The following is a 72,089-nucleotide window of genomic DNA, read 5'->3' as shown; positions in this document are numbered from 1 at the left end:
GCGGTTATTGAGTATGCCCCGCCGATTCTGAGTGATTGGCAAACTTGCCTTTTTCCCAAAAAAAACCGCCATGTTGAAAAAATCAATAACAACTCTATCATATGTGGGTTAAGACTGAAATTGCGACGGACGACGAAGTGTAGCGTGCAGTGGTTACCTATATTTTTATTTTATTATAGTTTTTATAGGAATAGTAACTCTGTGAGTGTGGGTTAAGATTGAAATAGCGATAGTCGGAATATTATAGTTTAACTATACGCACATTTAAAAAAGGAATAGCGACACTATGACTATGGGTTAAATTTGAATTTGCGGAGTCGAGATTGGCGGTAATATTTTTGTTTTATTTTTAGGTAATGATTTGTCAGCGATAAATGTATGAGTGCAAAGTGGGTAGCTTTCATTGATAACTTTAGTTGAGAGCTTATAGTTTTGAAGATAGAACTTAAACTTCTTCCCATTAAATAGCTATTGCCATTGCAAAGATTTGCGTGTTGATATCGATTGTTTAGAATTCAATTTTTTGTATAAACATGTATGTAAAGGGGCCCACTGATTACCAGTCCGCCGGACGATATCGGCCTGTCAGTTGTTCGGAGCTGTCAACTTTTTGTTCTAGCTGACAGGCCGATATCGTCCGGCGGACTGGTAATCAGTGGGCCTCTTAAGTATACAGGGTGTCTAGTGGCTTACTGTAAAGACCGAGAAATAATAAATTAAACAATAAACGAGCGAGCGAAGCGAGGCCATTTAATAACTCGAAGCTGGCTATACTTCTAAGAATATATCTGGTTCTTTTTCTACTTAATATTTTCCATGTATTCAACCAAGTTACATTGTATCACGAAGTAATTTTATAATGCCTAGGTACAGCTAAATCGCCTGACAATTAGCATTGATAAACAATGTTTAAGCTAGCAGCTAACATCCATAACTACTTATCACGCAACCAAACCAGTACATTATCTTCATATCACACATACTTTACTTACCATTTACTTACTTTAACTGATCACTGTTACTTAATATTGCACCTAGATATGGGAGAATGAACCTTAATAGTGTAAATATAAAGGTGTGGTTTAAGGTATTGGTATTATGGTTAAATTATTTACGTTATCAGGAGTTGCAAGTTGAAGCGTAATTTGCATTAAGCGCAGCAACTATAGTCTGTTTAGCAGTAAAGAAATATGCAGTAGTTTGACTTCATTCAAATCAAAAGCGTATCAAACATCATACATGTTTTGTACGTTGTGACATAAAATAACATATTTTAGACTAATTTATATTTTATACTACATATTATTACAATAAAGACACCTAAAAATACACATTACACATACTTAAAACTACCTAACCTAAAACCCGTTCTGTGTTTTGCCCGGTCTAAAAGTCCCCATCACACTTACAGCGTTGCCGCGCTGTATGGCGATGGAGACCTGTTGGACCAGCCAAGTCCCAGAACAGGGGTCGTCGGGGATATAAAAACGCAAATCGTTGCAATGGGAAATATAGAACTGCTATTTAATGGGAAGAAGTTTAAGTTCTATCTTCAAAACTATTACTATTTATATTTATATTTTATATTTTTACTACATATTTATATTTTTAGTAGATTTTATTGCAGCGATTACTACGTTCATTCTGTCACTCATTTTGTCAAGAAAATTTACAGATACAGGGGCGGCAACAACGACGCCGCAACAGTCATGCAGCTGCAGTTGCCGTCCGAATACGAATGTCACCTTTAAAGAGGACCTTTATGGGACAGTATCTACATGTAGTATAATAATGAGATACTTAATATCAACACCTCGGAGTTCATTTTAATCCTAAAAAAACAAAGCAAAAACTAAAGCTAAAACTAAAACTACGAGAATTGATTATAAGGATATTTTTATACATGGAAGAAAAAAACTCACACACCACCAAAAATAAGATTGGTATTGATACTTATTAAATTGTATTACGTATTGAACTTTTGGACCATAGTTGTGGTAGGCAAGGCATTGGACTATAGTTGTGTTGTTTTACGGTAAGTAAACAAATACCTATAGTAAATTGAATTTGTTAGTAAACCAATAATTTCGGTGAAGTCGTAGTGTTTTAAGTAATCTCAATTATCACTTTATGTGACATAGTGATAGCTTTTGAAAAAGCATAGAGTGAAGACACTGCACAGATTATGATTCTTTGACTACGACATTGCCGCGGACATAGATTTATAATCAGAAAAATGTCTACATATATTACCTTCGATAACAAGAGTCATAGATTCAATCCCGGTGAAGTTACGGTGTACTAAACCACTTTTAGCTGCCCATATACGGATATGGACCTTATGTAATTACAATAAGGTTTATGTATTATCAATTAACAGTGTATGTACATAATAATATGACAAATATACGTGATGGTTCCTAGCGGGTGGCTTGTACGTAAGATTTAGTGATAGAAGAAGTAGCTGTAAAATCTAGGAATAACATTGCATATTTGACAAATGAAACTGAGGGCGATGTACGGCGCTATAAGTTTTGTGGTAACTGCATTGTCAAATGTTAGTATTTGAAAATCTTTAGAATGCATTAATATTTACGAAAACGGGAATAGTTTTAAGGCATTTATGTTAATATTATGTTGACGATTGTTGCAGTCAATTGTGGAACAAATGACCCTTTCATGTTAAATTTTGCTAATTGACTTGACTTGTATACGTATATCTAAAATTATGATGTAATAAATGTACGAGACGGTACATGAAAAGTGTAATGACATCTGTCAAAAGGTCACATTTGAATGTCAGTACAGAACTTACCTCGTATCTAAGCACAAGCGTTAACGGTATATGAACAATAGATATGTGATGTAGTAGTTAGAAGAGTGGAAATACAGTTCTTTATTTAATTATTAAAATATGTTTCATTAGTGCCTAACAATAAATATTAAAAATGTTTATACTAAATATTCGCAGTTCCATCCAGGGCGGCGAGGCCGAATTTCTAGAGTTATGGTTTTTGTTTAAAAGTTGTACCTGTTTATTTTAGATTTTTATATTTGATAGGTAGGCTATATTTCTTTTTGTTTGTATGATGACTCTGTAATTTTTCAATTATTAAATTCTATTACCGATTCTTTTAAATTTACTAGACCTTAAACATACTTTGTGTTTCTCTAACTTTGTATAAAACGTGCATATACAGAATGATTCAGGAGACGTGAGCAGGATCAAGCCTACGCATACAGTAAGTTATAAACAACTGTCTCCTACCAGTATTTGTGAGATTAATTTTAATTTATTTTATACCAAAAAAAAGTTTTAATTTATTTTACGACATTTATGGTCACCCTTTTAATTTATCCATAACAAGTGCCAAATTGAATGTCATCGGAGTCTGGTTACTTTTGAAAAATCGTATCTCACTAAAGTGTGAGATTTTATTTTCTTCATACTCAAAGTTGTGGTTGAAAAAGTTATATCTTTAAATAAATAAATAATTATTATAGGACATTCTTACACAGATTGACTAAGTCCTACAGTAAGCTCAAAAAGGCTTGTGTTGTGGGTACTCAGACAACGATATATATAATATACAAATACATAAATACATAGAAAACAACCATGACTCAGGAACAAATATCTGTGCTCATCACACAAATAAATGCCCTTACTGGGATTCGAACCCAGGACCGCGGCTTCACAGGCAGGGTCACTACCCACTAGGCCAGACCAGTCGTCAAAATCTTTGTTAATTAAATGTTGTAGGGTATCCATGATTGTAGATAATTAAATTTGTCCTTACCAAAAAGTATAACAACAGAAAAAAAGCCTGTTTGTTTTACTTAAATATTGTGGTGAACGATTCTTTTACATTTACTGATTGTGTAGGCCCTGAAGAATCACCCTGTATGGGTACCTATGAAGTTTATAGTTGGAATTAAGAGCCAAGTTTATACATCCTCCGTTCCGCGCACAGTTTTTATTGGCTCCGTAATTTGTTTACGGCATTTATGATCGGTGTTATTGTTAATAAATAATGGTTTATGCGTCCTGCCACTCCTGCCCTACGATACCACCTGCAGTACGTTCAGCGCCGTCCTAAACCAAATGGACGTATAAGTACTCATACTCATACATTCATAAACCATAATATTTTACATCTCAAATACGGTAGGTACATAAACAATTTATATTAATCAAATATAAAGTAGGTAGGTATCTAACGGGTACATAGGTACTAATTTATTTCTGCATGCATGGCATTATTTTCAAAGTAAAACAGATTCGTAACTTAGATTTAAAAATTTAAATCACTACACGCCTCGACAAATTTGTCAATGGTATATAGCAAGCAAGGTTTGTTAATAAAGTTTTAAGGCGATTTGCAAAAATAACATATCTTAAGAAGAAATTATTTTAAAGATGGAATTTTCAGATGTGTGATTTTTCGCATGACATTTGACCTTGAATAAAACCGGCCAAGTGCGAGTCGGACTCGCGCACGAAGGGTTCCGTGCCATTACGCATAAAATGTATGGGAGCCCCACTTAAATATTTATTATATTCTGTTTTTAGTATTTGTTTTTATAGCGGCAACATACCTACATCATATGTGAAAATTTCAAACGTCTAGCTATCATCACGGTTCATCATATACAGCCTGGTGACAGACAGACGGACAGTTAGGCAAGCAAATCTTGTCAGTAGAAAAAGGCGGCAAGTTTTAATAATGCGGGTTAGCAACACTACGTGAATTGTTCGAAAATCGCGTGTCATTTATTTATTGTCTGTGGAACTGTTTAGTTTACATTTTCATCGTTGTTTCATTTGTTGTTGTTTTGATTCTTGTTCGTTTCCTAAGTATACCATACTTTGGTTTGCTTTACATTGCTACTGTCATATCCTGCTTGACAAACTATAAAATAAGAAGTCACAAAATTTTCTATAAAGGGTTTTGACAATAGGCAGCCACACATGACGAAATCCAAAGACAAGTCAAGTGTGTCGCCCGCCTACGCTTTCTCACAATTTGACAGTCGAAAAACAAAACCCACTGACACTAACTACAGAGTAATGAACGGACTAGAGTCTAGAGTGACAGCTTCATAAATTTTATTAACTGTACGAACATATTATTTAGTGATTTTCATTTAAACGGATCTAACGCGATATTTTTCTCATAATTTATACCTTATCTGACGTTTCAGCTGGTTTGCTCCAGCTGTGGTCACGGATATCTGACGTCCCAGCTCCCAGCAACATGTCAACGGAGATATGTATATGGGTAAACAACACTGTTTGTCATTGTATCTACAGTCGACTTCATAAATATGTATACATTTCTTCACCTTAACCCATTGTAATAAGGTAAAAAAAAGTATACATATTTATGAACTCGACTGTATTACAGTGGACTCGTGCCCGTGGACAAGTGGGCCCGTGCTAATTATTTCATTCATATGGCCGTACATAAATATGAATGTTACTCTGTTCAGTTCAGCCCTCTGTGTTGTAACTTAATAAAAACCTATAGAGGCAAGCATGGCATACCCCTGGGCGGGTAAAGTGAGACCCACGCCATAGTGTCTGATTACCTACGTATCCATTATTTGGAGACAACTACAGAAAATCTAAAAATAGACTTTATTTTGAAAGTCGTAGGGGTAATTTTTACGTGACATAGTGTTCGATTACACTAGGTTATCCATTCTTTGATAGTTTTCCGCGAAATCGTATCACTAGTGGCTTGATATTGAGAAATAAACTTTAATTGATTAGAATATGATTGAAATTAAAACAATGGTAAAGGTAAGATACGCGGTAGTGAAGGTTACAATATGTCAGTGACCGTTTTTTTGTTTTTGTCCCTCATTTCACAGCGATGAATCATTGGCGGCAAATGGATCGCGGCTCTATTTCAAATTCAAACTCGGAATAGCATTTTGAATTACGAATTAAGTAGGTACTATAGTTGGTCAAACCATTTGTTAGTAAATAAAACAAAAAAAGTATACCTGATATATATGGAACCGGGGGCGATAGCAAGTAAAACGACCGTTTGCATTGACGTCTGATTTATTACTGACTCGGTAGGTAGATCACAAAACTAGCATACAGAACATCCCTCCAACATTAATTTGGGAACCTGTTAAACAAACAAACACACTAATTAACAGGTGCTTAAACTTAAAAATACTTCTTAAAATCTACGTTGACCCTGGGACGCAAGCGTTGATGGGCGGACGGCAAATCCTCATTATGATCAGCCGTGTTATCAGAACCGGCGGCTGCCTGCGGCAGAGGTGGAGCCTCCGCTGGCGGCACATGAGGCATTTCTCGTTCACCCTCTGTGTCAGCGCCCTCACAGTCATTCCACTCCTCCCTGCCCTCTGCGGGTTCATTATTCTCACTTAACTCAATTTCTGGAAGCTCTCTGCTCGGTTCAGGTTCAATGGTAGCCGAAGGTGGAGCAGGTGGGGGTGAAATTGATTGTGACCGTGACATAACGGTTTCACTTATTAAATCGGGTTCTGTTTCCTGACGCTTAAACATTTGGTCAACATGACGAATACATTCGGTATTATAATCAGCTACAAATACGTTATACATTCTACGGCCTATTGAATTTAGCACTTTTCCTTTTACCCAACTTTCTTTTCTATCAATATACCATCTAACCCATACTAAATCGCCGGTGCAAAATTCCCGACTAATATTAGAGGCTTCCTGCAACAAAAATGTTGGGTCACTATCTTTTGGCAGTAATAAGTCTAATCGTGTCCTTAATTCGCGACCAAACATTAATTTTGCAGGTGTCGCCCCAGTAGAAGTATGTACAGTATTTCGGTATGTAAACAAATATTCTCGTAAAGAGTCATGTACAGTTTGTATTGGCAAATTTTCTTTTAATATCGATTTTAGGATATTTTTACAAATTTTTACACTTATTTCCGCCTGGCCGTTACTACACGGGTGATAGATAGGTGACGTCATGTGTTTAATACCATTACTGGAACAAAATTCTCTAAATTCCGCGGAAGCAATTTTTACGTCATTGTCAGATACAAGCAAGTTAGGGATGCCAAAACATGAAAATATTTGCTTTAACTTGCCAATTAACGCCTTAGTTGCCGTTCCATTTTCCATATGACAACACTCTATCCACTTACTGTACGCATCTACCAGTATCAAATACGTTCGAGAACCGATTACCATATAGTCGATGTGAACGCGTTGGAAGGGTGCGCCCGGGCGCGGCCACGACGCTGGCGGCGCTCGCGCCGGCGCGGCGCGCATAACGGCGCACGTCGCGCACGAGCCGGCCCTCTGCTCAATATCGTTATCTATACCTGGCCACCACATCCTACTTCGTGCATTACTTTTCATCTTTACAATTCCCAGATGGGAACTGTGCAATTCATCTAATACGCGTACCCTGAGTGCTGCGGGAACTACAACCTTGTGGCCCCGCAATAAGCACCCATTTTCATACTGTAAATCTGCCTTATTACGAAAATAAGGAAGTATCGACGTACATATGATTTTCCTAGGCCACCCCCGTTGCATGTACTTAATAACGGTTTGTAATACATTATCAGTTTCGGTCGCTTGCTGAATGTCTTTATGTAAAACAGCCGGTGAACATGAATTCAAAAACTTTAATGAGGAATAGGTATCATGCTCATGGTCACTTTTGCAACAAGTATCCGCTAACGGTGCGCGGGAAAAATAATCGGCCACTACATTGTTATCGCCCGACGTGTACTGCACATTGTAATTGTAAGCGGACAAAATTATTGCGTACCTTTGCAACCGCAGCGCTGTCGTCATTGAAATTCCCGTTTTATTATTAAATATAGATATCAACGGCTTGTGGTCAGTTTTCAAAATAAATGGATCGCTTCGACCGTACAAATACTGATGAAATTTTTTTACTCCAAATATTATAGCCGTCGCTTCTTTGTGAAGTTGACTATAATTTTTTTCACTAGCCGAAAGTGACCTTGACGCGAAAGCGAGCGGCCGCTCGACTCCGGTGACATCACGTTGACTAAGTACCGCTCCCAAGCCTGAGGGTCCCGCATCTACCCCCAAAACGAGTTGTGCTGTGGGGTCAAAATGGGCCAGGACTCTTTCCGACGCCAACTCACGTTTTACGCGTTGCGCAGCCTCTCGCTGACGCACGCCCCACTCCCACTGAGCCTTCGCTCCGAGCAGATCGTATAAGGGCCGCAACACACTAGACGCATTAGGGATGAAATTCCTATAATAATTAATCATCCCTACCAAACGCCTAACCTCTGCAACATTGGTAGGATCAGGCGAGTCCAATATGGCCTTGACTTTAGCGAAACTACTTTGCAACCCACTTTTACTAATTGAGTAGCCGAGATAAGTTACAGAATTTTGGAAAAACTCGCACTTTTCCTTTTGCAATCTAAGCCCTGCTTCATTTAACCTATGCAATACTTTTTGTAACCGATCCAGATGTGTTATTTTATCGGGCCCGGTAATACAGATGTCGTCGAGCCAACAACTTACTCCATCGATACCTGAAAGTAACATCTCCATAGACTTTTGAAATATAGCAGGCGCATTGGCCAATCCATACACAAGACGAGTATATTTATACAAACCTTTCTGTGTATTGATGGTCGTGAGCTCTTGTGACTCGTCACTTAGTACAAATTGATTATACGCGTTTTTTAGATCTATTTTGCTATAATGCTCCCCTCCTCCTAGTTTTGCAAATACTTCCTCTATTTTCGGTAGGGGATACTTATCGATAATCAGGTCTTTGTTAAGAGTCACCGAGAAATCGCCAGCAATCCTAACTTTTCCGTTTTCTTTCAATACCGGTACGATAGGGGTGGCATATTGTGAATAACTAACCGGTACCAAAATACCTAAACTGACCAATCTGTCCAACTCACGTTCAACTTGCCCTTTTAATGCAAATGGAACTGCGCGGGGCTTAAAAAATTTCGGAACACTGTTAGGCTTTAATTGTAAATGTACTTTTAATTTATTAAACGTTCCTAACTCGTCTTGCCACAACTCAGGATATTGTTCCAATAATGTAGCCACATCGCCGTCAGCTGATAAGTTTTTATTGTTTACATTTTGCGTTAATGTCAAGTTAAATGCGGACATAAAATCCCTTCCTAATAGGGGCGGGCCTCCGTTTTTGACTACAAAAACCCTTAATTCCTTTTTCTGCCCATTATAGGTCAAGTGACATAAAAAAAATCCTAGAGGTTGAATTTTATGTCCGTCATACAAACACATTCTAATATCACTATCTAACAATTTATACTCGGAAAACATGTGATTATATAACTCTTCTGACATAACACAGGTAGCAGACCCGCAATCAAGTTCCATTTGTAATTGTTTATTTCCAATTAATACATTTAATTCTATCGGCTTAGTAATTACATACCTTAAGTTAAACATTTGACATTCCTCACAGTCATCTACCTCGCTGCGATTCAACGACGACGATTCGCCAACGGAAACGTTATGCACTCGCGCACTTTCACCACAAACTTTCTTTAAGTGACCCTTTTTGCCGCACTTTTGACACTTGTACGATTTATAACGACAATTGATTTCCGTATGATTTTTCATTCCGCAAACCGCACACTGCTCGGGCGTCGAACGTGGATCCCGCTGACCGCTGCCGCTCGCGCGACCGCGCGCGCCTCTCGCGCCACCGCGATATCCACCCTCCGTTTGCGCTCGAAAAACTGGCTCCTCCTTAATTGTAGTTAATTTCGCTTCTCGGGCACTCTCCGTCTGTTCTGCCAACTCTAAAGCCTTGGCAAAGGTTAATGATGATGGCTTTTGCTCGAATAGTTTATCGCGCACGGAACCTGAGCCCAGACCGAGCACGAAACGATCCCTGAGGTTCGTCTCCAGGGCAGTACCAAAATCGCAATAACTTGCCAGACCTCTTAGTCTTGCCGCCCATTCGCTCAGCGTTTCGCCTGCACTCTTCATCGCTCCGAAAAATTTCGCCTTATCCGCAAAAGTACACTGCTTTTGTTTGAAATGTTCGTCGAGTAATAAAACCAGCGCGTCATACGTTAAGGAATCTATCTCCTTCGGATAAGCTAAATTGCGCACTAACCGATAACTTTCATCCGACAAATGTGTAATCGTTATAGCACTTTTTTTATCTGCTTCCGATATACTGTTCACTAGAAAAAACTTCGTTAACCGGCTCTTGAATATCGCCCACTCGGTAGTCTTATGATCGAAAATAGGCAAATTTCCTAAATACGACTGCGACATGATTTAAACGCGCGAATTATCCTCGTTAGCCAGATGATATATATGGAACCGGGGGCGATAGCAAGTAAAACGACCGTTTGCATTGACGTCTGATTTATTACTGACTCGGTAGGTAGATCACAAAACTAGCATACAGAACAATACCCATCCATTTCTTTTGGGTGCTAGTACCTACTAGTGTCAGAATGAATGAATGAATGAAAAAAAAAGATAGTATGATTCTCTCTGTCTATGTTTGAAATGAGACAGTCTTTTGACAAACTATAATAGTGTTTTCATGGTCAGAGACTATACCTATTTAAATAAATAAATAAAACAGTTGATTCTTAATTAACGCAGGACAGAATGTAGTCTCTTAAGTGAAAGTAAACAAAAGCTAAATAAAAAGAAAACCCTACTATCTCCGTATAAAGTTGCATTCTAATATTTCTAATATGCAGTCTTGTTTATCTGTTGTTTATGGATTATTCATGTTTGGGCATAGTCTAAAGAATACTAAGACGCGTCGTGTACAATATTTTAGCCGCGAATTGACAACTGAATTGTCAAAAAAAACATTTTTGATACAAGCTTTTCAACAACAGTCAACGAATACTCATCGAGACAATTCTAACAAACCCAATCACAAGTATGTTGTGTTGTTTTATCACAGAGTTCCTATGGCCACCTGTCTACATTATCAGATCAGCTCCATGTCACAATAATATTGCACTGTCATCCTATTTACTTACATAATATGTTTGCAAATTTCCAGCTTCAAAGTGAAAGTGGGTCAAATTTAACTTGCAAGATTTGACCCGTACAAGCATGGTTACATACCTACATTGCAAGTTTAATAAGAGTTTGTAAAAACCCCTGATTTCCTAACTTTACGCCCCTCTTACGGGTCGATACAGACGGACTGCAACACGACTGCAACTTGTATGGGAACTGCACGCCAACTGCAACGTCGGCGTGCAGTTCCCATACAAGTTGCAGTCGGGTTGCAGTCAGTCTGTACCGGCCCTAATTAATATTTAGCACTTCTTTCCATGTCTTTCGGTCACACAGTGCGCAGAGGCGACGAAAGTTTGGAAAAACTCACTGTGATTGGAAACACCGAAGGCAATCACGCGGTCGTTCACCAATAAGATGGACCGAGCACGTTAAAGTTTCGTCATCCTCTGTTTTCTATACGGTCGTCAGAGACGCGTTGGACAGAAACCGGTGGAGGCAGATCATCCGCTCCAAATGCAACCCTGATACTGACCACGATCCCAGTGCGTAGCATGAACCAATCTAGGGGTGGGCGAAAACCCCATCTGCGAGGCCCTTTTCAATGTGTTTTCTCAAGGTAATAAAAAGGTTTGCTTTGCGGGGCCTCCCTAAGTGCGAGGCCGTAGACGAAGATCCCATTCGCCCACGCACAGCTACGCCACTGCACGAGTCCATGTCTTAGTATTCGTTTGTCTATGGTTTATGCCTTATGGTAAAGTGAACTCGTCGCGGAAAGGGTAAAGGGGACCAAAGGCTACCCGAATCAGCCGGTGTGATTGAAAAGCGTAAGGCGAAACGAGGTGTCAGGTTGCAATGCAGTATATCCAAAACAAGTTACTTTCTTGTATCCTGGGATACATATTGAACGGAATAAATTGAATAAACGACAGTGTATGCCAAGTTTAGGCCGCAAAAATATCTGACACGATCTTATTTGTAGAGACATAAGACCGTGTCTCATATTTTTGTAGCCTTCGTAGAGTAACATATTATTACAGGTGACTATACAAACCTTTTAGAGTAAAGACTGTTTAACGCAGTCTTTAAAAAAAAATGAGTAACAATACATAGGTAGGTACATTAAACACTACACGAGCTCTAGTAAAGCAAACAATTATGATAAAAACTGCCCGTGACATTAAAAAGTAGTGACATTAAATCATCTCAAAGCGGGCATCATTGAAATATTTATGATAAAAACGCATCTTGATATATAATGATGAGCCGCTGATATGATATATAATGATATGGCGACGGCAGAAATGACTGCAAATGGGCCCATTCTTGATTCAGCTCCGTAAATCTTCTGGTTCTTTAAGTGTGGACACACGGAGAGATGATGCGTCGTGCAACGCAGCGTTGCGATACCGGGGTCTCTTTGTTTCCCATAAAGTTTTAAGTCATAATGTATTGTCATATTATCATTAGTCCTAAAACTGAAACCGTTAACTTATCAGGATTTTCGTAAGGCTAATCCTATAGATAGGTTAGGTTAGGTTAGATAGATTATTTATTATGACTAACGAAAATGCGGGCATACAATACATTATGACTTAAAACCTTTTGGAAAACAATGGAGACCCTTGCGATACCACGACTCCCAACGCTGTTATATCTTAAAGTGGTGCATCACATCGTGACATGCACGACATACTTTCCTAACTAGCATCCTAACTAAGATCCTCTTATACATTATTAAATTGTACAACACCTCCTCCTCCTCTATACAATACTAAAACATTAAAGAGTGACATTCCGTCTGGGCTGCGATGTTTGTGTACCCCATAAATGTATCTGCGGATCCATTGTGGAAGCAAATTTCCATCACGCGTTGGGCTTCTGTCGTTGTTCAGGGAGATATTCTCGACATCACGCTCTCAACAACATCGTCCGGAAGGCTCTAATATACGCCAATATTCCATGTGTTCTGGAACCACAGGATCGCACCGATGGAGCTTCCGGCGCTTCGTTTTCTATGGAAACCACCACGTGATTACCGATCAGCCGTCATAGAAAAGCCGGCAGCCCGGTCTAGCGTGAGTTATCCTTAAAGGGGCCCACTGATTAACAGTCCGCCGGACGGTATCGGCCTGTCAGTTGGAACAAAATTTTGACCAGGGATCGGAACCGGTTTCTTGCAAAAACTTAGAAATAACCATATTTTTCGAATTATTTTATACTCGAAATGTAGGACTCAGTTGTGTTTTTAGGTTACGACTTCGTATTATTAGATTGCCCAATTAGAAATGAAGTAATTAGCAAAGAACGAAAAAATACCGTTTCTGTTCCCATACAAAAAATACCGGTATCCGATCCCTGATTTTGACAGTTCCGAACAACTGACAGGCCGATACCGTCCGGCGGACTGTTAATCAGTGGGCCCCTTTAGTCATTCAAGATTCTGAATTAAGTAAGGTGCTTTCGGCCAACATCAGTAACGTCGCGGCGCTCGGCGTACCACCGCTCAGTATGTTCCACCCCGCAAAAAATGTGTAAATGCGAGAGTGTTTTGTTTCGGTGAAGTGATGCCGGCCACACGCTATCTTAAGATCGGCCGTTAAATATGATAAAGGAAAGGAAGCCGTAATGGTACAAAGAAACCTGTAGAATTTGGACTGTTCAGACCAGTATCTGAGGCAGTTGTAATGTGGGTTTTATTTTAATTGGGACAGGGGTGGTTTTACCGTACGGGTTTATGAATGTTATGATTTTGTTTGATAAGTAATGGATTGGATGGTTAAGGGACAACATTGCAATGTTAAATTGTAACTGTTGAATCTGTGCCATAGAAATGTTATGATTATTTATTTGGTTCAGGCGGAGTATGTCACTTTCTGAGATCGTCACATTCTGAGTTCGTCACTTTCTGACTTTGTCACTTTCTGAGATCGTCACATTCTGAGTACGACACTTTCTGAGGACGTCACTTTCTGAGTACGTCACTTTCTGAGAACGCCACTTTCTGACTTTGTCACTTTCTGAGATCGTCACTTTCTGAGTTCGTCACTTTTTTACCATAGGTACGATTTAACAGTATAATATACCTGCACGAAAGATGTATACTGCCAGCAACCAGATTAGCTGTTCGACATACGGTCGCTTTTATATCCTACATACCAATACCAATCTCTGTTTGCCTTACGCCTGACTGGTAGAGAATTCCAGAGACGAGATCACCAAGTTCGAGGACCTGCGCTGACTGGTCGGGTGGTTCCGGAACCGCTCGCTGCTGGTGCAAGAGCACGCCTGCAACACTCGCTACCTCGCCGTCGGTGCGTATTAATACAATCGAAATGGGAATCTCAAGAGCAGTCTGACAGTCCTCACCAGGATTCAAATCCGGGACCTAAATAAGTTTATCGTGCACAGTTTCAGTCCCGTACACATGCGTTAGGTACTGTAAAATGTTTTGTTAGGTACTTGAATTTAATTTAGGTAAAAAAGGTAGTTTATTTTTACTTTGCCTGCACTATACCCAAAATAATTTGCCTAGATTAAAACTTTTGAAACCAGGAGGCCGATTCAGATTTTGATTTGTTACGGTTTAGATTATTTTACATAGGTACGAACTTAAAGATCGCGCACTCTGATTGGTGCATGCGAAATTATTTAAGTGAAATTCATGGGTGAAATGCGCGCCAATCACCAAGACGATCGCCAATCCCATATCAAAACCAGCTCAAAACGATAACAATTTTTTAAATTAGAATCTACCTCCCTCTTAAAATTTTGCATATACTATGTAACAGGCTATCAGGTCAAATCCACGCGCACGACATGTCTCGGTATCCGATTACGGCATAATCGATCGGTTGAAGGCTTAGTAAGAATATTATTATGCAGAATACTTGTATAAGTATATATACCCACTTACCCGCGTGTCAACATGGATGTCTGACTAATGTCAAATGACACCAACATGGAGCCTGACTTAGGTTTCATCCATTAATTACATCACACCAATTTGAATTTTTTTTACTCCTCCCCCCTCCTTGTCACAACTTGTCACATTTGGGTTACCCCTCCCCCTCTAGTGTGACGTCACAATTTGGAATTTTTTTTCAACTAAATCAGCAATTTCAAGTAGATTTTATTATTAAAAAAAATAAACATTTTTGACAAAAGTATTGTTAGAGATTAACACGAAGGCGATTAGGAATATAGATATATCCATAAAAACGATAATCATTGCAAAAACTTGTTTAACTGTTTAAAAAAACTTAAACTTGTTTAAAAAAAGTTGTTTAACTGTCAACTCACATAAAATAATAAAAATCATTTTCAGTTACAGATGTAGTTAAAATGACGTTACAAATTTTGTGACTCCCCTCTACCGCTTGTCACAACGTGTCACATCTTAAAATATGTATAGTGTAGTAACAGTGCCAACAAAACTATCTAATCCGTCTATTTAGGGCTATAATACCAGAATTATTAATAAAAAATGTAGATTATCTCTGCCATGCTCTACTCACAAGCGAACTGTACTCTAGCAAAACCATAACACCTGCACTTACGGCTTACGCCGTTATTTTTAGCCTACCTATAACCAGTAGGCCACGAAACCACATTAGTTAAACCTTAGTTAACGAAGCAGAAGTTAGCCGCGAAGCTCAGAGAACGCGTGAAGTGGTTACGGTGGTAACCGCCTGCGGTTTGGGTATGGCTGCCCTAGCGGATATAACTAGGTTTTATTGACAACTAGCGGCCCGCCCCGGCTAGGCACGGGTTAACAAATTATATATAAACCTTCCTCTTGAATAACTCTATCTATTAAAAAAACCGCATCAAAATCCGTTGCGTAGTTTTAAAAATCTAAGCATACATACAGACAGACAGACAGGGAAGTGACTTTGTTTTATACTATGTAGTGAAGTGATAATAATAGGTAGGTCATGTCATGTGCCCCTAGTAAAGTCTAAAGCACACCGGCTGCGCGTGTGTGTAATAGAGATGTGCGCGTGCAACACGTCACTATCTTCATACCAGGGATGTAACGGATGTGGTTTTATCGGAACCGAAAACGGAAACAGATGTTTTCAATTTAGTTTAACGGAATCGGAAACGGAAGCGGAACCGGAAACGGAACCGGAACCAGAGCTATAACCGCGAAAATCGAAGTCCATCTACTGCGGGCATTTTTCTCTGTCACTTTAATTATGTCTTAATGAGAGTAAATGAGAAAGATCCCCGCAATTTGCGAATTTCGGTTTTAGCGGTAGGGTAGGCCCCCTGAATCGGAACCTGAGGCACTAGTCCACCAAGGGCGAGTAAGCGATAAGCTATCGACTATTTTTTCGCTCAAGAAACAAACAAAAGATAAAGATTCCGTGTCGGTAAAAGAGAGAGGTACCTATATTAATAGTTGACCGCTGGCTGTTCACACTGCCCGCGAGGACTCTCTTTACACTCTACTCGCAGCGATAAAAACTATCAACGATAAAATCGCTCAGCGGTACTCGCTTGGCGGTCGGAGAGACCATGCCACTAGCGAACGTTCTACAGTACATGCAGCGTGGATTTCAGAGCAACAAAAGTTTTTTTGGTTCCTAGTTGCGTCGATCTAAATAAGGCGAAATCCTCGTTAACACGAAATGAAATAAAATGCCATTCCCTTACCTTCAAAGCCAAAATCCTCCATAACTCGAAATATTTAACCCCACTAAGATCACAGAATAAATAATAGTACTAAGTACAGAAGACTCACTCTCTAACAAAACGCGTCTGTTACGATCAGCACAGATATAGCCGCTAGGTGGCGACAGCGCCACGCGCGGCTTATGGCTTTCCCCAAAATTGGGGCCGGAACGGATGTACTTTTAGCTACCTGTAGCAAAGCAACGAAATCGCGGAGTGAGACACGCCTGCTAAGATGAAGTAACCAGCGATTCCCTTCACGACTATTCACTACATTTTTTACCTCTGTAACTCGGAAAATAAAATTTGAGCTCTAAAACAAGAACCTCTCTAAGTCGATGCCCTCTATAAGACGAAACCTCGTTAACGTTACCATGAAGTTTTTGACGTTTCCCTTGAGATTCGTGCTATCGAGGTTCCACTGTACTTTTTTTCTGTGATTAAGGTTACAATACTTAATTCTCGAAGGCTGATATTTGCTTGTAATATCATACAAAATTTTAAGGAGAGTAGTCCTTATTAACCTTAAATACGGTGATTTAAAACGTCAAACTCTCATAGGGCGAGTAATCGCCCGTCACATTCGAAAACTCGCTTTATAGCCGAGCGACATATCTATCAGAACTACACTCGCTTCTCGCTGCTCGCCAACTCGTTTCTAGTTTCTAGCTCTAATCGCTTCTCGCTCATCGTTCTTGATGGGACCAGTGCCTGAGTGATAGATAGGTGGACGAGATGTTAAGGGTAGGTCTATTAAAAACAAAATTCAAAATCGAACTTGATTTTGATGTCATTGTTCGTTTTTTACTCACTAACATTCACCACACACACATTCTAGTAGTCTGTAGTGTACTGTCCGTAGGTACACATTACACAACACATACGAATAGGTAGTTTTAATTTCAATAACACGAATAATACAAACAAATTAGTGCAGCACGTCGTGGCAAGCGGGGCGATGAGCGAATGACTGGTATAAACCTGTTTGTTTTTGATGTACGCCGCTCATGTCCCGCCGCCGCGCTAAGCATTGACATCCGATATACTTCCGTTTCAAAAGAAACGGAACCGGAACAGAAACGGAACCAGAATACCAAACGGAAGTTCCGCCTTAACGGAAGCGGAAACGGAGCTCCGTAACATCCCTGCTTCATACAAATTTTATCTGATAAAATAATTATGTACCCGATGCAGTATTATAAATGTAAATTGGCTGAAACTTAATGGCTGCAGAATCTCGGTTACGAGCAAATGGAATCATTCCTATACCGTCCTACATAAGTCTTGTACATAACATAAAATAATAATTCTACTTTGAATATACACTTAAAACACACACACACACACACACACATACACACACACACACACACACACACACACACGCGCGCGAGCGCGCGTGGCACACAAAGTTTTTAAGGAAATAAATAGTAGAGTCTGTTCGCAAAGAGAAGAGTCGTGGAATGTATGGAGCCCAATACATTCCACGACTCTTCTCTTTCCGAACATACTCTAAATTGTTTTTTTTTTATCTACATCGCGCGGGTCAACGGTTTAAGCGCGAAAAGGCAGACTAACAGACAGACAAAGTTACTTTCGCGTTTATTATAATACACAATTATTAGTAGGGATTGTCAGCCGCCCGACACACTAGACATGGTGGAATATTTTATATAATTTTGCGGTAACGCAAGAATAAGTATCACAGATGCCTAATAAAAAACATTTGATGTCACCAAATTTCTTCGGCAGGTAAAATTATACCAATTTAAACGGTATTAGAATAAACCTAAAAAAACGCTTATTTTCTGCCCTTCCGACCTGAAAATAAATATAAAATTATCCTATAAACTCCCACGGTTACCAAACCGCCATAAAATGCGTAAAGTATCGCGAATCGGCGTCTAGACTTACACAGCTTTCTGTCTTTATCGCTCATAAGGGATTGGGCGTGCGCGTGAGCAGGATGGCGGGATGCTGCGCGCGCGCTGACCCAGCGCTACTTATCCGACGACAAATAACCTAAATGGATTTAGAGTCGGGGGTCAAGTGACGACAGTGTCGCCATTATGTCGATTAGGCCGCGAGTCGTGATGGGTTCCACTTGGCCCTTAACATTCACGTATTTTATCTCGTATAACTTTAATTGGGCCAATTAGCTTTTTCTTGTTCCTCGTTGACCTTATTCAACGTTGAAATCGTAGCTTTATTGAGTTTGACACGATGTGCATTTTGTGAAAGTTATTATTTAAACAGATGACCCCCCTACAAGCAAATTTCTATGCAGGGCGGTCACTTAAGGTGATTTCGGCAGTTACGGACGTTTTAGGTGGGTTGATATGTTGGATTTTTTTCAAGTGTAAACTTCTTTAGCGGCGCTGGGCACTTTTTGAGGTGGGGAAAAAATGATAAACTCGAGACAGCGTAAGGCGATCACGTGGCCGTAAGGGGCGTAAGGCGATCACGTGACCGTAAGCCCCGTAAGGTGGCCACTCATAATTTAAATGGCATTTAAATCAATAAAGAAAAACTCAATGTTATTTGACATTTATGTTGCGGACTCCTTTTCAAGACTCTTTACCTATGTTCAAATAATTTGACGTTGTCATGGCAGTATGTAAATAAACATGTCAATGAAAAAGTGTGATCTTATTTGAGAATGATAATAATATATAATAAATAAATAGAATAGCTCCGCTAAACGTACGTATCGTGTTACCGGGCGTCGGTAACATAGTGAGGTGAGTTTTCACTTCTATCGGCACTCCCGGAGTGCAACCGTTGTTGCTTGTTTTCTCAGCTTATGGATAGGGTACGGACATGACTGAAGAGAAGTGATAATAATGAAATGCTCTATGTCATCGATTTTTATTATCTTTCTAGACGTTATAGTGAGTGTGCAGGAAACAAAAAAAAACAGCATTATTTTTTTACCTGTCTGCCGAATGCCGAGTGAGCTGTCGGCCAAGATCGCCACAGAGTGGCAGCCCAGCTCAAAACGAGGTGTTGGCAAACCATGTAGGCGATGGCGAGACGAGCTAGACTCCTTTTTAAAGAAATGGCCAGAGATTGCACAGGATCGGGAAGACTGGAAAAAGTGGGGGGAGGCCTTTGCCCGGTCTAACGTGAGTCATCCTTAAGAGGCCAGAATGGACCCTTTGTAAAGCGGATTGTAGCAAAGAGACACTGGGGTTGCAAGAGGAGTGTACCACCGTCGCAGACGCAGGCGTCGACGGGTCAAACTTTATTATAGGGGCCGGAATTGGCTTAACTGCCCTTTGGGACCCGCATCATTAAACCGATACTTTCGACAATTTGTCTTTGCCAATAAGACGCTTTATAAGGAATTATTTTTATTGGTCGGTTGTTTACTTCTAGTTAAGATACTTAGTTGAGACGTATCTTGACAGTAGGAGTCACTTTCCATGCTCTAAATAAGGTATTTGACATTATCCCCAATCCCCAATAGATGACCTATATACTGTTAAGTTAAAGATTAGGAGTACTGGGACTCTGGCAAGAACTACGAAATTATGCTTAATTTGCACCAATTTGCCATATAATTTTTTGCTTGTGTTTTCCTAACTTTAATAGGATTCTTATTAGTGATATGTTTAAAGTTCTAATTAGTTTGTGACAATTTTGGGTGATACTGTCTCATTCACAGTGCAATTTTGACTGCTCAGTCTGAACGATCCACGTTTATGCTTTATTTCTAAATCTGGACTTTAAGTTAGTTACACATAAGGTTGGTTTCAGAATGAGGAAGTTTAAGAGATGCGATGTTTTTAAAGTTAGTGATGGGTCAACAACACAATAATGGATTAGGCCAATTTTAATCACTTCGGCGGGGTAACGGCCATTTGAAGAATGTGAAGTTCTTCCTGTGACTAAGGTACCTAGGTCAATAACAATAAAACATATAAGTTTCATTAAATAAATACTGTCTGCACAATTTTTCATGTTATTTCATAATGCCGTTTTAAAATGAGAGCGTAACTTCGATTGAATTGTAACTTCGGTGGCAAGGTTCGTGACGGAATAATAAATATACATAGGTAGGTAATTAAGGTAATATTTAAAACTTACTAAGTACAACCGAAAGGTAAGAAATGGCCCAGATCGCAGTTATGCAGGTAGGATATAATATAGGTAAATATAGTTGGTCAAACCAATTTGTCAGTAAGATAAGAACCAGGAAAACTATACTCATCTTTTCTTTTGGGTGCTAGCACTAGTTAAAGACAAAGATAGTATGATTCTCTCTGTCTATGTTTGAAATGAGACAGTCCTTTGAGAAACTATATATAGCCGGATGTGGGTCAGACCCTTTTTTTTTGACGGCTTATTGCCAGGGCACCCTCACAATGCAGGGGGGTGGGGGATCAGAAACGCTTGATCCCCACAGACCCTGCCTACCGCCAACATCGAAAAATCGCATAAATGTAATCTGTCTCTCTGTCACTCTGGCATATTCGAGCGATAGACAGGCAGATAAAGAAATTATCGATTCGATTATCGTTTTCGTCGACAGCCTCTCCTTGGGCTTATAGTTAAACTACATATTTAAAAAAAAATACAAGTCCAGACCACCGCACTGCCCCACTTTCACTGCACATCCGCTCATTATTTATCGCAATAATATTCGGCCGATAATTAACTATACCGATAATTGCACGCAATTAGTACATGATACGAATGACATTTATCGAAATCGGTTTAATTGCGAATCGATTATCTGTTCGTGTTGGGGGCATTCGGTTTAATCGTAATCGATTATTTTGTGGCATTTTGTGGTCTTTAATCGTAATCCATCGCGACTTTTTTATTCGAATAATATAAATTAAGGAACTGGTATTCGTTTAAATGCTGCAATTTGCATGTTGACTAGATTGTTTGCAATTAAGTAAGTACGATATGGGACAAAGCTGGGTCAAAATAATATAGCCAGAAATAAGAGTCGAATAAGGTAAACTTAACTTAATTATGACTGCCTACCAGACCTAACCTAGGTGCCTACCTAAGTATGACTGCGAGATAAGAGTGGCTGGCCTACACATTGGGGCCTGTGTATAATAAAACTACTACAGTAGGTAGGTATATACCTAAGCATCACTCTTTCAATAAGGTAATTCCTAAATAATGGGTCATACCATTTTATTGTATGCTTAACTAGTGACGTCTTTCCTGTAGACATAACAAACTTAAGAAAATCAAACATTAATGTTTACTTGCACCCTTATAGACGTGATATTTTTTTTTCAGTACCTGAAACTCAAGAAAAGCGTGCCATACCTGTATGTACCTAGCGACCCGCCCCAGCTTCGCACGGGTTAACAAATTATACACCTAAACCTTCCTCACGAATCACTATTGATAGGTGAAAACCACATGAAAATCCGTTCAGTCGTTTATGAGTTTATCGCGAACATACAATCACACAAATACACAAAAAGACGCGGCGGGGGACTTTTATAAGGTATGGTGATGTTACCGTTATGTGCAATGTTTGACGTTTATAGAGATGAAGTATCTAAGGTGAACCATCCCATATTATGTTACGTTTTTGCCGTACCTATATATATTATCGAAAGTGTTTATCTGTCACCATGCCTTGTTTGCTATTAAATATTACTATTTGATGTGCTTGTTATTGGTTTTTCAAGAATCCAAAAAAGGAAGTCTTTCTGAATTTGGTTCTAGTGTCCGTTACTTTTTTGCCGCAATTAACATTGCATTAATAACAATAAAAACGGGTCTTGTAATATTCAATTATCAATTCCTCGCGTGTCGTGTGCATTGGTCGTGGTGGTTCAATGTATGACATCTCACGACTGCACCAAATTAGAACCGTCTTTTATTGCACAATTGTGCACGATTACGTTTATGAAGTTAGCAATTATCACGTTGCACGTGCATTTGAAGTGCCGACCCAATTGTAATCAACAACTTTAAACAATCAACTGAGTTTTCAACCGATTCTTGACTTCACTTACGTTTGAATTTAGAAGATACTGTCATTCAAGCAGTTGCTTTCTATAATAAACTGTAACAGTACGCTTATAGAGTACATTCTTGAAGCAATTAATCACTTTACTATGCTTTTGTTTATTAATTAGATAGAAAGTTGGTTGATTTTGTACTTCAAAGTGAACACTTTCTTACAGACATCGATTCGTTCAACTGCAACTATAACTTTGTAAAGACAAAGACCATCATTGACAGGGAAAATAAAGTTTTTACTGCAGATAAAACAATTGCCGATGCCAATTATTCAATTGCAAAGCGGCTTGCAAAAAAGATGTGAAGTGAAATTACGTGAAGGATTTTGCGACGGATGGCGGTTGAAAGTAAACGACTTTAGTGTAATAAAGTTAGTTGCTGTCAATTTACGAGGTACAGTGGAAATATAAAATGAATGTGTCGTAAATAGGAAGAAAATTATGGCCTGTGGTTGCATACGTCTGATTATACAATACCTACTAGATAAACAATACTATTTTCAAGCATGTTCTTGTCAACTACAAGATATAATTACAAATACTTCTATAAAAAATTTAAAACTTGAATTGAAATCCATTGATTATTAAAATCAAATATCTAAAACTTAAAATCGTTTTATTAGTTTGGAACCCATGAAGAACAAGATAAACAAAAGCAAAACTTTTAAAACTATGAGTACTTACATCTATCATTCAAAAAGAAATTGTGCAATAATATGTTCTTAGATACTGCACTTTAATTAAACTCTGAAGTTAATTCTGCATGGACTTTGCAATAACAAAGTGGAGGAGTCTAGGAGTGTCATCTTAAACGTGAAAATTCTATGAACCTATGCAGTTTATAATGCCACTTTCACACATTATTTTGTTAAAAACTCTCGACTGACCGAACGACTTTAATAAGACGAAGTGTAGGTAAAGATGTCACGTCATACGATACGTATATGATATATACGTCTAGGGTTACCAGATACAATTTTAGAATTTCCTGACAAAATTCCTGATTTCCGAATATTTTCCTGACATTCATATTTTATTTTTCACGACGACGGGGGGAGGGGGTGGGGGGTGTCTAGCCGTTAGCGATGGCCATCCGATTGAGCCGAGCCGCGCGCGTCATGTACCTATATGTATGCTTGATTAAAGATTTGTTAATTAATAATGACGAAGTTATTGATAAGTTGAGTGGATCTCATTTATTTGATTCATTTAAGTAAATAAAAAGGTGCTTTATAATAAAGTCTATCAATTCAAAAAATTCCTGACATTTTCGTGTTCCGTCCCCATTCCTGACAAAAGGCCAAAATTCCTGACATGTCAGGAAAATTCCTGTCATCTGGTAATCCTATATACGTCATATTAAGTAAAATATCTGGTAGACCGAGCTTTGCTCGGTAAACATATAAAAACTCAAAAATGAGCGTTTTCCCAGAGATAAGACCTAGCTAGATCGATTTTTTGCCCCCAAAAACCCCCATATACCAAATTTCATCGAAATGGTTAGAGCCGTTTCCGAGATCCCCGAAATATATATATAAATAAATATATAAATAAACAAGAATTGCTCGTTTAAAGGTATTAGATAGATAGATAGATTACATGTGAACCAAGGAGTTAATTATCAATTTAAATGCCCTACACCCTACACCTCAAAGGCTACGGTGGTTAAACTGCAATTTGTAATAATCGATTTTTGATGGAAGCTCAGATTGCTTCGCTTCTAGCTTGAAACAGATTCGCGTAAATTATTTTAGCGCTTAAAATCCGATTTGCCCAGTTCCTTGGAATATTTTCATCTTGTATCGAAGGCTATAGGTATTTTATAGAGAGGGACGGGTACTCTATTCAGTATTCACGGGTGATTATTTGTCGCGGCGCTCCTGTGCTAAAGCCTACTGATAACTTTTCAACTTTAATTTTCCTTCATACTACCATCAACTAGGTATATCAACCACTTTCATGTGACGCCAAATAATTCATAATAGCAGTACCTACATTTTAATGAAATAATGTTTTTTATATGTTTATGTTTAAAACCTTTAAAAGGAACCCTAAAACCGGTAGGTATACATAAACTACGTTAATCTGTTTTTAAAATGTAGACCAGACCCGCAAAAGGTTAAGCTGGAGCAGTGACTGTGATCCATCATTCATAATGCACTTTAAATGATATGAGGATCTAGAGATAATTTAAATAAACGAGGTATTACTTGTACATGAGATATATGGGGGCGGCCAAGGTGCTCAAAAATATCGGAACATGCACTCTAATGCTTTGACACTATGAAACAACGCGCCGAATACCTCGGCCAGACTATGCTCCTCGCTCTGGGCTATATAATCGCGAAAACCTACTGTCTTCTACACGTTACCAAGGCTGTTAAAAACATTTTTATACTAGTGAGTAAATAAGTAAGTAATTTTAAAAGCCAAAAATGACAGTTATTTGGAACAAATTAGTGTTTGTCCAATTTTGGTGTCGGCAACTCGGCACCCAGTTTTTGTGCGATTCAGAGTAATTTTGCAGTTTCGTAATTTTCGCCGAATTTTTGGGTGTTCTTTGCAAGAATTTAACAATTATGATTACCCCGCTCTGCGAAATGTTTTTTTTTTTACTGAGAATATATTTATAGAATATAAAGAATAGTAGATAGGTATACTTTTACGAATTTGGCCATTTTTTTATTTGTAGGTTTTTACTTTTTAGGTAGTTTTAGTTTAGTATGTTTAGTTATTAGTTTAATTTATTTTTGTTAATTTTAATTTCCATAATATAACTTGAACAAGCTTTTACGAATACGTACACATGAAAAAGAATAGTAGGTAGAGTTAGACCAACATAAGTCTGCAACGATTTTTATAGCACACGCAGTGCAAGTGTTATTTATCACTACATAGTATAAAACAAAGTCGCTTCCCGCTGTCCGTCTGTATGTCTGTATGTATGCTTAGATCTTTAAAACTACGCAACCGATTTTGATGCGGTTTTTCTAATAGATAGAGTGATTCAAGAGGAAGGTTTATGTATAATTTGTAAACCCGTGCGAAGCCGGAGCGGGTCGCTAGTACGTCATAATTTCATAAAAGTTTGACGTGTAAACTTACACAATATTCCTAATAAAATGTCAAATTTAACACACATTTCTCGAAAAATGTCGTTTTTGGCGATTCCTGCAGCGAAACAGTCGCTGACTGCCAACCGGTTTGCTGCCGCAAATGTCAAAATCAATGTTGCTGCCCAGATTTTTGACATTTGCTGCGCCAATGCCTCAAAAGATGCTTAACTCGCATCACGTTGGTCATTGTCTCGCCGTAGCGGGTGTTGCACCCAGCATGCGATTCGCGGCATGCTCACTTTTTGTCCCCTAATGGGCGCCGACAGGGACATGATAATATGCAGACTGACGATTGGCTTGAATTCGTGAATAGAATAAAATAGAATAAAACTTTATTTTATATAATGTCTTAGCTTAGGTATCAAAAAGGTCTAATGTAAAGTAAATCGGGCTCAGTTCAGACATGAACTGGCTCACGCTAAAGCTATGTATACATTTAATGACAGGGATACGAGGTGGGGCTATTCGCCTGGATAGTGGTTTTCCTCTTTCTGGTTTACACACACAGTCAATTTTACCAGTACGCAGACTAGGCAACATAGGATTATGGTGGTTCGGCTTATCATATCTGTCCCCAGGTTGCGTAAGACCCGGAATTTGCTGATCCTTTAACTTACGGAGCATGTCTTCATGGAGGTCTCTAGCACCTATGTACAATGGGTCGTCAGAATCAAGCATCTCCCAAATTATTTCTGAACTCGTGTTACGCGGAAAATTAGCAGCTGTTTGCGTGACACTACTGTACCTACCCCCATTCTTATTGCCCGTAAGGGCCATCTTTATATATATGTCAATGATTTAGACGTGAAAAATAATATCGGAAAAAGCTAGGCGAAGAAGAAGATTTAGACGTGCAAAAAGTACTACAGCGCCATGTAGTAAAATATTTGAGAGGTTTAAAAGCAGATGTCGCTGCTTTTAAACCTCTCAAATATTTTACTTAGGGTTCCGTATAGTTTTGTCCGTCTGTCGGTCCGTGTATCACAACTATTTTACTAGAAATCTACTTGGGACTACTTCATTCAGATATAATAAGATTTATATATATATTTTTACGGGGGGTCTAATCTTATCTTAAAAACTCACGTCTGTATATGATCTAGTCCCCGGTGCCACCCGAGCGCCGCGGCACGTCCACCGGTGTAACTAGGTTTTTCTCAATGTGTCACCGGTTCAATGGAACTTGACGCACGGACCGTCCACTTGCTTTGTCTTACGGCTGTTATGAATGTTGCATGCACGTTTTGAGGTTCTCAGAATAAAGTGACACTAATTATGAAATGTAACACTCTTACGGTAGATGTCGCTAGGGTCCCCTTGACCCATAATATGGTGGAAAGATTTGCTGGCTACGGATGAGGTCTTGGTGGCTCAGATGGCAGAGCGCTGGAGTATCGATCCAGAGGCCGTGAGTTCAAGTCTCACCCAAGACAGTAATTTTTCCACTTTTAAATTTATTCTAAGCTTAGTAGAACTTTGTTTTATAGGAGGCAAACGAGCAGACAAATCGCCTAATGGTAAGCAATTACTGTCGTCCATGGACACCTCCAACCCCAGAGATAACTTTGTAAGGGGTTTCTATTGTTTCCCATAAAGCTTTAAGTCATAATGTATTGTTTGTCCGCATTTTCGTTAGTCATAATTTGGTTTTTCTCAGAAACGCGTAACTTTTTAGGATTGCCATAAACCAACGTAACCTAACCTAACCTATCTAGGGTTTGCACGACGGATCCGAAATGTATGGGAATATCCGCGGATCCCGATCTAGATCCGGATAATTACATACATTTCGGATCCGGATTGCAAACCCTAAGGACAACCTTACGAAAATCCTGAAAAGTTAACGGTTTCAGAATTATGACTAATGATAATCTGACAATCATTACATTATGACTTTAAATAATTATGACAAACAAAGGGATCCCCGCTTTGTAAGGCCCTTACAAATAATTGACGGTAGCGCCACACGAAAAGATATTATCTTAAGTGCGTGTAAAACGACCATTACTTTATTATATGTCTGAACTCAACAAGTTCTAAATATGTTTTTAAAACGAAAAAACACGACAGATACAACCATAACAAATCCAAAGTCAGTAAATACTGAGTAGCCCATCTCTATAGGCTCATTTTTAGGGTTCCGTACCCAAAGGGTAAAAACGGGACCCTATTACTAAGACTCCGCTGTCCGTCCGTCCGTCCGTCCATCCGTCTGTCACCAGGCTGTATCTCACGAACCGTGATAGCTAGACAGTTGACATTTTCACAGATGATGTATTTCTGTTGCCGCTATGACAACAAATACTAAAAATAGAATAAAATAAAGATTTAAGTGGGGCTCCCATACAACAAACGTGATTTTTGACCGAAGTTAAGCAACGTCGGGCGGGGTCAGTACTTGGATGGGTGACCGTTTTTTTGCTTGTTTTTTTTACTTGTTTTGCTCTATTTTTTGTTGATGGTGCGGAACCCTCCGTACGCGAGTCCGACTCGCACTTGGCCGGTTTTTTTAACATTATTAACACTAGAAAAAGACTACGCGATCTTGACGTGTCACTTAATTGAAAAACGCTTTTAAAAATCAGTAAATATCCTTTATGAAAGTAAAAGAATGTAAATGATCGTATATTCATTAAATTAAATGAATAAAATAAATAATAATGTACATCAAACCGTGTAAAATATTTTATATAAGGTCAATGTGGCTAATTCCGTCATTTAGGGTCTATTCCGTCCACGAGCGTATACCTATTAGAGCGTACCTATTCTTTGATTTTCAATCTTAGGAAAAAACCATCTCCTTTTGATTGCTAAAACTAAAAGCAATCTCTGCTTTTGTCGATGAAATTATCAATTTTGTTCGTAATTCGTGAAAAACGCTAGTAGACGGAATAGTCCCTATGACGGCATTAGACACACTGACCTTAATGTTAATATCCCGAGAGGACAAGGACCACGGAGAAACGATTGTTCATTTTCCTCTTAATCCAGCTTTATATGGCCTTTGTTTGAAAATGGATTACTTGATTTAAGTACTCTGTTCCTGAACGTTTACATTGTATCATTGCATGAGTCAAGAGTCCCACTTTTAAAACGATACCTATTTGCGTTCCAAAAACTATTGAATAAACTCTATCATCACTAAATAAGATTGAAAATAGAGTAACAATCAGTTTCAGAGCAGCATTATGGTAGATTTTTAGATTAAAACAATTACAGGAAGTGCACAATGCGTCTGCGTTCAGAAAAAGCTTTAGTTAGTTTTGTTGAAACATTTCATGAACAATCATTCTGAATCTTATTCACATTAAACTAAGGTCTAATTTTGTTAAATCACCTTACTTTCGTGAAATGTCATTCATGTGGTGCCGTTTAAAAAGGGACATATGAACAAAAGGCGGTTACGTCGTTTTTACAATGCTCCAATCGAAATACCGCGCTACGCGGCGTAAGCGCCAATCTCCCTACGAGTCCTTTTTTACTAGGAACGACACATATAGTGAATTGGCGTATACGCTATTTTGCAGTTGAGCACAGGGAGTGTTGATAAGTCGGCTCAATTGAGATTGATTAAAACCTCTATTTTTAATACGTAGTAATTAATCTCGCTATTTTCAGATGCTGTTAATTGTTCGTGTCATTGTAAAAGCTGATGCGGTGCCTTTACTCAGTTTAAGATGCTAATGTAGTTAAAATTTATGAAATATTAGGGTTAATTTATTTCTACAGGATGACACAACAACCTGACCAACTTTAACCATATTTTGCTCGCGCGTAAATAATAATACTTATCTGTGATCATTATTTTAAAAACTCAAAAATCCGCGTTTTCCCGGAGACCTAGCTAGATCGACTTTTCGCCCCCGAAAACCGCCGTTTAGCAAATTTCATCGAAATCGTTAGAGCCGTTTACGAGATCCTCAAAATATATAGGTAGGTAGGTATACATATAAATAAATAAATAAGTATACAAGAATTGCTCGTTTAAAGGTATTAGATAGATAGATAGGATTGATGTACCTGTTTGACTCGTCTAATAAATTTAAAAAATAGGTAATTGCAGAAATATGTTTTTACCCTATTTTCATTTAGGTCAATGTGGCTAATTCCGCCATACGGACTATTCTGTCCATTAGCGTTTTACTCGAACAACGAACAAAATTGATAAATTCATCGACAAAGCAGCGATCGCTTTTTGTTTCAGCAATCAAAAGCAGATGGTTTTTTCCTACGATTAAAAATCAAAGAAATATACACTCGTGGACGAAATAGTCCCTACTATGACGGGATTAGCCACATTGACCTTACTTAAAATTTATCTACATTTCTAAATACATAAATGAAAATGCAAAATTTCGCAAAAAAAAATCTACATAATTTTACGTGACAGCTACTCTATATAAAAAAGCGGCCAAGTGCGAGTCGGACTCGCCCATGAAGGGTTCCGTATTTAGGCGATTTATGACGTATAAAAAAAAAACTACTTACTAGATCTCGTTCAAACCAATTTTCGGTGGAAGTTTACATGGTAATGTACATCATATATTTTTTTTAGTTTTATCATTCTCTTATTTTAGAAGTTACAGGGGGGGGGGACCCACATTTTACCAATTTGGAAGTGTCTCTCGCGCAAACTATTCAGTTTAGAAAAAAATGATATTAGAAACCTCAATATCATTTTTAAAGACCTATCCATAGATACCCCACACGTATGGGTTCGACGAAAAAAAAATTTTTGAGTTTCAGTTCGAAGTATGGGGAACCCCAAAAATTTATTGTTTTTTTTCTATTTTCGTGTGAAAATCTTAATGCGGTTCACAGAATACATCTACTTACCAAGTTTCAACAGTATAGTTCTTATAGTTTCGGAGAAAAGTGGCTGTGACATACGGACGGACAGACAGACGGACAGACGGACAGACGGACAGACGGACAGACGGACAGACAGACAGACATGACGAATCTATAAGGGTTCCGTTTTTTGCCATTTGGCTACGGAACCCTTCATTAGACGCGAGAAGTATAAAATAACAATGTGTTTCATTCGCGCACATGTAATTGCGCATAAGAGCGAGCGGGTGCGCGCGCATGTTTATTATGTTGATGCCTACGATAATTATCGAATAAGCTTGCATTTAAATAAGTATTCGTTAATGTCACAATATGACAGGCTAGGAAATTAATACTGCAAGTGATTTATGTACTGGAGGAACTAGTTTTGCGGCGCGGCTTTACTTGGCTAAAACTGAAGGTTTTTAAAAGGAAACTTTTAAAAAACAACCCTTAAGCAGAACTTGTCCTTAATCAATACAGCACTAGTTTTCGCCGGGAGAAACGCACAAAATAGTACACTACGATACAAGTGTGAAAAGTAGAAAATTCGCAACGAGTGGCGATAAATTGAAACACGATCGAAGGAAGTGTTTTAAATCGACATGAGTTGCGAATTACCTTTTCGCACGTGTATTGTACAACGTTTTACAGTACATATGGCCCTTAAAATTTTTGACATAGGCACGTATTGTCCTTAATCCCGCCTAAGGGGGTGGTAAAATAGCACCATTATGTACTGTAAAGACTATTTGTAGTCACTTGAATTTGACAACTAAACGTCAAAGAAATTTGTTATTACATTTACATATTTTTCATTGTGAAAAATACACAACAGCACAAACGGACATACGAGCGCAGTTTCTCACTATCTCATTTGATTAATTCCCTCTCACTTGTCACTATCCGCAATCATATCGTGCGTAAGAGACAAATATACCTTTCGAGCTGTCACGGTTTCTATTTCTGATTCGAACCCGTTTTGTAACATTGTTGCGAATTATACATGAATCTAGTATTTCAACTGGATCAGGCATGAGGGGTGGGGGGAAATGACCGAACGGGATAGTCTTATGTATCTTTCAGTAGGAGTAGCAGCGAAAGCGCTATTATATTGTTTGTCCCTGTCATAGTCTCACATTTTTGAAGTGAAAACTTCTTTAGCGGCGCTGTGCACTTTTTGGGGTGGGGAAAAAATGTTAAACTCGCGACAGATCACGTGACCGTAAGACGTCACGTAACCTGAGCGAACAATGTCATTGAGTTTTTCTTTATTGAATTAAATGCCATCTAGTGAGTTTAGCTCTAACTGGTATTAATATAACTCGAGTACTAACAGTGATGTGCTTAGGGGTTTCAAGTAATGCGACGAAATAACGCTAGATGGCGTTAACCTCAATTATACAGACATTTTGCACTAGTCATTGAGTTTTCACTTCTGCCAGCACTCCCGGAGTGCAATTAACCCGTTGTTTGTTTTTTATTCCCCACCATAAATTAGTATGGATTATGGTGGGCAACAAATAAATTCGACCAATCATAGTGTCCATTGCCTATGTTTTATCCCTCACGGACGCACGCGTATGCCACATCTATTAGGATCCTACCATCTATGGAATTATACAACAGTAAAATTAAAGTTTCGTATTGGTGTCGTTTGGATTCAGATTATACCGGCATTCTCGCTGCAGTAACGCAGCGCGACATTGCTGCCGCAAATGTCAAAAATCCTGGCAGCGACATAGATTTTGACATTTGTGACAGTAATGCCAGTGCAGTAATACTGCCCACTGCTCTGCATTCCTTCTGCAAAATGTCAATGTCAATGTTACTGCCCGGATTTTTTACATTTGCGGCAGTAAATGTTACGCAGTAATGTTGGTGCAGTCTGAACCCGAATGGTACCTTAAGAACGCCGCTTGATACTTACATTGTAGCGTATCACAAGAGAACAGTAAAACTAGTGTACTTATTCCCAACATAGTATCGGTTAAAAAGTTGTAACTTACTTATATAGATTGAAGATTCGACCACACCTGACGCATTAAGGATGACTCACGCTAGACCGGGCCCGGGCCGGATCGGAGCTTCCGGCGCTTCGTTCTAAGGAAAACACCACGTGATCGCTGATCAGCTGTCATAGAAAATGACATGTTGCACGCTTCGGCCCGGGCACGGCCCGGTCTAGCCTGAGTCATAATCCTTTAGGTTTGCATTGAAATGTTATAGTGGATCGTTTTTACGTTGGTGTTGAATGATGGTTGATACATAAATGAATAAATAAAATATTATAGGACAATTTCAAGATCACACAGTTAAGCTCTGTAAAGATCGGTTTTCCTAGGAGCGGTCGTCTCCATACTAAATAATACGGCTAAATATGGATGTCGTAGTATTTGTATGGAGACGGCCGCTATATGACGGCACCGCTATCCTATGAAACCAAAGCTTAAGGCTTGTTTTGTGGGTGCTAGACGACGGTATACCTATGTTGGCGGCTGATCGTAATGTTCCTGTATGATATTTTGATGGTGGTCACATGAAAAATAGATAGGAAGGATTAGGTTTGAATTTACTTCAGAAGCCCGAAGGACAAACTATCCAGTCCAGAAATAGAGTCCCGCTTACCTAAACTGTTCTTTCTCGTGGCATTTTACTTACATTCCATTGAAATAAGTGAAAAATCGAAATGACCAGTTTCAAGTTAGAATAACAATAACTATAATAAACTCTTCTCTTAACCTGACGTGTTACAACTGAGCGTATCGGAATTTCCAGTTTTTGCAAATTGATAAAACGTGTGGTCTTAAGGCGAATAACATCCGCAATGATAAACAATACTGTTTGTGAAATTGTAGAGGTATGGAGACGTCAGAATGGAAACAGCCTTAAATAATAATAAAAGCTAGGAATAGCAGGCGTGGCTCCCTCCGCGATGTCATCGCGTCGCTACAAGTAGGTACATGCGGTCCACACCGATTTTGGTGTCTAATAGCCATAGTAGTTGCCGCGCACCGCTACGGAACGGACGCCTGCTCGCGCTTGCGCCACCTAGCGGTCATATCTGTCGTAATAGACACGTTTTGTTAGAGAGTGAATCTTCTGTACCTAGTACTCTGGACTACATCCTACGGAGAGCAACTCGAATTGCCGGCTGCCAGCATATTTCAGGGGCCTTACCATGGTGTCCTTATTTCGTTTGTGTTTAGGAGTCCTAAATTAGGACCTAACCTGAACCGCAAAAAGACGGAGCTATATGTATAAGTCGCATAGCTCTGTCCTTTAGCGATTCAGTTTAGGTCCTAAACAGAATCGCAATAAGGACATCATGGTAAGTCCCCCGATCGGCTTGACTCCTTGGCATTGCGTAGAGATGTAGCCTCGCTCTGCATTTGCCTACTAGTCAAATCAGTCTCTTTTTTCGAACTGTCAAAACGATTTTGCTTCTATGAAATTTATATAAAACACTAGCATGTGAGGTCACAATCAAATGACCCACTCTTTATCATTTTATACGAGTTTCAAAATAGAAATTGTGTCTAAAAATAACTGCTGTCTACGTTTGTGTATTTCTTCTGGTGCTTTATTTCATGCATGGTGTAAAATTAATTATTTTAAATACACTCAAATACCCTATTGTTTGGATTAACCTGTTGCTTAGTTTCCCCATTTCCATCTCCACAATAGGTTGGTAGTCCTCAACTGTGCGTTTCTCCAGAAACTTTGTGCTGGACACATCTATAAACTGTTGAATGAACTGTCGCCTGCGGTATTTCCGATCGGATACGTCCTTCATCATCATCATCATTGGCCTTAGCGTCTATTGTAGATGATTTATGAAGACATTACACCGCCTAAGGAAACGCAGGGATGCCCAGCACCTGCATTACCCTCTCGGCTTCATTGACCTTCAAACCTTCAAGAAAAGGGCGTACACCCATCTTACAGGCTAGCAACTCACTTGCAACCCCTCTGGTGTTGCAGGTGTGAGACGACGACGAAGTATGTGATGGGCAAACATAATTTTTTTCATCAGGCCGATTCGTCTGATCGTTTACCTCATATATCAATAAAACAACTGAATCTTTGACGTCTTACGGCGTTATTCATAAACGGCTGCTAACTTAATCAGTCGATGATCGTCGTTTGTCCATCTCTATGGTATAACGACAGATAGGGACAAACGACGATCAACAACTGATTAAGTTAGTAGCCGTTTATGAATAACGCCATTGTACGGAGGTGTCGTAGGCACACCCTATCCTACTTACTAATACTTTCTTTTATATTTTACATAAAATTACCTTGCTAAGGACTGAAGGACTTGTAAGTCAAAGCTCGTATGTAAATATGGCTGTTGTGTCCAAAATAAATAAACGTGTGTTGATTGGATCGTTAATAATGATTAATGATAATTATTCAGCAATTAAACGAATATTTGTCGACACTATGCGCCTTAAATATTATATAGAGGAAATAAAACCCATCTCCATATGTTTGAAGGAAGACGTACGACTTTTAAACAACGCGGGCCGCTATTAGCAACAAAGTTGCAAAATTCTCATTGCGTATGCGCACCGCAAGGAAAAACTAACCTTAACATCCAGTCTTAAGGTTGATAATAGATTTGTTCCATTATTTTATCACAAGTCAAAGTGAAAAGAACTTTTTTCGCATTTTATTAAAATCTATAATACCTTGTGTATTTTCCATAGCTATGTCTTTTCAGGTATGACTTATTTACAAGTGTTTCGGTTTGGCACACAATACAATGAGCAAGAAATGCATGATATTTTTCAACGATACCATTCGCTTAATAAGGAGCAAATTACGTGTGTAAATTACGTTAACGCCTTTTGAAATGCTCTAATGGGGATCTGCTTTAATTATCGCATTTCTTTAATAATTTTCACTAGCTTTTTGTATGATCCAAACTTCCAAACAGCAAGGATGAAGGTATAGTTTATCAAAGGACTGTCTCATTTCAAACATAGACAGAGAGAATCATACTATCTTTGTCTTACACTAGTACTAGCACCCAAAAGAAAAGGATGAGGCCTCGTAGACAACATGCCAATCGCTAACGCTCCGTAGCGAACGAAACGCAACTATCACTGTCACACTAATATGGAAGAGTGATAGAGAAACACAAAGCGATTCGATGGCGAAGCGCAAGCGATTACATACCTTGGCTAGACCGCCTGTTTAGTTTTTAGGGTTCCGTAGCCAAATAGCAAAAAACGGAACCCTTATGGATTCGTCATGTCTGTCTGTCTGTCCGTCCGTCTGTCCGAGTATGTCACAGCCACTTTTTTCCGAAACTAAGAACTATACTGTTGAAACTTGGTAAGTAGATGTATTCTATGAACCGCATTAAGATTTTCACACAAAAACAGAAAAACAACAATAAATTTTGGGGGTTCCCCATACTTTAGAACTGACATTCAAAAAAATTTTTTTTCATTAAACCCATACGTGTGGGGTATCTATGGATAGGTCTTCAAAAATGATATTAAGGTTTTTAATATCATTTTTTTCTAAACTGAATAGTTTGCGCGAGAGACACTTCCAAAGTGGTAAAATGTGTGCCTTCCCCCCCCCCTGTAACTTCTAAAATAAGAGAATGATAAAACTAAAAAAATATAATGATGTACATTACCATGTAAACTTCCACCGTAAATTGGTTTGAACGAGATCTAGTAAGTAGTTTTTTTTTAATACGTCATAAATCCCCTAATTACGGAACCCTTCATGGGCGAGTCCGACTCGCACTTGGCCGCTTTTTGTTCTTATTTACTTACTGACAAATTTGGTTAGGCCAACTTTAAATGGGTGATGTCCATGCAAGGGCCAAACAGCGGGTATTGATTTCAGTACCTAACGCATCTAGTCGAGGGATCATATGATGGAATCGATTATGGGGTGGCTATTTAACAAGTGTCAATGTCATATGGCTTCCATGTCGCGATTAGGTTGCATGCCTGCTTGCGTTTCACACACGGTTAGGTAACCGAGACCTATTACTATTCACGGGTTGGCTTAAAGTAAAAGGTCCCGCATCTTCGATTTTTCTTAGCTTACTTTTCACCGTTAGCATCATAGTTTGGACGACATTCAAAAAGGAAAAAAGGGATTTCGAGGGCCGTCGGGTCCAGCAATAAATGCCGACGTGTATCAACGTGACTGCTTACCTATAAGTTCGCCAGTTCATTACTAAGTATCATTCTGATGGTAAATATATATTTTGGCCTGATTTAGCTAGCTCTCACTACGCCACGAGCACACAAAACTGGTTGAAAGGCCATGGCATACATTTCGTACCAAAGGACGCCAACCCTCCGAACGTCCCTAAAGCTAGACCGATCGAAGATTTCTGATCTTGAGTAGACACATGTATAGTGATGGCTGGGAAGCAAAATCAACGCAACAATTGAAACGAAGGATACAAAGTCAATTTAAAAATATTGACTTGAATGTCGTCCAAAATATGATGCTAACGGTGAAAAGTAAGCTAAGAAAAATCGATGATGCGGGACCTTTTGCAATATTATAATATTAAATTAAAACATAAAACACGATTGAGTTTACCATATTAAAATCCTTAAACCTATAGCAATTGAGTTTTTATTGATGTTTTTGAAAATAAAAATTCTCATTACTTTAAGCCAACCCGTTATTAGGGTACGCAGCTATTAGAGTACGTATTTAGGTATAAGAATACATACTACCTAAAACTAGTTGCTTTGTGAACCCCTGTGGTTCCACTATTTTGAAAAATTTACAAAATACCTATGAATCGCCAAAAAAACCTAAATCTCGCAAGTCTTTTTGAAAGGAGTTTCGTATAATTGACTCAAGATTTTACACGATTAACACGAGTCCGTATCAATGTAAATTTCAATCAATCAATTAATTGAAAATTTCAATCGATTACTGGGAGGCTACATTTACGCGTATGTAATAAAATTAATTCATCGAATCAGTCACGAGGTGATCAACACTGGACAAAGTGGTCTATGGCACGCATAGATAGCATACGAACATGTTCATTTCATACTTCATACTTGCATATAAACGTCGTTGAAGCATTCTAGTATTTTAAGTAGATAGATATATCTAAAGGTGACGTACAGATTGAGACTGCACCAGCATTACTGTTGCAGTAATGCGGCGTGACATTACTGTCGACTGCATTACCGCAGGAAACATAAAATTCAATATAATCACGATAAAATGGTCTTTGTAACGTTGCCTGCACTAATTAAGTCGGCATTAATAAGTATTATTGCAGCGCGACATTAGGTAGATATAGCCGACGACTGCATTGCTGTCGCAAATGTCAAAAACAAAAGGCAGCAATGTCACGCCGCAAAACTGCAGCAGTAATGCTGGTGCAGTCTAAATCCGAACGGTACATTAAACGTCATCAAAAAATTCTAGTATTTCAAGTACACGTACATATAACGTATGATGTATCATAGCACAGATTGCGGTGCTAGTAAAGAAATATCTTGAATACCTAGATGGTTGCACTACGGACGTGTAGATATGTATCGCCCTGGACGCACCTGAATAGTGTTGTGAACATATACTGGGAATGTTCCTGGTCCCGGGTATGTAACTATATTCAATAATTAGTGTGAGGAATCGTGGTTTTATTAAGTATGTGAAAACACCTTGGATCACAGGGGACCACCACATCTCGATACAAACGAAGTTCCCATTTTCCTATGTGGATATTATACATTATAGGAAGTACATAGGTGTTTATACAATTTGATTTTATATGATTTTTCATGATTTTTTTAGTGTTCCGTACAAAATTTTGATCACGGAACACTTATGGGATCACTCGGTCTTGTTTTTCTGTCGAGCCTATTTTAAGGTTAGGTTAGACAGAGTTACTTTCGACTTTGTAACGTAATAAGTACAGTATGTATGTATGTATGTATGTATATACTTTATTGCACATGGAAATAAAAACACGAGTAACATAGTTACAGAGTACAGTCACCTGCAATAATATATTACACAACAAAGGCCGCAAAAATATAAGTATGACTCGATCTTATTTGTAGAGCCATAAGAGCGTGTCACATATGTTTGCGGAATTCGAAGAGTAACATATTTTTGCAGGTGACTGTATACTGTAGGTATGCCGTAAAGCCTGGGCTTGTCACATCACTAAACCTTATAAATCACCTTTATTACCAGTGTCTAAGGTCATAATTACTTAACCATTTACACACAGGCATCTTTTAGGTGCGGTCACTAGGTAGTATTAGATTGCAACATTCCAATTTTATTTTCCATTACAGGTTCTAAACGTTATATATCATAATGATAAATGCCCCAAACGGTCCGAATGGCTCTAAGTACGTATAACATATTGTATGGAGGTTTTAAGAACTTTTGACAGATTGTAGAGTTAGGAATACAGAAAGTTCACTCCATTACGTCCATCATTTTTGTACCTACAGGGTAATTCAACAATATAAATTCTAAATTTTCTTGCGTTCTTCTTTTTTTTGGTTGGATGAATACGTCGCTTGAGCACTGCTTTCCAGGCCATCCGATCCCTCAGGATCACACAGGTATCAGGACCACACAGGTCATCATACCTAACTTTTTGGACCGTATGTACAACGTCATCATCATCATCATCTTTAGCCAAAAGACGTCCACTACAAAAATATATATGCATATATAAAAAAAATCCTAATGACATTAAATTTACAGAAAGCGATTCAATGTGCGGAAAGAGTCGTGATATGTAATGTATTGGATCCCATGATCCAATACATTCTACGACTCTTCTCTTTCCGCAAAGACTCTAGTTCTAGACCAAGCATGTTATTCTGTTGATCACTTTATGAACGAAATTATTAAAAAAAACGGATTAACGACTATTGCATGATCTTTACGCCTGCCCACGCTGCGTCTTCCGGTATGCGGTGACCTCTCGAGAGCCTTTCTGAATCTGAGTCTGCAACGTACACTTTCTGTAATATTGTAAGCTGTGTAACGTCCACAAGAATGCGTCAATTTGGCATCTTTTCATACATATTAATCAATCTAAAACCCCATCTTTGTTAGCGTGTGCGCTATTTGAGATAATAATTATTCGGTTAAGAATTTGCTCATAAATCTCTCTCCATTTGAAAGTACCGTCAGCAAAGATAAAGCTTCGTAGGTAGCAAAAAACATAGACTTAATAAATCACTCAAAAGTTCATTCTAATTTTAAATTGTATCTCGGTTTTTCAACGATAATGTTCGCGGATTTACACAAAAAGCGAAAACGTAAATTTTTAAGATTTACGAGTTAAGATTATCTTTTATAATAGTCTAAAAATAAGACATTAAAAATATAAAGTTACGCTTGAAAACATTCGGTTTGTGCTAATCCTGGTATTTAGATTTAAATCAGTTAATGGATTCAAATCCTTATAATTTATGAACGACAGTTACCATAAATAAAGGTTTTGAATAAAACTGTTGTATGTAAGCTCTTTTGAAGGAAAATGTAGATTAGTCGGGTGATTAGCAAAGCCTTATTTAGGTGAATTTATTATAATTATATTGTATTGTTTACTTCCGGATCAGAAAAACCGGAAACCTTAGTTATAAAACAAATACTACATATTTATGCTTGAAGAAACATAATGTGTTATGTATGTTTTAATATTTCAATAATATTTTTAAAGGCGAAAATTTTGTGAGAATGGGATTGGCAACTGTCATAGGTTTTCCTTACTTAGTTTAGCTCAACGGTTTTAAATAAAATAAAATCAATATTGGACACCACAGTAAAACTTTCTTCGTAAATTGCGGGCATCTTTCTCTTTTACTCCAGTTAAGGCGTAATTAGAGTGACAGAGAAAGTTGCCCGCAATTCGGTGTTCGTGTTAGGGCTTCTGATGTCGACCGTACATAAGTACACGACGGTCACTTTTTTACCAATACCGATTGGACCGAAGTTGACCGAACCTGCCAACCGTACTCTCTATAATTTAGCTGTCAAACGCACAAGTGATGTATCGTAGACACTTCAACCGGCATTGTATCAGGTGATTACTTCAATGGCCGCCATTAAGAGAATTATCTAGTTTTTACTTTGAGTTATGGTGAACTGATTGATAACTGGACGCAAGTTTGAGGTTAAGTATTTAACTCATAGAATTTGGTCGCACTTTGATGTTCTCATAACCACTGTTGAAGCGATTTTGAGAAATTCAACCCCTAAAGGGGTTAAAAAGGGGATGAAAGTTTGTATGGGTTTCAAGTTATATTTTATGCAAGCAATTTGAAACTTCGTAAAAAGATGTATTATTAAAATACAAGAAAATTTATTTCGGCGTTTTTGAAAATTCATCCCCTAAGGTGAGAAAGGGGTTGAAAGTTTGTATGGAATTTGGTCGCACTTTGATGTTCTCTTAACCACTGTTGGTCTAACTGAGGAGAAGATGACACGAATATTAAATGCCTAGGTATCCTAGGCAGCCTAGGCTCTCCGTGGCTTCCTGTGATCTTGCACAGGCCATTACGGCGCGTAGAATCGGTGATTGCACACTTGGAACAAGTAATAAATAGATACGAGGTGATACACTGAGTTACGAAGAAATAAAGGCGCGATTTCCAATTTTTTTTATGTATAACTCTTTTATTCATAAAATTTTACAAGCCTAATTTAGTAAACTCTAGGTCCATGGGGTCCCAGCGCGCATACGTTGTTCGCAGAAATCGCGAAGCGTCTGGTTGACGTAACTGGTGACCGAAGAGCTGGCGGCTACCTCGCACAACGTATCAGCATTGCGATACAGCGAGGAAATGTCGCCAGCATCCTTGGTACAATGCCTCAAGGGCCTATTTTAGATTTAAGCTAGTTTTTAATTTCTTTTAGTAATACACTGTATATATATTGTTTGTAAATAAATAAAAAAAATAGACAAAAAAAAAATTTAGTAAATTTATGTTGATCATTTTCTTAGGGCCACTTGCGCGCCAGGGTTAGACAACTAACTCGAAGTTAACCGTTTATGTCACAGTTTAACCCCGTACAAACGGTTAACTACGAGTTAGTTGACTGACCCTGGAACACGCCCTTACAATAAAAGTAAACGCTACCTAATTAGCAATAGGTATGCTAAAGAAAATTTTCCAAAATTGCAAAATATTCTTAACCCAATGTCAAAATGTACTGGTAACCATGGTAACTTCAGGTTTAACCGGCTAACCCCGGGTTAGTGAAAGGTACAAGTGGTCCTCAGTCGTCAACAGTTAAGAGCTTTGAGTAATAATCGATAATCTGAACGGGAAATTTCTGTGGAAACATACATTAAAAATATTCATGAAGGTTTCCAGAAATTTTCAGAATGTTGTGAACATTGTTATGCCGAATCCATAGATTTATGTATTTTGGACCACGTATTTCTCTCATGAAGACTGGTCGTAGCTCGTGACAGTGGCTCATACTATCATTAGACTACTCGTAATGTCATACTAAATTGGCGACTAATCGGAGGTTCAGTAATCATCAGCTGTTGTCAAAGATCTTTGTGAAGACGTCAAACATCTCATATTCAGTGGAGAGATCAACTATATACCTACGGGGTGGTATAAACCTTAGTTAAATTTTGCGAATAGAATATAAAGACCAAACTGACAGCCATATTCGAACTCTAAGATACGTCAACTATTAGATATCTAAACGATATGGATCGGATATGTCAGTGTCAAACAAGTGCCAAAAGTGACGTTTCTTCAAACAAAAACATCACTTTTGACACTTGTTTGACACTGACATATCCGATCCATATCGTTTAGATATCTAATATTTGACGGATCTTAAAGTTCGAATATGGCTATGACCAACTTTTACTTTGGAATTAATCCAGAAATCGTGAAATAAATCAATCTCCCATACAAAACATTGACGACTGACGTGTCATCAGCCAAAATATTTTTCACCCATATAATAGGAAATGTTGTTCAGTATTATGATAATTATTATACTTATTATTCATCACGGAAAATATGAGCGATGGGTTGATAAAACGCCCCTTACAGGTTCTTTTTTTATTTTTTTATTTAACAAAATACAAAGTACAGTGTACTTATAACTAAAGTTTCGCCAAACTGTAAAACAGTTTGTTGGCGATGCGCTCAAATAAACTCAAACTAAAATAACTACAGTACTTAAGTTACCATACATCAACACAGCTGCTTGTAATAAACCCTGACCCTGAGGTTGTGCCCTAATGTATTTTTGGGAACTTTTTGACCACAACAGCCTCGAGAAAAGCTTATAGTTGACGATAATTTATAGTTTACTTACACCGATTTGACATACAAGTTGTTCAAGAGTTCGGTGCTCGGTGCTAAATTTATATTTCGTCAACCATACTGACTACCAACATGGCCATAGAGGAAAAATACTTATAGGATTACTCAAAATTATTCCAAAGTCTGATTACTTATTACATTTTATGAGAAGTGCTCTGAGTTCATACTTTTAAAAGTGCCGATTCTTACGAAACAAAGTTCGTTACTCATTAATTCCATTATTGTTGGGAACAAAAGTTTAATTTTTAGTCCAACTGTGCACACATTTTAAAGTTACAATGACATTTACAATTTCGATCTTGTAGTTTTGAAGATAGGGTCGATATCTGAATGGATTTTGTAGAATATGATCACCTGAAGTAATCAAAATATAGTATAATGAACTAAGCATGCGTGCGCCTAAGCAGCTAATAAACCATTTATCTTTACAAAGCAAATACAACTGAACAATCTTCTAATTCAAATACAAGTTGATACAAATGTGGTTCGGTGAATGCTTTAATCATAGCTATATTTTATTAGAAGAGTGGTGACCTGGCGGGTACGGTTGTATGGTTAAATTTGGTTTTATGTTGTTTGTAATTTTTTTTGTGGTACGAGTATAACTTTGTGGCATATTTTGACGGCCTTCTAGCCTAGTCAGTAGCCTTGCCTACGAAACAGAAGGTCCCGAGTTCGAATCCTGGTTATTCATTTGTTTATCGCAAATATTTGTTCCTTGGTTATGGGTGCTTAATGTGTATATGTCGCAGTCAAAAGTGTGAACTGGTCAAAAGAACTTTTAACCGACAAAAACAGGCAAAACTGTTTTTGGTCAAAAGTAGTTTTACCTGAAAATCATTGGTTAATAGTAATTGTGACTGTTACTATCAGTCAAAAGTACTCGCACTTGACAATTTTTACATAGGAATTTGTTTTTATGTAATTTTGGGCTAGTTTTTAGGATTTGTATGGTAATATTTGGTACATTGGGGTAAAATTCTCTGCTCCCAGAAATAGGTAGGTTAGGGTTATTTTTTTTTGCTACGCCCTAAAAACGAAACTGTTCCCAGAAATAGGTAGGTTAGGATTATTATTTTTTTGCTACGCCCTAAAAACGAAACTGCTGCCAGAAATAGGTATGATTTTCAGGTAAAACTACTTTTGACCAACATGCTCAGTCAAAAGCAGTTTTGCCTGTTTTTGTCGGTTAAAAGTTCTTTTGACCAGTTCACATTTTTGACTGCAACATTTAACTATATAACCTATTTAACTATATATTATAAAGTTGGTCACAATTATAGAAAGTTTCTGGTTGAAGAAAATGTTACTTTTGACACTGACAGGATCAAATTCATAACCTGTTTTTACGATCAGAATACGCCTCCTAGACTTCTAGCCTTTAATGTTTACGATATCAATGTATTGACGTGTGTAGAGGCCGGACATATTAAATGTAAAATAGGTAACTCGTAATTATTTACCGTCTATACAAATATAATTATAAACCAGTATAATGACTCAAATAGAATAAAATTGAAATAATGCATTCGTAAGCACAAACACAGAAGAGAAAATTTGACAAAACGAAAAACATAGTAGAGAAAGTGCTCGAAATGGTTTTATTTCAGCTTAATGCTGGCGACTTCAAGCGCTGATCTTCTAATGAGTCTATCAGGTGAAACAATCAACAAACAAAAAGTATTCACAAAATATATACCTAAAATAGACAGACATAAATTTTCATATTGCGAACTATAAATTAAATAAATGTATACAAAAAAAATATCTTAGCTTATATAAAGTAATTAACACAGTGTGTTTAGTGTTACCTATTTGCAGCGCCTGCTATTTATCTGTGAGTTCCTGTGTTGCTTGTCAAAAAATTAAATATGACAGCTGTAGAAAATGGAATTGTGATTTGCGACCACGTACTGGGAAGCTCAGTAAAGTTCTCCCTGTGGTGTAAACACAGAATGTACCATCGCCCACACTGTTAACCACCAGTTCATAAACCTTATGACAAAAAGCATAAGGTCCACCGATGGACAGTTAAGTGAGTTTCTGTATGTATAACTGTGTTACTTTACTGTCTAATACTTATACTCTGGTTTATTGTTCAAGATAAAGCAAACGTGGAATATTTCCAATTAAACCGCACACGAGGACCATAAAACATAATGTATTGTTGATCTACACATTAATTAGAATAAACACTATTTTGTTTTCCATACAGTCATAGTTATAGTAGTTTATGGACAATATACATAGGTAGTGTTTGCATACAACTTTATTGTTAGATACGTGCAGTAATGGAATATAAATGAAGAAATTTAGTTGACTCACATTTATAGACGGGTCTATCGCGAATTTATTTTATTACCTTTATTTACCGACGTTTCGAGACAGATTTCACGCGGCTAACTGATTGACAATAGGTAATTCAAACCACACACTACACAAAGACATTATGTGTAGGTAGTGGGTGGATTGAAAATGTGATTCGTTGGGTAGTTGCACAAATCTTTGTTTTGACATTTTGCTGAGACATCAGTTATCCGCGACCACGACCAGTGAAACCTGTGTCGAAACGTCGGTAAATAAAGGTAATAATATAAATTCGCGATAGACCCGTCTATAAATGTGAGTTAATAGGTGTTCAAAACGCAAAAGTTTTCGGAATATTAAATTTAGTTGATTACTATTTGATGGAGGAGGTCATACTGTGTTGATTAAGAGTTACACGAACGCGCCACCAAAAACCCGCTCCCATACATTCCAAGTTACGCCATCATAAAGTTTTCGTAGCTAACACTGACTTAATATAAAAGAAATAGACACACAAAGCAGAACAAAAACGTCAAGAAATGTGGATCCCAATGACGTTTCGCACCATTTGCATTGATGATAAAAACGCTTACGTAAATTTTGAGTCAAGGTAAATGTTTCGTACAGAAAAGAACTTAATGTCGTAAGCATTAAGTGTCAAATTTGCAAACATAAGTACCAACACTGTTAAAAAATTTAGTCCGATGGCACTAAACGTAACGTATTTACGTCAAACAACGTCAAACGAGAATAATGAACGAATGGAGTCACTTTGGTACACTTTAATATGTATTACTGTACAGGAAAACCAATTGAAGTAATAAATAAAACAAATTTAATTTAATCGGGAGCTCAAATAAAATTAATTCGTGGTTCAAATTCAAACAAATTAAATTTTTAATTCGTAAGTATACGTCTTTAAATACTAATTTCCTTGAAATAAATTCTACTTATTAAATAACTGTGTATTTAAGATCTACATTTACTCATAGCACGGGTGCACGGGGAAATTTAGATAGATACTGATTGGATTTTTTTTATAAAGTCTACCTATACTTTATAAAAAAAATCCTGTGGTTGTCACTGTGTTCCGACAGGTTTAGCATTTACAGTTAGTCGATATAAGCCCTTATTGGTGGTGTATATGTCGAAAACAGGGAAATGGGCCGAACACACAAGTGCCGTTTTGCCTTGTTTAAAACTGCATCACCCCTATCTCTTGCTATAATTAAATAGCAGTCCACTTTGCACGTCGCATAGGTTTTCTTGGAAATCTTGAATTTAAACATAATATTATTTCTTATGAATTCCATATAAAAATAAAAATAAATATTGACCTCACATCGACTCATTAGAATTTTGTTCCTTGACATCCCTTCTTTGGTACTAACAAATTAATTTATTCAAAACCATAAAATTACCACCAGATTACATAAATTATGTAATGCTATCCAAAGAACTAACCGAAAGAAATACATTCCATCCTTTTTCCTTGCTTTATCATTGTTATTTTTACATATTTTAACGGCACATTTCGTAATTGTTGACAACTTCACATTTGAGCGTTTCAAACAAGACTAAACGAAAAAGTAATGCATGATCTGTTTTGACATCACTTTTGTGGGGCCATTTTTGGCGGCTGATTGGGTATCCAGTTCTTTATACTATATCAATGGTAGCTAAAAATTGTTACCTACGTAAACCTTAAACCGTAAACTCGCTCTTATTGCTTTGTATTAAAATTCAATATCACTTTCATTGCATTTCGCGAACACTAGTCAGCGTGAGCGATCGTCAAGGTATCAAAACAAGATCAAAACCGTAAAACATTGTTAAATCAGAATTGGCTTCCAGTAAATTATCGATGCGAGGTTAGAGTACAGCCAAGTAGATATTCTTTATTTTATTTTTAGGTTTGTTAAATTAACAAGTTTAATTGTCAAGCTACTGTTTTGCGGTTCCGTATAAAAACGTGAACATGAAGGACTTTGGAATTGAGCCAAAAAACTGGGAACTCCTGGCACTGGACAGACTGGAATGGCGTCACTTACTACGCAAAGGTAGAACAAATCACGACGATCAGTGGTTTGAAAAACTTAAGGAGCGTCGCGTCGTCTAAAGAGACAACAACCGGCACCTCCAGCCCTAGTAGCACGGTCGCATTTTTATCGTTTATCACCATGCCTGTCACGTTCTAACAAGTATGTAAGTGCGAAAGTGACGGGCATAGTGATAGTCGATAAAAATGGAACCGTGCTGAGCCCGCTGCTTTACGCTACGTCTTACGTAGGAGAACAACGCGCGAACGCGGCGCGGCCGCCGCGCCGCTTCGCGTGTAAATCGCTCACGTACGAGTAGGACATACCTATACGTATCAACGGTTTGTTTCATCCTCGCCGCGCCGCGCCGCATCGCGCCGCCGCCGCCGCGCCGCGTTCGCGCGTTGTTCGCCTACGTAAGCCGTAGGGCCCGTAGCGTAACGCCAAATTTATTTGTGACCGTTGTGGGAAGCAGTGCAGGGCCCCCATCGGTTTGTTCAGTCACAAGGAAAGATGCGACTCTCGGAATACACAGCTGTAATAAACATCTGAAAAGGATGTAAAGGCCAATGATGATGTTAAAAAAGTAAAGCTACTAATTTTCATTAATTGTGTCAAAGGGGTTTTGATCCCAGTCCAATTATAAGGATAATTCGCTTAAACCTTTGTAGATAATGAGGCGATTCAAAGGTCTTCTGTGAATTTTAAAGAAGGTTCTGGCTGTTTTAGATTCCACCTTTAATTGAAAAAAAAAACATTTTCAAACGGAATTATAGCGTTGACGAGTTAAAAAAACGTACCGATTAATAAAACAGTTTTGTATTATATACATTGATTACATTTTATATAGAAAGAGAAACACTAGAAAAAGCAGAAAAAAAAACCTAACCTCATTACCATGTAAGTAGGTAATTTGATACAAATGAGTTGACAGGCTTACGGGAAGAAGTTGGAAGTTTAAAAATATCACACTTCAGAATCAAAATTGTTGCCGACTTTTTTATTTTGAAATCAACCATTTAAGTATTTTTTTCATGCTACTAAAATTGTCAACTGTAAAATTCATTGCTGTTGCAGCATTACAGCTACTGAGGCAAAGTTGACGCGGGCGATGTCACTGTCAGTTCACTTGACAAAATTAGTTAAGGGGCCCACTGATTACCAGTCCACCGGACGATATCGGCCTGTCAGTTGTTCGGAACTGTCAAATTTTTGTTCTAACTGACAGGCCGATATCGGCCGGCGGACTGTTAATCAGTGGGCCCCTTTACAGACCGATGTAATCGCGACAGTAATGCGACAAAGTTCGTTACACGTTATATTGTAATGTTTAGATAGGTAGGTAGTTATTTCTTCTCTGATATTTTTCACTGTAGCTATAATATGGTGTTAATTAGTTTGTAATATTTCCGCTAAATTGTAAAACATGCTGTGTACACTTGTTTTAGATCTCGTGCTAGATTTAAGCCATAATGTGCAATGACCCATAATATTGTACGATGTCTGTTTAGTGTACTTACCTAATAAAGTAAAATAAAATAAAACAACGACTTGAAGTCAATATTTTGAGAATGTCATATGTTAGGCCGCCGCTGCATGTCATAATCGTGAGAGTAAAGGTAATATTCCATTTCTGACCGCAGCTGCACTACTGGTACTGAACGCGTCGCTGTGGCGAACGTTATTAATTTTATCAAGGATTTTGACAGAGATAACGCAGCGCCCATGTCATAGTCGCAGCAGCAACGCGGGCGCCGTATCTGTAAATTTCCTTGATAAAATGAGTAATGTTTACCGCCGCATTACTGCCGATCATGACGTTCAATCCGTCACTAATTTTATCAAGAAAAATGACAGATATAGCAAGGGCATAAAAGTCGCAGCAGTAATATCGCAACAGTAAAGGATGACTCACGTTAGACCGGGCCGTGTCCGGGCCGGAGTTTCCGGAGCTTCGTTTTCTATGGAAAGCAACTCGTGATCACCTGTCATCTGTTATAGAAAAGTAAGTGCTGGAAGCTCCGGCACGGACACGGCCCGGTCGCCCCGGTCTAACGTGACGTGAGTCATTCTTACTGCAGCTGCAGTTGACATCCGAATGTCACCTTTAAGGTGACAGTCCATTTCCAACCACAGCTACACTACTGTGCATTTTACTATGGAAATTGACAGTAACACCGACGCGTTCAGTACCAGTAGTGCAGCTGCGGTCAGAAATGGAATGTCACCTTTACAGTGTTCTGAAGCGTGTTCTTTAATTCCCACCTTGACACGTGTCACGTCCGTCTGTGTCGCGACACGCGCTTAATTAAAAAGCTGAATTTCCATTCTGTTCACCATTAATCATTCAATAATTACTGCTGAGGTGGAAGAGTAGTAACACAGACGCGACACACCGTTTATGATGACTCTGTTAATCGGATCGTTGGGAGAAAACGAGGTTGAACAAGTAAAAGGTGGCCTAAAGGGGCCCACTGATTAACAGTCCGCCGGTCGGTATCGGCCTGTCAATTAGAACAAAAATTTGACAGTTCCGAACAACTGACAGGCCGATACCTTCCGGCGGACTGTTAATCAGTGGGCCAGTTAACAAAACGTTGAGAAATAATTTCTGACTTTGAAATTGTTTGTTTTTTTTGGCGAAGCATGTTGGGGATACTATTTTTGTGTGTAGCTAATATGACGCAGCCTGCGCTGTGGATTGATATATGTACTGTAGTATTTAATTTAAATTGTTTGTATTTTCAATACTAAATAAAATAGTTTTCAGTTTATAAACTCGATACATTTTATATAAAGTAGTTTGACTAGGTATTTAAAACACAAATCAAAATATAAAATATTTTTATTTGTGTATTTATTATTCAAGGTTCTAATCTCGCGTATTTTTTTTTTCAGGTACCGGGGCGGCGAGGCTGACATTTTACGATAACATCGCGTTACGAAATAGACAATTTATAAGCGCCACTTGCACCATTCCACTAACCCGGGGTTAACCGGTTAAACCCGGATTTACCATGGTGACCAGTACAATTTGAGACTGAGTTAACGGTTTGACCGCTTAACCTCGGGTTAGGAGGATGGTGCAGTGCAAGTGGCCCTAAGTAAACTTTCTGCATTTTATTTATTCTTTGCCCCGACCGAAACCTGAGAAAGTGATGAGAATACTTCTGTCACTCCTCACTTGCTCTTTAATTATACAGGTTAAGTTTGTGACGCGGCTATTTCTGTCTCTTTCGTGTCTCGAATTAACATACCATCCCAGCGATTATGTAAACTGACGACTTTCATCATTAAATAACTCTTCGTAGTAAATATAAAGTAAAATATTGTTGGACATTCTTACACTTAAGTATTATAATTTCCACAGTGAGCTCTATTAAACGGCTTGTGTTGTGGGCATTTAGATAATACTTAAATACATAGAAAATACTCATGACTCAGGAACAAATATCACGTCATCACACAAATAAATGCCCTTACCGGGTTTCGAACCCAAGACTCTCGGCTTCATAGGCAGGGTCACTACCGACTAGGCCAGACTGGTCATCGTATATCGTAATAGGAAAAAATATATGACAAGTTTAAGTGCTCTTTGTCTATGACAATAACTAGACTGTGCGGGGGACTCCTTGGTATACTTTTTAAAATTTTCAACCTTTAATTAGTCCCTCTAAGAGTTGAATTAAAATATTAATCTCAAATGTAACGCATTCCTGTTGCCAACCGCCACCGCCAAACGACAGCTTTGCTACGTGGAAAACAACACAGGGAGTGGCATTAACCAGTTGCTAGTTGCTAGGTACCTATAAATGAATACGTGATCATTAAAAAAATCTTACAACCAAATGAACATGGAACAAAAGCCTTATAAACAAAACACAGGTCTACCCCAATCCGCCATTTCACGGTTACCTTAATACCTAAATAATTTATGAGATTTCTCGTAATTCAATTATCTAATGCATACGATGCCGCGATAAGAGTTAAGTTAATGCATGCTCCATTTGGCCCTCGTCTGTCAAAAAGAGCCCGAAAGAGCGTTACTCCACAAATTAGGCGGACATACGGAGAGTTTGTATAATATAAAACGCGGCGTTCCGCTATCATGCCCCTTGGGACATTGGATGTACCTATGCTCTTTTTAGCTCTCGTCCGTTAAAAAAGTCTAAAAGAGCGTTACTCCACAAATTAGGAAGTAATACGGAGTGTTAGGCAGGTGGAGATCGCGGCATTCCGCCATCATGTGCCTTAGGACATTAGATGTATGCTATTTTTAGCTCTCTCCCGTCAAAAAGAACCTGAAAGAGCGTTAGGTACTCTACAAATTAGGGAGACGAGACATACGGGGAGTTAGGCCGGTGGATAATGCGGCGTGCCGCCATCATGTGCTTTGTAGCAATAATGTATGCTCTTTTTAGCTCTCGTCTGTCAAAAAAGTCTAAAAGTGCGTTACTCCACAAATTAGGAAGTTATACGGAGTGTTAGGCAGGTGGAGATCGCGGCATTCCGCCATCATGTGCCTTAGGACATTAGATGTATGCTATTTTTAGCTCTCTCCCATCAAAAAGAACCTGAAAGAGCGTTAGGTACTCCACAAATTAGGGAGATGAGACATACGGGGAGTTAGGCCGGTGGATAATGCGGCGTGCCGCCATCATGTGCTTTGTAGCAATAATGTATGCTCTTTTTAGCTCTCGTCCATCGAAAAGAGCCCGAAATAGCGTTACTCCACTAATAAGGGGGACATATGGGAGAGTTAAGCCATTAGACATTATGCTTGGGACATTAGATCAGGGAGCCTAGCTATATATCGGGTATCAGGATGTTAGATGCGACGAAAAGTCATGTAAGCATTTCTATACATTATTATTATTACACTTTCGATTGGAGTTTTCTATCAGGTGGCTAGGCGGTTCTAAATTGTGACTCTAGGTGACATTCGGATATCAACTGCCGCAACATATTGTGGTGACTGAGAGGAAAGCTTTGGTAGCTCTGCTAGTATGTTCAGTTTGCGGGAGGTCGATTCTAATTTAATTTTTTTATCGTTTTGAATTGGTTTTGATACGAGCTTGACGGTCGTCTTGATGGTGTGCATCTCACGCATGATTTCATTGTACCAATCAGCGTGAGCATCAAAGCATATATAAAAAAAAACAGTTCATAACCGTAGTAAACGTCCTGAGGGCCTCCCGCGAACACCGAAGTTTGCAAATTGCGGGCATCTTTCTCTTTTACTCAAAATAAGGCGTAATTAGAGTTACAGAGAAAGTAGACCCTCGGGTTTCCTAGAACCTTACAAATTTTAAAACTGCGCTCGGGTCCGTATGTTTTTCACATTAGGAAACGAAATAAATTAACTGGAAACGTAATAAAACCTTTGAAATACACCCTAAAACCCTCTAAACCAACCACATAAGGTTCATTTTCATCTAATCGAGCCGCAGGATAGTGTAGCTAGAAACACGTATGCATTAGAATAATTGCAACCGGCAACTCCCATGGCGTGGTTATTAAAAAAACATTAGACAATGTCATATTAATTAGTTTATGAGGAATATGTTTTGTTTAATTGGGTGTTGGGGAAAATTACGATGTTATGAGCATTTTTAGATTTTATACAGTGTGTAAAGTAAAGTTCGGTATATACAGTGTGAAAATCACACCACACCTTTACTTTACCCCTGAACTGTACCCCTAGTGTCTTTCAATAGCGCGACGTGACGTACGCGTTTGCGTTAAGTGTCATTTTGTATGGGATTTTGAGTTTCCAAAACGTCCCGCTTGGAGCGCTGTTCAGAATCCCATACAAAAATAGACAACGTAAACGCTCGTCACGAATGAAATTTACACTAGGGGTTCATGTGTTTTATTTCTAAGAAGCGCTGGTGGCTTAGCGGTAAGAGCGTGCGACTTGCAATCCGGAGGTCGCGGGTTCAAACCCCGGCTTGTACCAATGAGTTTTTTAGAACTTATGTACGGTACGAAATATCATTGATATTTACCAGCTGCTTTTCGGTGAAGGAAAACATCGTTAGTAAACCGGACTAATCCCAATAAGGCCTAGTTTCCCCTCTGGGTTGGAAGGGCTGAGGCAATCGCTTTCGTAAAAAACCGGCCAAGTGCGAGTCGGACTCGCGCACGGAGGGTTCCGCACCATCAACAAAAAATAAAGCAAAACAAGCAAAAAAACGGTCACCCATCCAAGTACTGACCCCGCCCGACGTTGCTTAACTTCGGTCAAAAATCACGTTTGTTGTATGGGAGCCCCACTTAAATCTTTATTTTATTTTATTTTTAGTATTTGTTGTTATAGCGGCAACAGAAATACATCATCTGTGAAAATTTCAACTGTCTAGCTATCACGGTTCGTGAGATACAGCCTGGTGACAGACGGACGGACGGACGGACGGAGGGACGGACAGCGGAGTCTTAGTAATAGAGTCCCGTTTTTACCCTTTGGGTACGGAACCCTAAAAACTAATACCTACGTCAGCTCTTGGGATTAGTTGTCAAGCGGAACCCACTACTGGGTCACCAATGGGTCATAACACTTCACTAAAACATCAATTTATAAGCAGTTTCTAGCTGAAGTGCTTTTAATGCTAATTTAACCTTTGACCAGTGCATAAAATGACCAATAAAATATGTTTTATTGTTATTAAACCTTTCCTGTTTTGAGTAACTTGTATTGTGATACAAACAAGAAAACACAACTTCTTCTTCCTCCTCGCGTTATCCCGGCATTTTTGCCACGGCTCATGGGAGCCTGGGGTCTGCTTGGCAACTAATCCCAGTAATTGGCGTGGGCACTATTAATTTTTGCGAAAGCGACTGCCATCTGACCTTCCAACCCAGAGGGTAAACTATTAGGCCCGTATTGGGATTAGTCCGGTTTCCTCACGATGTTTTCCTTCACCGAAAAGCGACTGGTAAATATCAAATGTTATTTCGTACATAAGTTCCGAAAAACTCATTGGTACGAGCCGGGGTTCGAACTCGCGACCTCCGGATTGTAAGTCGCACGCTCTTACCGCTAGGCCACCAGCGGCAGCGCTTGTGGTATGAGCTTTTCCGAGGTTTTCTCGAGGGACTACACTTGACTACAGTAATGGGTCCTACGAGAAAGGAGTGTACCTAGGTACAGTTTTATAGGGTCGGGTTGCGGCGCCCATAGGATACGGTGACCGCTTACCATCAGGCGGACCGTGGGCTTGTTTGCCACCGACGTGGTTTAAAAAACCTTTTTACTAATAGCAACAATTGGCAGGCAAAAATATATATATTTTTTAAAGCATTAATTGGTTTATTCTGGAACACTTTTAGGTACAGAAATTAAATTTTATTTAATAATTAATTAATTATTTTAAATATTATAAGCAAGATTTGTGAATAAACGCTTTATTTATTTATTTTATCATCTTACAAATGGTTTAGGTAATTATTAGGTTTTAGTATTGTTGTAGGTAGGTATTTAACAAGATACACAACTGTACGGCTACCATCAGTTTGGCACTGACATAAACGCCGTCGAGAACGTAATTTACTTTCTATACATCTCGCTCGTACTCGCATATTTGTGCAAACGAGATGTATAGAAAGTAAATTACGTTCTCGATAGCGTAAATGTCAGTTTTGACACTGCCTGTCAGTGTCTCATGGTACGGGCTCAGGTCAAAGATGATACATACATGGACAGTAAAAGGTAAAGTCATACACAAAGTGAAGACATATTCCCACACTGAGGTTTATGAACAATTAGGTGTGTCGTCTATGGCAAATGGTCAACGGTCGTAAATTTGCCGAGGCGCAGACCACAGACCATTTAACGACAGTAATCCACTTCTTTGTATTATAAAGCGTCCTTTACGTCCATAAAAGACGTTTAATACGAGCCTTCACTCTATCTGCCTATCTACTTATTTAAAGCCTGACCAGGGACCCGTTTCTCAAAAGCTTGTAACTAGCAGATGTCACTTTTTGACAGCTTTTATTAGAAAGGGACTTCCACTTGTATTACAAGTTACAAGCTTTTGAGAAACGTGCCCAACGTATATATGATCACGCGCCATTATGCGGAATTTCATGAAACTAATGTTTTCATACGTGAACTGTCACCCCATACATGAGAATAACAGCGCCCTCTTGACAATGATCATATATTACTGGTTAGGCTTTACAGCATATGTATACGTATCGATTTTTTTATGATACAGGTGGCAAACGAGCAGAAGAATCTCCTGATGGTAAGAAATTACCATCACCTACGGACACCTCCAACATCAACAGCAAACGGGGTTTGAACCCATAGACTAGGAATCCTCTAGACGGAGTTTAGAGCAATCATTTCATAAAATCGATGCTGCCAAAAATACTGGGGTGCGGGAGACGAGGTGAGCGAATCCCGTGCCGTAATTGGTCCGTTCAAAGACACGGACCAATCACGGCACGGGATTCTGACACTTGACTCGAAGATGGAGTAAAACTACCGTATATTTGTGGCAGAGGGGGTAGCGTTACTATGCTCAGTCTAGAGGATGTCTTGTCTGTGTTTGAACCACAACCTCTGTTTTGCAAGCCACACGTATTTTCCGCTCCACTGCCACTAACTCTTATTTTATAGATTACTAGCGACCCGCCCCGGCTTCGCACGGGTTAAATTATACATAAACCTTTCGCTTGAATCACTCCATCTATTAAACAAGCAACAACGTTTGCACTCTGGGAGTGCCGATAGAAGTAAAAACTCACCTCACTATGTTACCGACGCCCGGTAACACGACACATACGTTTAGCGGAGGTATTCTATTTATTTATTATATATTATTAACATACTCAAATAAGATCACACTTTTTCATTGACATGTTTATTTACATACTGCCACCAGGGAGTCTTGTCAACTCATAGGAGTCTTGAAAAGGAGTCCGCAACATAAATGTCAAATAACATTGAGTTTTTCTTTATTGATTCTCACCTTACGGGCTTACGGTCACGTGATCGCCTTACGCCCCTTACGGTCACGTGATCGCCTTACGCTGTCTCGAGTTTATCATTTTTTTACCACCTCAAAAAGTGCCCAGCGCCGCTAAAGAAGCCCACTTCAAAAAACCGAATTAAAATCCGTTGCATAGTTTTAAAGATCTAAGCATACATAGGGATAGACAGGCAACGGGAAGCGACTTTGTTTTATACAATCTAGTGATGTAACTAGAAGTTTACTGGCTCTAAATTAGTCATTCGAGAAAATATCAGGGAGTGCCGGCAGAAGTGAAAACTCAATGATTAGTGCAAAATGCACTATGTATAATTGTGATTAACGCCATGTAGCGTTAGCGTTAATTACTTGAAACCCCTAAGCACATCACTGTTAGTACTCGAGTTATATTAATACCAGTTAGAGCTAAATTCACTAGATGGCATTTAAATCAATAAAGAAAGACTCAATGACATTACATGTAACAGTTTTTCATGTAATGTCATTGAGTTTTTCTTTATTGATTTAAATGTCATCTAAATGAGTGGCCATCTAAATCTTACGGTCTGATCTTGATCGTCTTAGAGTAACATTCCATTTCTGACCGCAGCTGCACTACTGGTACTGAACGCGCCGCTGTTACTGTCAATTGCCATAGTAAAATTGACAGCAGTGCAACTGCGGTTGGAAATGGACTGTTACCTTTACGCTGTCTCGAGTTTAACATTTTTCCCCACCTCAAAAAGTGCACAGCGCCGCTAAAGAAGTTTTCACTTCAATAATAAGATTTCATATAAGTACTTACATATTAAAGATAAGTAGTACTTACTGTCTGTAGAATTTCCCACGAAGATCATAAACAAACGGGTACTGCCTACCTGTTAATTTCATACCATTTTCTTACCTTTTGTAACGCAAGCAAACAATAACCTGACATTTATAACTAAAACCTTTAAGACAACTGCTATTTACCTATACTTTCTACTCCACTATTAGAAACACCTTTGACATTACAGTAAAAAATGTATTTTAAGAAAAAAGGATCCATAAAACAATTTAGGCTGCCATAAATTCAGTTCTAAGTAATATAACATAGAGTTAATTATTGCAAAAACGTCATTTGTAGTTACAGCATATTTTATTTGATAGTTTGCGAGTGTGAAGAGCCCAAGCCCATCAGTTGACAGCCACGAATGACTGGTCGCTATTGACCACTTTTCTGCAATAAAACAGTCACATTTCGAAAAGGTCGTACGTTATTTGACAGATAAATTTGCGGTAGGCAGGTTAGAATGTCGCTTACGATATTTTGGTTTTCGGTCTATAGTTTATGGTGCCCTAGGTGAAGATAGTAAAAGCTTAGCCTTTTGTATCTCAGTTAGTTTTATAGCTAGTATGGTCACACGGGTGAGACTTTTGGGGTCATCAGTTAATACGCAGAATGTTAAGCGATACGTACCTATTAAGTTGGATTATACATTATGCGAAAGTATGTTTGTTTAGATCTTTAATCCCGTGAACCGCCGCGTAGGCTGTCTTTAATAGCATTGCTTGTACCTAATCCAGGGGAGCGGAGAAAAGATGTGGAATTGTGGATTGCTAAAGCTATTGATTAAGATTATTAATTCCCGCACTTCACCTCTCATCTACACATGAAACAGGGAATCAGCCTTATGAGATGAGATGGGGAATACTTTCAATTATTCGTTAGTTTATGTACCAATTGTACTAACAAATAAAGCTATTAAAAAGCGGCCAAGTGCGAGTCGGACTCGCCCATGAAGGGTTCCGTATTTAGGCGATTTATGACGTATAAAAAAAACTACTTACTAGATCTCGTTCAAACCAATTTTCGGTGGAAGTTTACATGGTAATGTACATCATATATTTTTTTTAGTTTTATCATTCTCTTATTTTAGAAGTTACAGGGGGGGGGGGACACACATTTTACCACTTTGGAAGTGTCTCTCGCGCAAACTATTCAGTTTAGAAAAAAATGATATTAGAAACCTCAATATCATTTTTGAAGACCTATCCATGTGACTAAACACGTATGGGTTTGATGAAAAAAAAATTTTCGAGTTTCAGTTCTAAGTATGGGTACCCCCAAAATTTATTGTTTTTTTTCTATTTTTGTGTGAAAATCTTAATGCGGTTCACAGAATACATCTACTTACCAAGTTTCAACAGTATAGTTCTTATAGTTTCGGAGAAAAGTGGCTGTGACATACGGACAGACAGACAGACAGACAGACATGACGAATCTATAAGGGTTCCGTTTTTTGCCATTTGGCTACGGAACCCTAAAAACACTTTTTAAAATACAGTTGCTCAAAAAGTGCTACTTTACGTAGCTGTTTAGCGTTCGCAAAGTTGTTTTTTGCGAACTAGTGCTTTTTACTTTTGTTAAGTTTAATTCTGACCGTAATCGATAAGTACTAAGTACGTCACCACCAAAAAGTTTGGATGATCAAAAACTTTATAAGTAAGTGAGTTCGGGTAAGTTTCGGACGTTTTTAGGTGGGTTGAGATGATGTTGGATTTTATTTTTTTTCTCAGCTTGTGGATAGGGTACGGACATGATTCAAGTACAGAATTGATAATAATGAAATTCTCTATATGATTGAATTTTATTATCTTTCTAGACGTCATAGTAAGCGTCCGTCCGATCTTACACCATGCGCTCAATATTCAAGAAATTATGGTTGTCAAACTTTTAGATGTGGGGTCAATGAACCCATGTGGGGTCAATGAACCACGTGGGTTCATTGACACCATAAGCGCGGTAGGTTGAAAGAAGGTGATGAAAGAGGACATATGGATAAAATAATATGAAAATGGAGGAATTAATACGACCAAATCTTAATCAACCAAATTTTAATCAGTCTGCTATTATTAAGATAGATTAAGAAAATTTAAAATAAAGAAACTCTCATACATACATGCAACCCTGAACGTTGAAATCAATACACTCATATTTTAGGCAGTTGTATAATTAATTAACTATGTTTAAAATTCGTTTCATAGCACTTAAACCTACTTCTCATTTAAATTTGCGGTTATGTAAAAAAAACACCATTATATATACGTCTGTTAGAGAAATTTAATCAAGCATCGTGGTGACACGTATTAAAGTTTGAGTATCCCTGAGAAAATAAGATCGGATGAATTGCATCCGATCTTTGACCACTTCGAGTAAGACCAGATCTCGGCCTACAGGCATCGTATCAAAATTCCAAATATACAGATTTGTCACAAATTTAATAAAAATAACATACAATTTATAAAAGAAACAAATAATGCTCAAACTTACCAGTTATTGCAAAAAAACTAGCGGAAGGTATATCCGGATGCGAAATAAAAACTCATTTTTTGTACTTTTTTACTTAACGGCACAATGCACGCGTCTGGTCTGTCACAGCAACAAGTGCGGACTGAAGAGGGGTGCGGAACAAAATGGCGCATCGCATCACCTTGCCAGCATTAATAAATATCCCCACAATAGGCGGAAATTTGAATCATACGATCTTACCCGATGTCCGATCTTAGTCGAACTCACTTACATTTTTATTTTGACATTAGACATATACTAATAAAAAGTATTGTTACACGATATAAATTAAACATTTATTTATGTGATTAATTTTTGCAATGTAAATCAATGCTGAACGTAGTTTATAGTGCTGAATAATATATAAGTAATATAATTCCAATTCAAGCAAAAACTCGTAACTGTAACTGTAAGTACCTACTCATGTAAGTAATATTTGTTTTATTGTGAATTTTTCGCAAATGTATTAAAATACGTCGTTCAATGTACGTGTGAAAGTGTTATTATTTACTTGTCCCGTGTCTTTTATGAGCCGAAGGCGAATCTCGAGACTCGTCAATAATAACACACTTTTCACACTTGCATTGAAATGTAATAATATAAAGATATATATGTATAAAGAAACCCTAATATCGTTAACCATTACATTTATCTAAAGGAAACTAGCCTTCTAGGTCCGTATATTCTCCAATAGCACATTAAAAAGCTCCCACCACACATACATTTTTATTCCACACTTAATACCTAATCAGTAGCTCGCCTCCATACATCACGGGTCAAAGCACGTCGAGCAAATAGAAGTCAACACTAGCCGTGATTTATTATTTAATTATTGGCTTACACGGCTAAGTATAGACCGGCTATTTCGCATTCGCGTCACAGTTTGTCAAAACGGCGATCGGTACAGTAGGCCAGCATGAAAGCTGATATAATAGGGAGTATTACTGCAATGTTTTGCTACCAGAGTGCAGCACTAGCGCCTTTAGTAAACCATAGAGTAACTTATACATACTGTACCTTAAACTGTTTTTTGACAAATTTTCACAGACAATCAAATATGACATTGACACACAAAAGGTCTACCGGGAAATGCGAAATCGAAAAAAGGGTTAGATAACAAAATTTCGACTTTCGTTTGCGGTAGACCCTTAGATTGTGACTTATTATGGGAGCAGAGTTATGCGTAATATTCCCAATTATTATGCCTCAGTATCTATTTGACGGTTGTCACTGCTGGCCGGTGCCGGCGTTTGACCACCTCTAATGTGTGGTGTCCTGGACTAACATTTCTGAATGGACACCGACCGGTATAACCGAGGTTTTGACTCTGATTTGGAATACACCGTATTGCTAGGCCAGTCAGAAGAAACTGACCTACTGTCTCCTCGTATTTTGTGCGCCAATTTCCATACAATAGCGTTTGGCGCGCCACTCGCCGTCACTCCGCGCTACTGCTTCAGAATGCTTGTGGATATCTTCATACGTGCGGTGGATTATGGCTTTATGTCCGAGTAGTTGCATTGATTGCATCTCATTTTAGCTAGTTCCTAGTATAAGTTAGATTATTTAAACTTTTTTGAACAAAACATTAAAGTTTATAATTAACAAGAGCAGCTAAAAACGAACAAAACTAGCGCAGCTGAAAGGTCAACTTTAGCCAGCCTTTCTCCGAGATCACGGGAACAATGCCGTACTCGAAACGTCGGAGGTAATTTTAAAGTTTAAATAGGTATACGCAATCAAGTCACGTAAAATAAGATTGGCTTTTTTACTGTCGCCATTTAAAAAAGGCAAACTGAGCGCTTAGAATTTACAGTAGGTAGATCAAATTGACATACATCTAAGGACAGGGCTTACTTACTAAGAATGGTGCTAGTTCAGCGCTTTCACTCACTATTTCGAGCCAATCGTGCAGTCTACCGCAACTAGTTGCGACCAATCGCGCGCGTGATGCGAGCTCATCAACCAATCGCGTTATGGCGTTAGGCTGCACGATTGGCTCGAATTCGCGTCCGTGACACCGATGTAGGTAATTGCCCCATTCTTATTGCCCGTAAGGCCCGTCCTAAGATATAAATATGTCAATGCAGTAGATACTTTTAATTCAAGTCATCCATTTCTCGTGTTATTCAACAGCCTCATTCGAACCTGTCATTTTTAATAGCCGCGATAGATTGCGCCCTTATGGGCTAAATGTCAGATAATGTCATTTATTACTATGACTATATTCCTATTTAGGGCGCGAGCTTTTACTTAAATGAAATGATCAATCCAACAACTTTGGATAAAAACAATAAAAATAAAAACAATACAATAACATCTTTGAAACTTTGAAACTTAGGTGCTAAATTTATCAACATTTTTTTATGATATAGGAATTATGAGGCAATCGCCTGATAATAATAAGCAATTGGCCTGATGACAAATTTTGAAATCCCTTTTATCATTGACGGTACACTTGTACTGGTTCCGGAAAACACAATATTTCAGCTATACTCATAAGATTTAACATAAATAATTTCATTTTTTTATAGCTAGTTTAAACCTCGCGCGAAAACGCCTCGCAAGCCATTTGTGACGTCATTAATCAGTTGGTGGAAGGGTGATAGACATTGTTTACATACTTACAGTTACGAATTTTCCCTTGAATCCGAATGATATTGTTAATTCAGCACCATATATTACGATTAGGGATGATAAATACATTACAGACATTAATTACAATAACTCATTTTATACAAAAACTCTCACACGGTTGCAATTTAAGATGAACTATTTAGATACATGTAAATTCTGAGTGAAATCACCGAGCGCCGGTTTTACTTTTTCATTTTTCATTTTTTCTGGTTCCGACAGCCAACATGGCAATGATAGGAATTCCATTCAGCCAAATAATTAAAAAAGTTTTTTGGTGAAATATCGTATTATTTAGCATTTTATTTATTTAATTACAAATAAATATTTACATCGTGTAATAATATTTTTTGGGGTGCCCTATTGATATTCCGAGAAAAATTACGCCGATTTTTGTTTCGCCGACAACGATTCGCCGACGGGTTGTTTGGCAGAGTAACGATTGGCCGAATCTCATTACGCATAATAGTCGTTTGCGAGAGTAGTCAATAAGCAGAACATTGATACGCATATTTACTATTCGTAGAATAATCATTTAGTAACTGTCATAATTACCCGAGAAACCATTGGTCGAAACACAATAGGTCGAATGTTCATTTGGCATATTATTGACTAGCAGAACTTAGAATATTCTTACCCCCGGAGTTACACACAATGTTTTTCATCACACTTGCGAAGAAAGAACTAAATTTTAATCGAAATAATTATAAACTAAGGTGAGAGTTCAAATATTTTGATGAAGTTTACCTGATGATGATGATTGTTTTGATGATGATTTACTTTAAGTAATATGTTCAGCGATTACTCCGGCACCCATGGTCCGATTTGAGTAAGTTACCTTCGAGGTATTCCCATAATAATTTTCTTCTTTAATCTTTATTCTGAGGAAATGACGGAACTTCTAAATTTTTAAAGGCATGTGTATTATGATTTGGATATTTTCTAAAATAACTCAAGCATTTCCTCCCGAAATCCACCAATTTGATGTAGTGCAATTGTAGCCTCACTACATATTCGCTAATTTCTTCGTAACTTACTTTATATACATATGTATACCTACTTAACGCATTTAATTAAAAAATGATAATATTTTATATCATCCTTTGTTGCGAAAATAAAATTATATGTATAATGTGAACCGTTATTCGACTAAACATTGCTTAAACGAAACAGTTACTCTGCCAAATGGAAATCGTCCGATAATAGTTCAGCTAATTTACACAGAAGCGAACTGAACTGTATGTGAACCAAGAGTTTGCGTAACGTTAGTCGACCAAAAGTTACATTTACAAATAAATGACTCTGCGAAACGTTGTTCGGCGAGTCGTTGTCGGCGAATCGATAATCTGCTAAAAGTTTCTCGGAGAATCATTAGGTACCCATTTTTTGGACGTAATAAATGTTTAGTGGCGAAATAATATTTTTTTTGAACCTCCAAACTCTTTGGTGAGGATGTATGGATTACGGTCAATGAGGATTGATGACGTCACTCCTTAGCTCGCTTCTGATTGGCGTTTCAGTCAAAATGGCTGATTGGAGAATCTTGCACTTTTATTTTATTGAATATATTAATCATCCTAATGTTTATACTGAAACTGGGCCATTTTTTAGAACCATATTAACATATGTTTCTATGAAACCATTATTTCCATGATTCTTTGTCATTACCGTCGCTCATGGACACCTGCAACACCAGAGGGGTTGCAAGTGCGTTGCCGGAATTCAAGATGAAAGTAGGTACGCTCTTTTTATTATGATTTGAAGGTCGTATCGGTCCGTGCCTAATGCCCGCCGCCCGCTAAGTTCAAGTCACGTCACAAATTTATGTCGATTTTTACTGCCATTAAATCAATAATGCTCTTAAATTTCTTCTTTATAATAAATATAATATATGTATATTTATTTCCTTGTGATGATTCCCATAGGACCCATAGGTATATTTAATAAATAGCCTCGTTAAATATACAATGGTTGGCGTAAACCGCTCGGTAATCGATCACAATCACACCTGCATGACAAAACGGTTGCATGGCATGACAGTAATTACCCTTCGTTTTGACAGTTCGCCATTCTGATGCGCCTGCGGCCACTGTTTATTCCACATCTATGGATCTATAAATCTTCGTTTTGTGGCGTTTTGACGTGACATTTTGTTTTTAAACACAATTAGGTGATTATTAAGCTTTTTTTCTACTCCAGCACTTAAATGTGTCAATTAAATGACTGACAGTGATATCTAAAGCAATGTCATTTGAATGCTTTGTCTATAGGCTCATAAGATGACTGCTAGCAGTCATCTTATGAGTATAATACAACTGCTTTATTTTTTTTAAAGATACAAGTTCCGATCATCTTGATTGAAAGAGGTATGTTTTCATTTACAATAATAACTCTTTTTTTTTTTAAATAATAACTCAATTTTTTTTAATAAAAACTCTTTTTTTTATAATAACTCTTTTTTTTAATAATAACCTTTTTTTTTTTTTTTTTTTTTTTTTTTTTTTTTTTTTTTTTTTTTTTTTTTTTTTTTTTTTTGCTGCAGCTGTCATAGAAAAAGTAATGTATGCAACAGCTCATAATTGGTTCTTAAAATTCTCGGGTCTTTTTTTACAAAACTCGACTACGTCTCGTTTTGTAACTTCGACCCTTGAATTTTAAGAACCCTTATTATATCACTGTTGCATAAACTACTATTATGCCACTGCACTTTACTTATTTTTCACTATTAATATCTCATGAGAAACTGTGACATTAGCAATTTTATTACTATTATTTAGTATAAGGTGTTATGAGCATGCTGTATTTCAGATGTTCCATTGATATTTAATATGAACTGTATTTGAAATAAGAACTATTTACTACCGTAAAATTTTTGACGTGAAATGCTTAAACAACATGGCGACAATTTAGTATGGATTTTTTTTAGTTCTATTTTATTTAATTTCTACTATTTTATGTCGCACTATAATTCCGTCTTGAGGTAGTTGACCATCATAGTTAGCTATATGTAATTGAAATATAGGTACTCACTCGATTTTGGCAGAATTGTGCTAAACTGCGCGGTAGCCATAGACAATTGAGTGAAGTGAAGTAAAGTGAAAAATGAAAGACATATCTCGTTGCTCCCAAAAACGTGCAGAATGTGGAATGAGTTACCTCCTGAGGTATATACGTACTTGATTCTTTTGCGCTACGACATGTGGTTATTCAAGAAGCGGGTATAAGGTTCTCAAGGGTAGACAACGCTTAAGTGGCACCGCCGATGTTGCTTATGTCCATGGGCTACGGTGACCGCTTCCCATCAGGCGGCTCGTCCGCTCATTTGCTCACTATTACATAAAAAATCATAGGAGAAAACATAATCAAAAGGCTCATACACACTCAACCGGTCGGCTGAATTATCATAATGCGGCGATAAATATTCGATGTTCGCCGAGCGAGACATCTGCATGCTGATTGCATGCCGGCCTGTGTGCACTCTTTAAGACTGTGACTAACAACCCAACATTGACTATGAAAACAATCAACCAACATGGGAAATTAAGTTAAAAATAGATATCGTAATTTTTAAACCCCATTCTCATTTCTCATGCGTCGCACATTGTGGCTGTCGCCTGCGGTATTTCCGGACCGATACGACCTTCAAACCTTCAAGAAAAGAGCGTACTCCCATCTTAAAGGCCGGCAGCGCACTTACAACCCTTCTGGTGTCCATGGGCGGCGGTAATCGCTTACCATCAGGTGATGCGTCTGCTCGTTTGCCTCCTATATCATAAAAAAAATATCGTCTCTCGAAAAATCCTCGGCTTGCCTTTGCTTTGCTTGTGGCTAAACTGTCTTGAGCACTGAAAATATTGGCAAACGTTTTTCTTGTGACATACCTAGTCTTAAACACACTATCTCTAATTACATTAGGAAATAACTAGAAGTGCTAGCTCAGGCACGGATCCAAGCAGCCCGGAACAGCGTGAGAACTGTTGTTCCTAGCTTGTTGGTACTGTCCACACAGAGCTGAGTGATAAGCGATTAGCGTTTAATGTTCGTCTAGAACCAGCAGATCCATTGCAAGTGCGCACGCATATTATACGCTCTTCTGATGAAGTATGAAGAAAGTACAGGATCCTATAACCTTCTTTTTAGGGTTCCTTACCCAAAGGGTAAAAACGGGACCCTATTACTAAGACTCTGCTGTCGGTCCGTCCGTCCGTCCGTCCGTCCGTCCATCCGTCCGTCCGTCCGTCTGTCACCAGGCTGTATCTCACGAACCGTGATAGCTAGACAGTTGAAATTTTCACAGATGATGTATTTCTGTTGCCGCTATAACAACAAATACTAAAAACAGAATAAAATAAAGATTTAAGTGGGGCTCCCATACAACAAACGTGATTTTTGACCGAAGTTAAGCAACGTCGGGCGGGGTCAGTACTTGGATGGGTGACCGTTTTTTTTGTTGATGGTGCAGAACCCTCCGTGCGCGAGTCCGACTCGCACTTGGTCGGTTTTTATTAACGTAACTAGATACAAGTACCTAACGTTTAGGTATTTGGGAAATCTATACAAAAATATGTGTAGCCGCTTCGGCTGTATGGTGCAGTCTAAATCTGTAACCCTAATAAGGTTACAAGGCAGCGCAGTTATAAAAGGGCGTAAGTTCCAGGTAACACGTATGCCCTTTTAAACCTAAGCTGCGCGAGACTTGTACCCTTTTTCACTAGAGCCTCAGAAATGTAGGTACGGGGAGCCATGCCGTATGTGTGTGACGTCATGTGTCGTCAACCAGTCTTCGTATGAGTAGGTACTTAGATATGATGCGTCAACACTTATGTTACCACCATATGGGTCTCTATTATTTCCCAAATCGTTTTAAGCCATAATGTATTGTTTGCCCGCATTTTCGTTAGTCTTAATTCATTTAGTTCAGAAACGCGTCATTTATAAGGATTGCCATAAAACAAACCTAACCTATCTATAGGATAACCTAACGAAAATCCTAACGGTTTCAATTTTATGACTACTGATAATATGACAAACAATAGGTACATTATGACTTAAAACTTTATGGGAAACAACGGGACCCCTACCACCATTCTCTTATCCCTTGGACTGTAGGCGTGTTTGTTCCCCGCGTTGACTTAAGGCCAGCGACCCTTCCGGCTCCGTCCGCAAATATCCACCACAAATATTTTGAGAGTGGACATTCTCGAGCTTTCCGAGCCTGAGAAATGTCTAGACCAGGGATGTTGCGGATGCAGATTTTTTGACATCCGCGGATGCGGATGCGGATGCGGATTTTTAAAGGCTCATATCCGCGGATGCGGATGCGGATGCGGATGTCAAGATTAGCTACTTAGAAAACGTCAAATATTAAATTTTTAGTATCTTTTTATTAAAAAAAACCAAACGTTTAGTATTTGAGCAAGAATATAGGTGCGTTATATTTAATAAACAGTAACTTCGCCGACTTTTCTGGATCTAGACGATTTCGTTATAGGTAATGACGAAATTACCTAGCACTTACGCCGCCGCTAAGACGTTCCTGTACCGACTTGTTCGACATCCGCATCCGCATAAGCTCCGCATCGATTTTATGCGGATGCGGATGCGGATGCGGATGTTGAAAATAATGCGGATGTTCCGCGGTTGCGGATGCGGATGCGGATGTTCGCAACATCCCTGGTCTAGACTACCTATGTCGGTACGCAACTTAACGTTTTATACCTAACTTGTTTATTTCTGCTTTTATAAATCAATAGAAATTGAAGTAAATAGGTTTTTTTTTTATTAAATTTTATAACAATAAAAACATAGTTCGGGACACATACACCAAATGGGGAGTCGTGGAAATCACGGGAGAGGCCTTTGCCCAGCAGTGGAACACTCAGATAGGTTAGGAAAAAAAAACATACCTACTTAAGTAAAGTTGACTTAAGTTTTATAATAAGTAACGAAAACTATAGATGGTCAAGCAAATCTTGTCAGTAGAAAAAGGCGCGATATTAAAATTTTCTATGGGACGATTTCCCTTCGTATACATTTTTCAAATTTGCCGCCTTTTTAGGGTTCCGTACCCAAAGGGTAAAGACTCCGCTGTCCGTCCGTCCGTCCGTCCGTCCGTCCGTCTGTCACCAGGCTGTATCTCACGAACCGTGATAGCTAGACAGTTGAAATTTACACAGATGATGTATTTCTGTTGCCGCTATAACAACAAATACTAAAAACAGAATAAAATAAACATTTAAGTGGGGCTCCCATACAACAAACATGATTTTTGACCGAAGTTAAGCAACGTCGGGCGGGGTCAGTACTTGGATGGGTGACCGTTTTTAGGGTTCCGTAGCCAAATGGCAAAAAACGGAACCCTTATAGATTCGTCATGTCTGTCTGTCTGTCCGTCTGTCCGTCTGTCCGTCCGTATGTCACAGCCACTTTTCTCCGAAACTATAAGAACTATACTGTTGAAACTTGGTAAGTAGATGTATTCTGTGAACCGCATTAAGATTTTCACACAAAAATAGAAAAAAAACAATAAATTTTTGGGGTTCCCCATACTTCGAACTGAAACTCAAAAAAAAATTTTTCATCAAACCCATACGTGTGGGGTATCTATGGATAGGTCTTCAAAAATGATATTGAGGTTTCTAATATCATTTTTTTCTAAACTGAATACCTAGTTTGCGCGAGAGACACTTCCAAAGTGCTAAAATGTGTGTCCCCCCCCCTGTAACTTCTAAAATAAGAGAATGATAAAACTAAAAAAAATATATGATGTACATTACCATGTAAACTTCCACCGAAAATTGGTTTGAACGAGATCTAGTAAGTAGTTTTTTTTTATACGTCATAAATCGCCTAAATACGGAACCCTTCATGGGCGAGTCCGACTCGCACTTGGCCGCTTTTTTGCTTGTTTTGCTCTATTTTTTGTTGATGGTGCGGAACCCTCCGTGCGCGAGTCCGACTCGCACTTGTCCGGTTTTTCTACTGACAAGATCTGCTTGACCAGTTATAGTAAGTCATGTAAAATTTTAGGTTATTTCAGAATTTCGTTTTAAACTGAGAACATAACTTGAATTGTATGGCGGCTAGATTATTTTTTAAGTTGTCAATATGCCTGCGAAAAATAGTTGAGATCTATTTATTTCTTTCAAGCAGAATTCTAGGTATTCATTATTCTGTAATTTTAGTAGTGATGGGTAGGACATAAATTTAAAATGAGTTTGTATGAGTACCTCATTTTCTAAAATGAAGTGTTACAATGTCTTACTTCAAATGAGGTGAGGTACTAGCATATTTTCAGCGTCAACTGTTCCATTAATTCCAACAGCGACAATTTTTTTAAGATGTATGAAAGCTTGCAGCGCTTACGCTTGTTGTCTTTCGTGTTTAATTATTAACGTATTTTCGGTGGTGACGCGAAGCGATATTGAAGTACGTCGCGTGTCGGTCTCACTCCCTCTTTGGGTATTTCTAATTCATTGTTTCATTGAAAGGATTTTTGAGGGGTTCATGTCACAGAGAGGCGGTGAGTGGACCTTTTGTCGTTGCAATAAGGTTTGTAGTTCGGCAGTTGACAGTGTGGATCATTACTCGTTTCTTCATTTGAGACATTTGAGTTTTGAGTGTCGACGAGCAGGCGAGCACCTAGCGCCTCGCGCGATCCAGGGACTCTGTTGCGAGTTGTGAGGAGTGTATGAGTTTTGAGGGTCGCGAGACTCGCGAGTGAATTTGAACGGATAAGAGTTTTTTGAAATTTGAAGTATGTGAATGATTTGTGTGGCAAGAGGTGTTTGTGATGCGCGCGAGTCTTCTTCTTCTTCCTCTCCTGGTCCCATTATTTGGGGTCGGGTCTCCTCACTGTCCTGCGCCAAGTCCTACGATCTTGGGTTGTCTGTTGGGGCACCTGGCCTTTCTTGAGGTCTCTTTCTATACTAGTCCACCAGGTATATGGCGGTCGGCCGCTGCCTCTTGCGGCCTCTGGTAGATTAAGGGCTACTTGTACTACGTGATCGTTTTCCCGTCGTTTTTAACGTGGCCATACCAACGAAGGCGGTTTTCAGTAAGTTTGTCTGCGATTGGTGCAACCTTGAAGCTACCGCGTATATATTCAATACGGATTTTGTCTAGCCGGGTTATGCGCGCGAGTAAATGAGTAAAATGAATAGAGGAGTGAAGTAAGACATTTTTGCGGTACGAAGTACTGCGACAAATTAACAAAATGAGTGGTACAAATGAGGTGCCTCACGAGTGAGCGACTCAACACTAAATTTTAGTTCTGAGGTGTGAAAAACTTCCTTTATAACTCGAAGGAATCCTGATTATAATAGTTACCTACGCCGATCAACGAAGGCCGAATGACAGCCTGATATACTAATAAATATGTAGGTATGGTCATTTTTATGACATGTAGCTGAAAATCTTAACAGACCTATACCTATGATTAGTGAGTAAGTACTATAATAATACCCAATTACCAAAATAAATATATGTCGAAGTTCAGTTAATGGCCCTAATCATATTATGAGCGTAACCTGATCTGATCTTATGCACTAGAAAATGGAGATCTAGGCCCTTTGAAATGCGTAGTGGCTAAAACACTTAGTACTTATAAAAGTATAAAACTAGGGAGCAAGTCAAATTATTTTATAAAATATTTTTATTTGTGTTTTTAATGTTATTAGTCACTCTACTATAATAATATAAATTATAAACTAAAATAGATGTCAATTATTAAAAAAGTGCCCAAGCGGATTTCTGCCTCGGCTACCGGAGGGCTTGGTCAGTTTTTCCTACACGTCTATTTTGCTTTTTAATTTAAAAAGTTATTATAACGCAAAGTTATTATAAATGGTCATCTCGTTGACTGTCATTGTGAAGTGGAACTAGCAAGTAGCAAGCAGACATATAGCTAGACGAACAGACAGACGGACGAATGGACGGACGGAATGACTGACAGACAGCCAGACAGACGGACAGCGGACGGACGAACGGACGGACGGATGGATAGACGACTGGACGAATGGACGAATGGATGGATGGACGGATGGACGGATAGATGGACGGACGGATGGACGGATGGACGGACGGAAGGACGGATGGACGGACGGAAGGACGGACGGACGGACAGCCTCTTTGACTGAAGTTGTGAAGTGGAACTAACAAGTAGCAAGCATTTAGCAGTGGGTCGAAAAACTCACACTATTTTTAAACCTTGTTATTCGCAACGGGAGTCCCCGGCGGAATGATAATGCCAAGGAGGCCGCTGCGTGAACACGATACCCACATGTTAGCAGTACTTTGATTATTAAAATAAAATGATCTGGGAGAAAGAGCTTTTGCTGGGAAAACATATTTAAAAACTCGAAAATGCGCGTTTTCCTAGAGATCAGACCAAGCTAGATCGATTTTTCGCCCCCGAAAACCCCCATATAGCAAATTTCATCGAAATCGTTAGGGCCGTTTCCGAGATCCCTGAAATATATATACTTACATATAAATAAATATACAAAAATTGCTCGTTTAAAGGTATAAGATTTATGCGAAAATGAAAATACGTGGGAAAATATGTATGGCAGCCTCAAGACACCAGAAGGGATTGTAATTATTTGTAATGTACTGTATTATAGGAATTAAAAATAAGAAAGTACTTGTTTGACGCCTAGATTTAAGGGATTAGGAGAAATGCCTGCGCACATATCTGATGATCTCGTTGTATGATGCTAGCTGGCCAGCACTTCGTAAAACTTTCCCCAAACTTCAGCAGCAGTACACGTAAATCACTTTCACTCCGTTTCAACAATTTTTGCTAATTTCTTTACATTTTG

The 72,089-nt window shown here is 38.4% G+C and overlaps 1 protein-coding gene and 1 long non-coding RNA gene across 2 annotated transcripts; both read right to left on the bottom strand.

Moving 5' to 3' along the window:
• Positions 1-6,184: 6,184 nt before the first annotated feature.
• On the bottom strand, positions 6,185-10,294 carry LOC134652262 (uncharacterized). Its single transcript, XM_063507433.1, has 3 exons — positions 9,469-10,294; positions 7,168-7,347; positions 6,185-6,387 (listed from the first exon to the last, which is right to left on the bottom strand). The coding sequence occupies exons 1-3, from the start codon at positions 10,292-10,294 to the stop codon at positions 6,185-6,187; spliced, it is 1,209 nt and encodes a 402-aa protein (XP_063363503.1).
• Positions 10,295-27,452: 17,158 nt separating this feature from the next.
• Positions 27,453-67,260, bottom strand: LOC134652052 (uncharacterized). The gene is made up of 2 exons (XR_010097154.1): positions 67,231-67,260; positions 27,453-27,507 (listed from the first exon to the last, which is right to left on the bottom strand). It is a non-coding gene; the product is annotated as an uncharacterized LOC134652052 (long non-coding RNA).
• Positions 67,261-72,089: the final 4,829 nt, after the last annotated feature.

Source organism: Cydia amplana, chromosome 11 (assembly GCF_948474715.1).
Source record: "Cydia amplana chromosome 11, ilCydAmpl1.1, whole genome shotgun sequence".
Classification (NCBI taxonomy): Eukaryota; Metazoa; Arthropoda; class Insecta; order Lepidoptera; family Tortricidae; genus Cydia; species Cydia amplana.
Note: the sequence above shows the minus strand (reverse complement) of the source record. Positions and strands in the feature narration are given on the sequence as shown.

Bases quoted from the DNA above. Each gene is read 5' to 3' on its own strand.
- LOC134652262 (XM_063507433.1), bottom strand. From the start codon at position 10,294: ATGTCGCAGTCGTATTTAGGAAATTTGCCTATTTTCGATCATAAGACT. The intron at 7,348-9,468 runs GTGAGGAATGTC...TGTGGTGGCCAG, and splicing joins TCGCAGCGAGGTAGATGACT to GTATAGATAACGATATTGAG. The intron at 6,388-7,167 runs GTAAGTGGATAG...ATGAACCCGCAG, and splicing joins GATACTGGTAGATGCGTACA to AGGGCAGGGAGGAGTGGAAT.